This window comes from Rhea pennata, chromosome 1 (genome assembly GCF_028389875.1).
Source record: "Rhea pennata isolate bPtePen1 chromosome 1, bPtePen1.pri, whole genome shotgun sequence".
NCBI classification, from domain to species: Eukaryota; Metazoa; Chordata; class Aves; order Rheiformes; family Rheidae; genus Rhea; species Rhea pennata.
The window spans coordinates 85620135-85679938 of NC_084663.1; the positions used below are offsets into that span (position 1 = coordinate 85620135).

The 59804-nt window shown below is 38.9% G+C and overlaps 2 protein-coding genes across 5 annotated transcripts; one reads left to right on the forward strand and one right to left on the reverse strand.

Moving 5' to 3' along the window:
• Window positions 1-23038: 23038 nt before the first annotated feature.
• On the reverse strand, window positions 23039-46282 carry KEL (Kell metallo-endopeptidase (Kell blood group)). 4 transcript variants are annotated; one of them, XM_062593848.1, is made up of 18 exons: window positions 46148-46282; window positions 41026-41167; window positions 39784-39987; window positions 38842-38966; window positions 37793-37939; window positions 37169-37234; window positions 35942-36130; window positions 35426-35571; window positions 33796-33919; window positions 33167-33277; window positions 32006-32104; window positions 31378-31455; window positions 30840-30943; window positions 29481-29591; window positions 27416-27483; window positions 27004-27170; window positions 26025-26120; window positions 23039-24722 (listed from the first exon to the last, which is right to left on the reverse strand). In XM_062593848.1, exons 1-18 carry the CDS (start codon window positions 46163-46165, stop codon window positions 24546-24548), a joined length of 2172 nt encoding a protein of 723 aa, XP_062449832.1. In that variant the 5' UTR covers window positions 46166-46282; the 3' UTR covers window positions 23039-24545. The 4 variants fall into 4 exon arrangements, with proteins under 4 accessions (XP_062449832.1, XP_062449850.1, XP_062449841.1 ...); XM_062593866.1 differs by lacking the exon at window positions 39784-39987; XM_062593857.1 differs by lacking the exon at window positions 26025-26120.
• A 4041-nt stretch (window positions 46283-50323) lies between these two features.
• Window positions 50324-54552, forward strand: TAS2R40 (taste 2 receptor member 40). The gene is given in 7 exon segments (XM_062571710.1): window positions 50324-50396; window positions 53591-53884; window positions 53887-54062; window positions 54064-54118; window positions 54121-54228; window positions 54231-54257; window positions 54260-54552. Coding segments are annotated over 7 exon segments (1026 nt in total).
• The last annotated feature ends 5252 nt before the right edge of the window (window positions 54553-59804 follow it).

Consider the following 59804-nt stretch of genomic DNA (forward strand, 5'->3'; position numbering starts at 1 on the left):
AACCTTCCCACTTATGCAACTGTGGCTCCCTCTGAAATGCAATGCATAAGGAACTTGCAACAGGCAGCTGAACAAGCTAGGCAAAACACCTTTTACCTGAATGAACCTGTGGGAACGTGCCCTAAAAACACTGTGCTCTGGAAAGGCGGTATAGATGAGGACACACCTCCAACTCTAGCCCTCTGCAAATCCCATTAAAGACAATCATTATAGACCCCACCTTCTCTGCCTTGCACAAACAAAATACATTCCCTTTAGAAGCTGGAAGAAGAGTTTATGTAGATTAATGTGCAAGCTTTGCATTTTTCATTTTCCTTTAATTCCTGCATCCTCTCATTGTTTCTTCATATTGTTTCTTCATGTTCCTGAAAAGTATATTTGGGGCAGGAATTAAAATTTCTATTTAACTAAACTATTTTTTGGTATAAAAAAGTATCAGCCAGCTCTTAGGGGTATCTGTGAAGCAGCAGACATTATTTCAGAATAGAAAGAGGAGGCATCTTTCTAGCTGGATTGATTATGAAGAAGCTAGAAGAAAATTTAGGGGGGAAAGGAACTTCCTAATCTTCTAATCTTCTCCTAAAAAAACTCTGCTAATATTCTTGTAGGTTGAATCAACAGAAATTTCCCCTCATCCTTAATATTGCTATAGTGGAACAGGTTTTTGCTTCAGTTCGAGGTGCCTGGATCTAGGCAGAATCAGTAGGTAAGAGAGGAAAATACGTAAAACAGTAAGATAACCATAAGACAGAGTTATGCCTTCAGAACTTCAGGTTTATTTAGAGGTTATACAGACTTGTCAGACTAGGATTCACATCCAAACTCCTGCAAGCTGCTGAAGTATCATATACTTTTCATTGCAACTGAGTCATACTGTGACTATAGGTCCTAGCCTTGCTTTTTGAGATCTACCTTTGGCTCCTGGCATTGTTCTATCTCTACTTGTTTCTTGTTCCAAGCTCCTACTGCTAGTAGGGTCCTTAGCATGGTTGTCAGTCATTCCTGGTACGCATCTTGACTTCTCTTGTTTCTGACTTTGGCTCATTCTGACCTCAAATTCTGGTTTCATCTCTTGATTCTAGCTTGGCTCTACCACAAAAATATGACAGTTCATCTCAAAACATCCTTATACACACTTTCTGACCTACAATTGTAGGTCATAAGTAGCAAAGTAAGGATGAAAAATAAAAAGCACAACTTGGCCAAATGTGTTCCTCATGCCATACTGTCTAACAACGCAGAACTAGGAGCAGAGTAGCAATGATGGGATGATGTTGGTTCTGTGCATTCAGTCACCCTGTGGTTCTAGGGAATGTATGAACATTGCATATGGCACAGTCAATATGCGTTGCCCTTTGTAAAGCTATCAAGACTTCATGAGTAAGCCAGTATGTGAAGCCAAATACTGCAGCAGTTACCAGTAAGTGCCCATTTTCACATATCAGCTACAAATAAAAGGGAATGAGGAAGCCACTTTGGCCATGGAAAACTGTTACAATGCCAGAGACACTGCCCTATACTTCTGTATGCTGCATTGTATTTCTTTCAGGTCAGGATACATTTTCAAAACTATATTCTAAATTTGAATAGCTTAAATATGAAGGAACTGACTTTTCATGACTCTAGAGCTTCAAGTAGCCCTTTCTAGCAGTATACCTGAAAAGAAAAAATTATTACACAACAATTACAGGAAGAAGTTACAGGAAAAATTATTACCTTGTCACCGTTCTTTTCCTGTCCTGCTCAACTCTTTCGTTCATTCTTTCTTTCTTTCAAGTATAAATCAAAATTGCTATTACCTGGGCTGTTAGAAAAGTAATTTCAATGTTAATGTAGAGACAAGCATGATTTGCACAGTATGTGACATGGATTCCTTTCCTTCTGAATGACCCTGACCCTTGCATTCCATGTTCTCACAAAACTCCTGTTAATCTTCCTAGAAATTTTGAGTGGCCAAGGTATGTAGGATTGAATCCAATGTGTTTATTTAGTGAAAAGTCATGATGGAAGTGCATGTTTTTTTTCTCTCTTTTTCTTTCTTTGATTTTTGCTTACAGGTTCTTTATAGGGTAAAAATTGCAAGAACCAGGTAATGTTTTAAAATTACTTTGAAGAAACAAGTGTAGCCCTAGTTTTTCACAAAATCCACAACAATGTGAAATGTGCTTACCAGGAAGTAGAGATGATAAAAGGCATTGCAAAAGTGAGGAAGGTTGTTGAGCCTAAGGGAGAAAGCTGCACATGGTAAAAGTCTCTCATTTATATCTCCTGAAAAGATTTTAAAGGTTTCTACCTAGCACAGAAAAGTGGCTAATGAATGGTATCAGAAAAACTTAGACAACATAGCATTTGAGGGGAAAGTGAAGTCAACCTATTTATTGTTTATGGTGAGTTGAAACCCACCCCCCACATTTGCCTTCTGCATTTGCTCCCCAAATCTATGTTAAGCACCTGGTAGACATTTAAATTAGCATGTTGTAATTAGGTATCTAACATATCTTCAAAGTATTGAGTAACCATCAACTAGCAAGCCCCCAAGATGTCTATATCATAGATAAGTATCACCTCATCCTTTCTGCCTAGACAAATTTCAGCACAGAGATTGCCTATTTTGCTATTTAGGGACAGCACTAGATCCAAAAGCTTCCAGGCTATTTCAGAAGATCTCATCCTTCCACTACATCTTTCTCTGTCTCTTGTTTCATACATTCTTTCTGAATATGTATGTTCAAACCTTAAAAATAAAATGATATTTTCTATTTTTTGATGCAAGTCACAAATATCTTTTACCTTACCTCTCGTAAAAGTTTCCTCTTAAAAAAAAAACATCACTTCAAAGATGACAAGAGAAATTCTGTCAGTCCAGCATCAGCAAAAGCAAAGCATGCAGGCACAGATCTGTAAATCCAAGCTTAGGCTACCATCTTTAGAGCAAGAGTGGAAATGCAGCCTACAAATAGACTTCCATTAGTCTTTCAACAGCTTCCCTGTACATTTCTGGTTGCACTGCAATTCTTTCTGGAAGAGTGGCGCCCAGGAAAGGCTCTAAAATATGGGTCATGAGAGAGAAGAATGAGGGATGCAACAGTACGTTAAAAAGGAATAAAAAAATAATAGTTTCTGAGAACAAGCAGAAAACAGGAGAGGAAGCCAAGAACTCATGAGATCAGCTCATGATTTTGTTGTTGCTTAGACACATGCCTTCAGCAGGTAGTGGTATAATTTCTCAATTTATACAGTAGATAATCTTCCATCTGAGAATGTAACTGTGGCTATCCAATAACTACTTGGCATGTTATAGACAGGTTAGGGAATCTTACTGGACAGAGATATTTTCAGTCATTCAAGTCATAGCATCATACTTGTGTAGCAGTGCCAAACAAAGTTGTGGAAGATTGTATGCAAGTGCCCCGTATTATGTACAGTTTCATATCATACAACTGAATGATGAAATATATCTATGTAAAGCAGAACTAAGTAACACAGGAAAATAACTAGCCATTCCCAGAGAAGCACACTACTAACGTTATCTACACCAGTTTTTAGATATTCTTATCTTCACAAGACCTCTCCTACTATGTAGAACTGAATTACTTAACCACCAGTAAATCACAGATAATGCAGAAGTAGAAATGACTTAATAATGCATTATAAACTGTATCAGGGCACAGGGGTCCTTCAAAGATCTACTGTGTAGTACACAACTAGCTCTGATGTATAATTCTGGGAATCAGTCTTTTGGTCTTAAAGACTGCAGAAGATTGGGGGTAAGCATTGTTTTAGTTCAATATTATGCTGAATCATCTTAATTAACTGTGTGTGTTTTGTATGAATGTGTGTGTGCAACAAACCTGGCTGAGGATTAAAGTGGAGTGGCTCTGCACTTCTTGGCTTGAGGTAGCAGAAGGCAAGGCTAGTTACTTGTAGTGGCAAATGCCAGCAGAGACACAAACTCCTTTGAAAAATGCATTCTAAAGATCCTGATGAATTTGGTGAGGGATCAGCAATAGTTCTACCAACTGTTATGGAAAGTCCTGGTGCAGCAGCAGAAAATAAAATAAAATAAAATAAAATAAAATAAAATAAAATCACTAGACGTTATAAAACTGGCCCTACCAACATATGCAGCAGACTTTGGCGCAGTAAACTAGCAGAAAAATTGAAACAGTAGGATTTGAAGTTGTAAGAAGATGAAATCAACCCTTTACATCTAGGTTTTTTCACAGGAGGGCGGGGACTTTAAGACATCCGCAGGTGTTATGAGGAATCTCTAAACCAATCTGTAACATGGTAGAAGAAAGCATTAGCAGAGAACATCTCGCTAGTTTTACTTGGTGGTCAGGAGTGCCACAAAAATAGCCCAGTCTAATTCAGTAACTGGGGAGTTCTGTGTGAGAGTCTTACAGTTGGTGGAACCTCATTTTCTACAAATATTAATAGAAGAACTCATTGTTTCTCATTGATATACAAGTGGATCAGAGCATGTATCTAGGATTCATCCACTGGAATATTAACCCAAATTCTGTAGCCAGCAACATTTTTGCATTTAGGAACAAAGATGAGGTTAGTGTAACAGCTGCTTGGTGTTCATATGCTATAGTGTTGAATTAAGGCTGGGGTTTGGTAGACCGACTCCTGATTTTGTAGTTTGCATCAGGCTTGGAAGATTCTGAGAACTCCGAGAAACTAAACTTTCCTGATTTGAGTTTGAGTTTGTTGAGTCCTAGCCCATGTTGTAGTAATTGTGTTACTATGTTAGCACAGATATCAGGGAATCAAACTTGTTGAATTGTTTTTGATTTATTTTGGTCACAATAAGTGATGTCACCCAATACTTGGAAACCACATGTCTGACTTAGGCTGTTGCCTAAGCCATTATTAGGGAGCTACTAAAAATACGTTTTGGTAGGAGATAGAAGAAGGAAAATTTTGAAGGTAAGCATTGATTACAAGAGCTCAGCTTTGGTTTTGACTAATATAGAAAATATGAGCCCTATTAAAAATTCTGTCAGGAAGATTCACTGCTAGCTGACTGCTTGGTGGAGCCGTTCAACTGTACATCACAGGACATACCAGACTTCTACGGTCTGTGAAATCTCAGAGTAGATCCAGAAAATTTTAGTCTTTGCCCTGCCCCATGAGGTTCCTGAGTACACAAATAGGCTTTATGGCCCTAACTAGCCTCACCTGGGGTTTCCTCCCACACAAACCCTTACGCTCAAGCTCTCACAACTTCCAGCACTTGCCAGAGCTGGGTTAGACCTTTCTCCTCAAGCTTTCCTGGCATCCAGGTCTCCCCAGGGGTGGCTTGGATCCTTCTTCCCATGACATCCACCTGTTCTCCCAGACTTGTTAAGGGTAACTTGAACATACCTGCTTGCTTCCAAGCGTCTTTAGCTTCTAGGAATGTCACAGGCAGCCTGAATCCACCATCACTACCACCCAACCCCAAGTCTCTGATGCTGTGTCCCTTTCCCAGCTCCCTATCTCTGTCTCCTGAAATAGCCCTATGACAACCCACAACAATTAAAACACTCTACAAGTCCCTTCTGAATACAAATAACTGTGGAAACACACTTTTCAGAGAGGAGAGACTACTGCCAGATCTCTGAGAGCACTAATAAGCCTTAAGCGAGCTGACTAGCCTCAAGTGGACTCTCCACCCACATCCCCTGTCTGTAGCCCAGAAGTCCCATTTAAATTGAGGACTGAGCCTTCAATCGCTGTTTGAGCTATATTGTAGGAGTACTAGTTTCTAGCTTAGCTATAGCTGTACTTGTTTTTGGCTATAAACTCTATTGATCTGGACTCTGACCCACTGATTGACTTCTGAGCTTGACCTCAAACTTGCCTTTCCTTACTGGGAAGCTCTTCCAAACACCTTTGGGCTTCGTATTCTTCAAATTACAGTATTGAAGATTGTCCTGGTGAGGTCTTGACCTCTTGTGAAAGTTTTAGCAGCAACAGATCACAGGAAGAGGCTAGATCTGACTGGTTATCTTGAAAATTTAATTTGGTCAGCCCACCACTCCCACAAGCAGTGTTAAAATATAAACCAATATCTCTGCATATGTGAACTTGTTGCTTTCATCAACACAAAATAAATACCCAGTAGAGAATGATATTATCCGTTCAAGGCATCTCAAAGACTGCTTTCAGAATTTGCTTGGTAGAGAAGTGACAAAGGAGCCCATGTTTATTGTATTAACCAGTGAAAGGCTTTTGATCAGGTGCCATATCAGACCCTGATCCCAAGCAGAGAGACTAAAAGGTCCTCTCCAAATAAGAGTAGAGAGGCTATAAATGTTCCTCTTAGGCATATTATCCTCAAAAAAGGCTATTAGTCAAGGGACTTGCCTACAGACAGGGAAAGTTCTTGTTTGTTCATCAACTTCGGTTAGTCAGCCTGGGGAAGGTTCAGGTTATTGTGTTACTGAGTAAGTAAACCTGTTCTTTCTGTGCAGATATGGTACAACAGTAGTTAAGAAAGACTCTGCTTAGCTGTAGCACTCGCTGTGCTGTGCTTCTGGGGAAGATTGTTATACACCTTGTGGAAAATTTTCTAATAGAAACTGAAGAGTGGTGTAGGCAAAACAGAACTGATTCAAGGTGAAAGCACTGAACTCAACATATGGAATTTTGACAGCACTGTGAAAGGAAATGACAAACCTCCAATAAGAAGGAACTGGTTGTCTTCTATTTAATGTATTTGTTAAAATTATTCATTAATATTTATTTATAAACTTATTTATTCATTTATTACTATCTAGTTATTTTTCTCTATTTCTGCCTCAGTAGTAAGTTGCTGTTTGAGGTTGTGGTAGGTTTTTTCTTTCCTTTCTTTGAATTTTTGTTTTTCCTCAGATTCTGTTGATTTCACCTAGTTTAATAATGCAGAATTCTACTTTTAAAGAAACAATTATACGATTGCATGCTAACAGTAAGAATTTTCCTGGGCTCTTTAACTGACATTTCTATGTGTGCCTTATGTCACAACCAGAAACTTGATATTTATTTATTTATTTTGTCTTTTTACCACTGTGCTGGATCAGAGTGTTTCACTTCATTATAATTCTTTTGCACTTTTTGCAATATATTAAGGCTTTCCTCACATTCATGCTATCCAGTTAGATTTGTCAGCTAATTAAATATGAGCCTGAGCTACTATAGCACCCCCAGAGCCAGAAGAGCTCTATTTCCTCAGGTGATTTTTAGATTTTAGAGTTTAACTCTAGAGAAGAAACAATTTGTCATTACAACCATATAACTAGGAACATGAGGAATCATCAAAATCAGATACTGTCCCCTCTGCCCCCGGAGAATTGCGAATGTTCCATAAAGCTGTTCCCTTAAACAAATCTTCACTGATTAAAAAACAAGTACAGAACAAAAGCTTCTCAACTGAAGCAAATCTTCAGGTATTTGCATATACTCCAGGCATTACCAATTACCTTTAGATATTTTTTCTCCAGGAATTTTTGAGGTTTTTTTATTATGAAGAATTTCCTGAAACGTGTTTGCAGTGAGCACTAGCTAGTTTCCTAAAACAGGAAGATGAGGTCTTCACTTTTATAACTCTGAATAGAGCAGAATTTTAGAAAACAAACTATTAGAGAAAGTGTTCTGACTTTCTGAGGGCTTCTGAGAAAAGAATTTGAAATAAAGTTACGTTCCCATATTCAGGTGTGATTCATAACATTTTCCAGGCACATTCTGAAGCCTCATATTGTGAACAGGCATGGACAAAGCAAGTAAATATAAATTTCAAACTTCTTTAAGCTACATATTAATCAAGATTTCTTTGTTTTACTGTTTGGATTATCCAAAATGACATGCTTTTTCTTGAGTGAGCAACAAAAGATTCTTGCTGATACTGAAAGGAGTGTAGATAATGTGACACAAAGGTCACAACATAAAGAAGCAGCACAAATTTGATACCACAAAATAGCATTAGGAGATGACTCAGTAGGAGCCTAGTTTCTCCCTGATCTAGTTCTGATCCTTATGCTAGGTGTGGTCACTGTACTTTGACTATGACTAAACACCAGCTCAAGACTCAATGTAATACCCAACTACCTAATAATAAATATATATGCATGCTCTATTTTAGTTATTCCTAACAGTCTCCATAGCAAGTACACTAGTTTTTTTAATATACTTAGCTATAAAACCTAAGAGCTGCTGCAGAGATGGAATTGTATCTTTTGACATTCTGTGTTCCAGGGACTGTTGAGATTTCGCTTTCATTTTTAACAGTTTTCTTACAAGTACATTCAAAGTACAGAGGTCCCTTTCACTAAATATGCAGATGACACTATGTTGTTCGAAGTGTTTGATCTGCTGGAGGTCAGGGCTGCCATTCAGAGGGGCCTTGACAAGTTGAAGTAATGAGGTAATAGGAATTTCATGGAGTCCAACAAAAGAAAATGCCTAGTTCTATGTCCTTGGATAGAAAAGTTCTATGAATGAGTATGGGCTAGGGACTGACTGGCTGGGGAGCATCTCTGCAGGAAAGGACCTGGAAGTCCTGGTGGACAGGAGGTTTAACAGGAGCCAGCAGTGTGCCCTTGCAGCAATGAAGGTCGAAAAGCTGGGCTGCATAAACAAGAGCATAGCCAGCATGTCAAGATAAATTATTATTCTCCTCCATTTGAGAGGAGGTGAGGCTGCATCTGGAAGACTACATCCAGGGCTGAGCACCCCAGCAAAGGAGAGAAGTAGAGTTCCTTAACACTAGAAAAACTACTGTCTTCCTAAGAGGTATCCCTAGTTCCTCTATAAAATAATTTCAACCATGACTTACTTGGAATATATTCATATCCAGGGTACAACCTCACTGTAGTTAGTGTGGTATCTCTGCATATTAGCTAAAGGAGTTGGGCTGGGAACCTGTCACAAAGTAGCCACAGCAGCACAGAATTCAGTGTAAACTGACCCGATGCTGCTACCACTACCCAAGCCAGCTAATTTAAAGCTAGTTCAGATATTTCACCACTGCAGGCTCCTACTCCATCAAAGATCCTTTCTAACTTTCTCTACACACACGAGTCCCTTATGATCTATTCTGCTTTTCAATCTGATGCATTTTGAAATATACATCATCTCTACATTTGTTGTCAGGAAGAAGCAGCTTCTCACCTGCTTCTCATAATTTTAGAGTGAAGACACTGTAGCTTTAAGCCCATCTTTCTCTAGAAAATACAATGATAGCATCCTACTTCTTAAGAAAGAGACCTCTGAAGGTCTCCAGTCGAACCTTCCATTGGGGACCTGAGAGTGGGACTTTCACAAAGACTCAGTCATATCAGCTAAAGCTCATACATACTTGATTTCCCATTAATAAAACAAAATAACCAGCATTAGGGCCCATACCTTTGCCTATCTTCTGATTTTAAGTGTCTGTAAGATCAGAAGGCACTTCTCTAGCACTACTGTAATAATACAGTGTCTAGGTGACCTTCATCCAGACCCTGAGGAAAGACCACAAAGTATTTTTCCACCTGAACATCCCCTGTGCACCCACGGCATTTTTCCATAATTTGTCCTGTGGAGTCACCAAGTTTACTGAGAAAGAAATGCTGACTGAATACACTTACTTCATTTGGCTCCTCCTCTATGTGGGATTGCCAGAGAAACGTATTATCTGTATGAAAGCTTTCTCTGCCTCTTAAGGACTTTCTGAAGGCAACTATAATTGACTCCCAATCCATTCTCATCTGATGCCATATATATACCTAACTTAAAACCTGATTATTTCCATTGCAGATCACAGCATGAATTTTGTGTTTTGGTTCCCATCTTTAAAAAGTGTTTGTAATGCCACTTCTTGCTCTTAGATGGTTTTGAGGGGCTTTTTTTTTTTAAGACTCTATAGTCTTTTTAATCTTTGTTAATTTAAGAATTTCCTTTTTCCAGGTTCCCAGCAACTTGAGACATTTTCATTTTCACCATCCAGTACTGAAACTCTGGTATCTATTTCCTTTTCAATAATAATATAATCAGAACTTTATGTGCTATGGGAAGCATGGACATATAATCAACACACCAATGCCTATAAAATCTGTAGGCTTTAATTTGCCAGGTCATTCGCACAGTTCACAAAACTCTGCTGATTTGCAGAGCCATGTAGTGCTCTGTTGCTAGGTCATGGACATTTTCACCTCTATACATTTTAGTTAAAAGTGTGTTGAAAAGGTTACATTCTGGTCAAGGAGAAACTGATGATTGATAGTTAGTCATTGTTTTTAAAAAGCTAGTGGCCAGTGATATTGACAGTATAAATTTAAACTGTATCACTAAACTTAACTGCACTGTAACATTTTCTTCAACTACTGCAGTTATTATCAAACTACCTATACAGATTTCTTTGCCATGTATAATGCAAACTCTTATCTGCATTTTTAGTTCATGTGCTGCCAAACAGTGAGTATTTCAAAAAGGTATGTGGGTGATGATTCTATGAAGTAAAAATTGGGGGAGATTCTCAGCTTCTTCTGGTTTTACACATTACCTGTGTGAGACATATTTCTTTATTGTAAATTTGGAAATAATAAACAAACTGATAATAAATAATAAAATAATTTTAAACTAAATCATTTAAACAGCCAGAGTTTTTTGCCCAGTTATCTATCCTAGAGGAGTAATTTACATAGAAACCTTACTCAAATGAACAAATGACTTTAAAAAATGGGAGTAACTATCAGACTAATAAAAGATAGATCACTTTGCAATTTTAAGAATACCCCTCGCTACTAATGAGCAAATATCGTTCTGTTATTTTATAATCAACTTTATCTTTTGTTGCAGTTCTTTAACATTGTGTATGCTCTATATAATTGCCTGTGCTCGCCTTCCCTATGAAACTACATAAAATATTTTTTTTATTAATAGCATTTTTATTATATTGTGTGGAAACACCAAACTTTTAAAAGTACAACTAGGAAGTAATGGGGAGAAAACACTACAAATATACCTTTTAATTATGCAGAATCATAGGGTGTTCAGCTGTCATTTAACTCGAAAACAAGCTCAGAGGCCAGCCACATAAGTTACTAAATATTTTTGAACTTCCCCACCTTTGGGGATCGTCACAACAAAAAACTTGAATCTACTATCTTTGGAACGAAGGAAGAACAGCAACAAAAAATCTTCAAAACAGTTTCTGCTATTTGTTTCCTAGGGCTAGACTGCAAGGCACACAAAGAAACTCAACTTATTACTGAGCCCAAGTGCCACAGTGATGAGTATGGTTCACATTCCAAATGCACAGATCAGATTAGAGATTGGGCATCATATTATCAAGAGTATTGTGGGAATAATGTATATTCTGTCCAGTTCTGCTCTGAAAAAGCATAAGAAGATTTTAATACTAGGGAGTACTTCTGCCATAACTACACCTCTAGAATATGTTTACTTGCCTTACAAACAGGAAATATAATTTGTTGGCAGTATCAGTATATGCTTATTTTGAAAGAAATATCAGTAGAAGGGAAGGCCTCAGCTTTAACAGAGGTAGATAAAGGATGGTCAAGCACATTAGAGCAGATACAGAGAATGCAAAATATCTAAGATCATATCTTTGCATTTGCAGTCATTATTTGTCTAGTCCATCCTACCATGTGGTCCTCTTAGTCAAAAGGCATTACAGCAGGATGCAGATATTTCTCTCTCCATCTCCAGACACCTCTGTTTATATAATTCAAATTATTTACCAAGCAATAATACTGAAATATCCAACTATGGTTTGACTAGTAAGTTTGACTAATTTTGTTTCATCAAAATGAAAGCAAAAAAAATTCTAGAGTAGTATATTGTGTAATTATCTTCATCAGACACCTTGAAGACTATTTGTAATACTCCCACACAGTTAATACACAAGCAGATACCACTTAAGCAAAATCTTGGCTCTAAATAAAGCCATTGGTATTTTGCAATTTTCTTCTTTTCAGAATCAAGAGCCAGTTGTATTTAAAGGGACGGTGGGAATCCCTTAAATCTGCCTGTTCCATTACACTAAGTTAGTTTTGCAAACATAGGCTTATGAATACAGAAGCAAGAAATAGTGGATTTCCATTGGAGACTGCAAGAATGGAACTTCTCTGAACAGAGAGAAACTAAAATGATACCTATTCCATGGCAAATTCAAAAGTGAAAGTCATGAGGGTTAACATAGAGTATTCCATGGCTATATAGAAAACATTAAAATAATAAGAATAATCTTTTAGTAGTCATATTTAATTCTTTAAACACAGAATTACTTGTTTGTTTGGTTCTCTGAATACTAAATATTCTTTCTTGCTAGTAAGAGTGATTGAAATATATAGCATGACGTAGAGATCTTGCAGCTTCAGGGGCAGTTCACAGTAACACCTTTGGCAGCAGTGAACCATCACAGCCTTTCTTTCAAACAACTTAATTGTCTTGGCTCTCAGTCTTATCATTCTACAGCCCTCATTTATCCCAAACCAAATTACAGCCTGGAAGGAGATTGCAGCAGTGATTTGTGTAGCTTATCAAATGAATAGCTGTATCATGTGGTCAACTCTGGAACAGGTTCAAGAGAAATTAAGACAGAATCTAGTATAATTGCCCATTCATAAAGAAAACATGTCAGAAAAATGTCACTGATGTTTTGCCTGGGGAGGAATGAATGCGAGACCCTGACAATGCACCGAATGACTTTATGCATTCCCAAGATAGCTGTATCCTTCATCTCCTCTGCCATATCTGTAAGCACATGCCGAGTTGCTTCACATCCTAATCCACAAGAACCGTAGGTATAAGTAGCATCCACCCTTGTAGAGGCCTCATTCCATTGCTGTAATGATATATATTAACTTACTGAATAAAAATAATTACTAAGGATATTCATTAATTTCATGAAATAATCATGAAATTTTGTCCTTTCCCACACAGACCTTAGACCACTTCATAAATGAAAAAAACTATCAATATCTTCTCTATTTATTGAGGGTGAACCAAAGACAGAAGAGACATGCAGATTCCGTGAAAACGCAGCATATCCGGAGTTCTACAAGTTCTACTCTGCAGCAAGGCTTTGGAGGCCTACAGTGCATATTGGACTGAGTCTCTGAATTTTGCAGGCTTTATAATGCATGAATTTTTAGGTTTCTTTATGAAAAAAGAATCCTGAAAATATTAAACTAGCAGATTCAGAGAACAGAAGGCAAACAGAAAGTTCTCAGGTTGTGTTTTTTATAATCTTACAGATAATTTCTTAATTTTCTTAGGAATCTGCTTAAGAACTGTGGCTTTCTGAATGAGCAAGTATAAGAACCTGAACCTCCTTTGAAGTCAGTTAGGTTTTACCTTGTGTCTAAATTTGGCCAGGGTACTGAAATACTTTAGAACATAACCATAGGAATGTTTTAAAGCAAGCATAATAAAACCATTTTAAAGAAGATTCCAAATTTTATTGCTAGCATAGGAAGGTGGTTGATGTTTGCCACAGAGATAGTGAGATAAGTGATATGGGGTTTGACATGCCAGACAGAATGGTACTTCAACAGTTAAAGCTGTTGTTTGGGAGACTGCTTCTTCTTGTTAGGCTACACTGGCTCAGCTGTTGCTGATAAAGGCATCAGGTTCTTCATCTATTTAAGGGAGGTGGGGGGCTGGTAATTAGTAGTCTGACCTAGGAGCTCTCAGTTGTGGAACAGACTTTCTCCTTTAACTGAATTCACTTTTTCAAAATACCAAGAAGAGGTGCTCAGCTGACCTAAATCCAGATATTTAAAATTTAGCTAAGTCTGAGTTAATCCCCACAGTAGTTTATCCTGTCTTGATACAGCTGTTTGAGCTGGCTGGGAAGGGTCATCTCCTGAAGGTGACTATTGCTCTCCCCTTGCTACTAAAGAAGACTAGGTGATTAACACAGGTTTGAACAACTAACAATTATGCATCTAAATTTTAGAGACATGACTTTGGGCCCTCTGGACCACGATTTGTCTAAAGCATGTAAAATGCTAAGTCCAATTATTTGCTACTGTTTTATAAACGTTTCTAAGTTCCTAAATCATTTTTGACTTAGCATCATGAGTAAAAAACAAACTACTTTTCTTCAGCACAAATTATAAATGCCAAGTAATTTTCAAGGCTCCTACCACAATGAGAGACAGACCAAAGTCTGAAGCTCCATAGATGGTGTTATTTCCTTTTCCATAAGTCATACTAGGTATCTTGCATATGCTTCCACTGTTATTATTCTAAATAATTTAAAATAATCAAGGAAATTAAAGATGAAAACAGAAATGACACAAGCAGGGAATGAGAAGAGAAAGTGGAATTACAGCCTGTTCTTCAGTGGAAATCTAATCTGCAAATATCTGAAATAATCATCAGTCATTGTTACCTTCACTGACAGCTTAGCAGCTTTCTATTTCTTGTTATTGTGCATGATGAAATAAATGCAAGCTCTGGGGTAAGATGGAGACTCAGATTCAACACTTGCGTTGGAAGAGCACTGCCTGACTGCCAGTATCTGTTATATTAGAAGTAGGACATTTTCATTTTCAGGATTCAGTATTAGTCATGTAAAAGGGCCATGTTCTGAGCACCCCGTCAGGTTTTTGTCTCTTTTCACCCCTCCTTCCTAAGTACACTGTGTACTGATGACCTTAGAAGCTGTGAATTCTGCATGAGAAAGCAAAGAGCGAGATTGCATACCTGGATGTGGAATGCATATGTGAGTCATGAAAAACAGATTCCTGAAGAACTACTTAGCATCTTGATAATAAGCATGATAGAAAAATATAAGAGACTGTCTGCCAGAGGGGAACCAGTTCCTCAAACTTTGCAGTGCACTTGTTGACTCCTTGCCATACCAGACCAGTAGTCAGAATGCAGAACTGTCTGCAGTCACTTCACTGCACTTTCTGGATGTTCCATTCACAAGAGTTTGCCATCTGACCTGCAGTACTTTATTAATTTCAGACTCAGAACTGCCAATATCCATCATTCCTTTCTTGCAACTGTCCATTTATTTCTGCCCTGTGGTCCCAAAAAACATCTGACAATTCCTATTTTTCCCGCTTTGCATCCCTCTGTTTATTTCTATTACGGGATATTTACTCTTACCCTATTCTCTGGTTTTTTTCTAGTTCTGGGTGTTCTCAGTAATGTTCCAGAGTCCGCCATTACAGGCTGAAGTGTCCCCCAGTTCTCTGTTGCTATCAGTTTTCTGATCTGTGGCATCAAAATCAGCCAGTGGGTGTGCTTTTAGTTACCTGGCACTATCCTGTCCTCTGAGGAGTACAGCCTAGGGGTAGGATGCAGAAATTCACTGATTATGATCTTTTGGTCCATTTCCTTTCTTCCCTCCATTGGCTCCTTCTTGCCTCAAGGCCCTCACTGCTCCGTCTTAGGAATGACTTTATAGCCACCTCCACCCCCCTATTACAAATCCAGTGGGGTTTTGACCTCACATCGGGGAGTCATCTGATGTAGACAGCGATAACCTTCCTGGTGCTGCCACTGGTCCTGTGCTTCACTGGACCGGAGAGCTGCTTTACTAGATTTCATGCACCAGCTCTTTCAGCCTGGCAGGGGAAAAAGCATACATTAACTAGTTTGTCTTATCCCCCTCCCCCCAGCCCAATCTGAGAGAAGTTGCCAATATGCTGTGCTGGCTTGAGAATTTTGATTTCTTTACACCTCACACTGGGTCACATTGCTCAGGTAGCTAAGGCAGGAAAGCATGAAATATGAAATAAAATCCCCTAGAATGAGAAAATATTGTTATGACTGGTTTATCTGATTGTTTTAATTTCTTCATCTCTCTCATAAGTTGCTAACCCCCAACTCCTCTGGTCTACTGTATGGATAGGAGAATTCATCTAAACTTCTTTTCTACATCAAAGGGTCTACTTGAGAGGTATCCAAATGCAGTCCTTCAGACTACACCAAGAATTCCCTCTGTTGGGTACAGGAATGCGGCTGCGTCTCTTGGTCTGGTTAGAAAAGGGCAGCTATAGGCAGGAATCAATTGTCCAGTACTGTTAGTGTGGCTGTAAGCAGAACAGGCTATGATGAGAGGAGGACCAGAAGAGGTGAAATGAGATGTGAACAGAAGCCAATCCTCTTCAGAAGCAGAATGTGGTGTTAACCTACCAGTATGCAGAGTCGGGGAGCCCAAGCCTGAAAAGATTCATTTCCACATATGTTTAGCTCAGACTCAGTATCCAACAATGTCAAATTATCTACATTTTTCTATTCCTTCTCCAGCGCTATAACCAGGGGAGTATCTGTCTCCATCCTGTATCCTAATATCACTCCATTTCTTGAACATTACTATCCACTTATAACTCAACATCTTAGACTTATTTACAGCTAAAAATAATTTTTGATTTTTTTTGTCTGGTTATTGATGTAGTTACTTCAGTTAGGGGCTTATTTTTCATCAGCAGAATTAATCGATTGTACAGAGATTGTATAATATAGAGGAATCTCTGCCTGGAATCTCTGCCTTCATATAGGATGGCAGTACTGAAGAAGTGTGATTTCATTATAGGACTAGAACTGACATGAAAAAAAAACTCAATAGTATTTTAATTCTTTCCTTTCAACCTTTTTTTTTACTCTTTCTTGCACTGAATGCACAAAATTGAATAGACAGAAGTGTTTACACACCACGCACACGTTTACACATGCAAACCACTTTGTATCAAGGACGATCCTGGAGAAATGTATATGCAAGGTCTGAGAGGGACAGCTGAATATCCTACTGCTGACAGCCACACTGAGTAATAACCTTTTGCTAGACAGTCAGTTCTGTTGTATACTTTTTTACTTTTTTACTTTTTTTTTTTTTAGTAATTTTGCTTTCTGATTTTACAAACTCTTCAACTACAGAGCTGTATTTAAGGAGCTCTTTTAGTAGCTTAAAACGCTATCATTCTGCATTTCATCTCAATACATCTTTTTTCTATTTCAGTTACACATATACATTTGCTGATAAACATGTAACCACGAGTAAAGAAAAACTAGAGTCAGAACTCTTTAACTTAGGGGAGGTGTGCATATTTGCCCTGGCTCTTTTTAAGGCCACAGCTTCCTATGAACTTTATAGTGTACAGTGCTCAAGTAAGAGAAGTCTAGCCTTCCTCCTTTCTTCTGTAATCATTTATTTCTACTGTGTAGCCCCAGATTAGTGTTTGTGTGACTGCACAGTGAATTGAATCCAAAACTCACCCATCAGAGAAGTAACCTAACAAATCAATGTATTTAAAATGGCTTCATCACCTAATCTGCCTCATTAACTGAGCCACATGAACACTAATGTTAAATAAGAAAAGATGTATGAACAAGTGCCCTGTGGCAGGGTCCTTTGTTGAGGCAGGAACCTAGTCATATGCCAGCAAAAACATGTCACCATGACCTCAGTACTAGTGTGAGTTTCCAGATCTGGGATCTATTTACTCACCTACTTTGGCTAAATAAAGAATTTCAGAGGTACAGATGAGGGCTTCAAAAGTATTCCACATTCCTTGTGAGGAATGCACAACACCTTAGGTATACAGTATTACACTGACTTGGGTACAGATTCCTTTAGCTCCTCAGAGAACACTGTAGGGAGTATGCCCCAAGAAGTAATTTTACAAGGTACTACAGGACTGAAAATTCCATGTTCCTATCCCACTCTCTCTTACCCTGCCCAATATCTGTCTTCAGATATATTGAGCCTTCTGTCCTCTTCTATATTAAAGTGTATACCTACTGATATTTGGAATATTGATCTCACTCCATGCAACACACCACTCAGCAGGGGACAGTATCTGGGGAATTTACACAGGTAAGTATGCCATTTAGTTCAATGAGTGTTTCTGAAAAAATAATCTTGTTCCTGAAATCTTGTTCTGATCAGCACTCTGCACACTAAGTGTAAAATCTTTTGAAGACTAACTGGAAAAATCCTTTGAATATTTTGGACAGCAAGGTGAAGATAACCAAGACCACAACCTAGCATAGAGGTCTTAATGTCCTGGACTGTGTTTCATAGGCCTGGAAGAATTAATATCTTCAGCCTAAATTTCAGACAGAGTTGAGCACTTCAGGAAAAAAAATATATATATATATATCTTGAATAGAAATACCATTATTAACAGGTTAACAGTAGGGAGAAAGGGGGAAAATACAGTCAGTGATAACATAAAGCTGTCTGTTATGTCATAAAGTGTGGAAGATACTTGGCACAGCAGATGACAGTGAGGTTAAATGTGAGTTTGAAAATAATTAGAGAATTGTCCCCAGGCTATATACTGGAGAGTCATCATCAGAATCCTAAAATGTAGTCCAGATAGAAGTGGGCAGTTTCATTCCAGCAAAGGTTAATGTCAGGGGGTAAATATGATGTGAGTTAACATTTTTTTCCATCTACAGAATAGGTGCTTTGTAAGAGCCTCTGCTTCTGCACGAATGGTGTTAGATCACCATCTAGAGGACATTTTACAACACAGGCTTGTTATTTGATTTATTTATTTATTTCTCTCCACAGAGGCCATGTGATACCAACAGCACAAAATACCAATAACTGGTTAACTGCAGAAGTGGGAAACGCATAACAATCTTCCTTTCCCTTCATACCTCTCCACCTGCATCAGCCTCATAAAATACCATTTTCCAGTTTAATTCTGAGTTACTTGTGGGCATCATGTTTAAGGAGTTGCTACAAAAGTATTCACGATGAAGCATGATTTTTCACATCAAGTGGTCTCCTACTGCTATAAGCTAAGCCTATGAAGGGCTCTTTTATTTTATCTCTTTTTGACGTTGAGCAAAACCATACTCTCACAGGTCCACAAAAGCTTTCATATTTTTCTGTGCCTTAGGATCTTTTTAACTAGCTGTAAGGCAAAGTCTGTAGTGTTTCTGTCTAACAGACTATGAAATCTTCATATGTCAGAGAGCCTGGTGATGTAACAATGTGCCACGAGGAAGACTATGGTCTAGAGAAATACTGACTCCACTTACTCAAAGGGCTGAGGAGCAGAAGTATCTCCCGCTGGACAGGAAAATTTCATGAGGGATACTCCAACTCTGATGCTTTCATTGGGATTTACAATCTATCTGATGTCCGTATTCCTGGCCACTTACTGCCTAGTCTTCTCTGATGCCTTCCTAGCACCAGAAAACCAGGAAAACAGTCCTTCAACAGGTGAGAAGAGGGGCTAAAGTGAGAGACAGGAAAAAGGGGAGAGCAAATAAAGACAAAATGTGGTGATAGAGAAGCACTGAAGCTGCAGATGGTGGATGGACATAGAAGATGAGTTTTGCAAAGAAAAAACAGAAGAGGAATGAAAATGTCAGATAGCAGCAGTGCTTGGCTGCTTCCTAAGGGATGGGAAACAAGCAGCCAGCTGTGATAATGAGGCCTCACCAGCCAGGACCAAGTCCACACAGTCCCTGACCAAGGCCAGCAGGGCAGGCCTGGGAATAGTAGTCAGAGTCAGTCAAAAGATCATCAGGCAAGTCCATGATGATGAGGCAGGTCCTCATCGTGAAGGACTGAAGGGTTCGAGCTGCCCATGAGGAGCTTTGAAGGCCATGCGGGCTTGAGAGGAAAGGTCCATGCCATTCATTTGGAGCTTTGAAGGCTGGGCAGGCTTGAACAGAAGGTCCAAGCTGGCCCTCAGGAACATTGAAGGTCAGGTGGGCTTGAGAAGAATCCAAGCCAGCCCTGAGGAGCACCAGAAGTTGAGCAGCCCTAGGGACTGGAGGTTCACTCAGGATCCTAGGGCTGGGTAGAGAGCTGCACTGTGCAGTGATCAGTGCATAGAGCCAGGCTGGCCCCTCAGATGGTGTTACAGGGGTTAGGCCCTACTCAGCTGTGGGCCTAGCTCCATGGTATTCAGGCTGGTCCTCAAGAAAGCCCAAGCTAACTTTTAGGTAGCAGCAAGTCCCAGCTGCTAAGGAATGAGGGCTAGAAGCCAAGCTGCTATTCAGCAAGATCTGCAAGGTAGAGGCCTAACCAGACAGGGTCCAGTCAACACAATCCCTGAGTAAAGCAAACAGGGCAGTCCTAAGGAGGGTAGTCAGGGTCAGTCAAGAGTTCAGATCATAAGGCAAGTCCATGATTACGATGCAGGTCCAATGTCAAGCTGCAGAATGCAGGTCATCAAGGCAGGGTCAGAATCAGGTCTATTGACAAGTAAACAGGGTCAGACACAGCCCAGTGGCTGCCACGTAAGTCCAGAAGGATGAGAGAGGTCCAAGGCCAAGCCAGGAAATCAGTCCACAGGTCAGGGTCTGGATCAACAGGGTCCATGGCAAGGCACAACTCTGAGAGTGATGGAGCTGGAACTGGAGAGAGGTACACCTACAAACACCTCAGACAGGAACTGAAGATCCAGGCCAGACCTTAATAAATGGGCAGAAGGTGGGGGAGGATGCTTCAGGTGAGGCTGGATAGAGTCATTAAGGCCTCTTAGGGCACTCAGGGTCCTGAGAAGATGAAAGAAAGATTCTGAGGCCATTGTTGTAATGGAAAAGTGCAGGAAAGCAAAGAAAGAAGATGTAATGGAAGGAGAGTGAGAAAAAGGAGGGGGAAAAGATTTCAAAAGCCTTTCTCAGAGCCAAGAAATGATTCCTTTTTCATTTAGAGAGTGCCCTTCTCATTGGGCCCTGTACTTGTCCTGTACAACGTCTTTTATTCATAATGAGTTTCTCATTCTTTTGGGGAGACAGTCACATTTGCCACTGCAAATGCATTCTTTCTCATGCTGCCTCTCCTAGTACTACTCATGGAATGCAATCTAATAGTAAAGTTCTCTGTACAGAAACCGAAAGTTATTTAAAGTAGTGGCAGGAGGATGTGGGCACTTGGTTCAAAGCACAGCTTCCTCACAGTGTAGTGGAACAAGGGAAACAAAAGTCCTGTGAAAGTCTTTGGGCAAGAGTTATGAGTTTTTCTAAGGAAGAGAAAAATTTTCACAAGATCCTACCTGTGATATGAAACAGGGTTCCCAACACACAACTTCCTCTGAGATCACACTATTGCTTGACAGAGCAATATCTTAAATGGTTTAAATTGCCCTGTGGCAAACCAGTAACCACTGCCTCTAATGCCTGAAAAAAATAAAATTAAATAAAAAAGACTGACTGGCTGTACCCTGGAAAAGACAAGAACTCCCAGTTGTGTCTGCTAGATTTGGAGCAATGGCTCCAAGATCTGGCACCCTTTCTGAAGAGGTCAGTTCCTCTTGAAGTGACAATAGGTCCATCTACAAAAAAAAAAAAAAAAAAAAAAAAAAAAAAAAAAAAAAAGAACAGAGGTTGTGGCTTGTGATGTGCTGGCTATTCAAGCACTGTTTCCTGGCAAGTGCCTGAGACAAGCCTCTTTCTGTCTTTCTGCTCCTTCCACTGACCACCGTTCTCCTGGCTACCATGAAGCAATGAAATTGAGGAATAATAATGAGATGTAGTCCTAGCACAAACCATGCCCAGGCAATAGGACCAAATTGCATTAATTCAGGGAGAATAGTCTGAGGAGTGGGACTAACATGTGAAAAGAGACAGCAAGATAGGCAAAAGCCAGGGAGGAAGCGTGTTGAAGAGGATGAAGGGAAATTGGCAAAATGTAAGAGTGAGAAAATAAGGAAAGGGAAAATCAATAGAAGAAAGAGACTTTTAGCAAGATGATAGGAAAGACTGTATTGAGAGAAGGAGACAGGAAAAAAAACTGCAGGAGAAAGGAGAACAAGTGTTGAACCAGAAGACCCAAATTCCAGTCCCAGTTATTCCAGTTCCTTGCATTAAACAGCAGTGATGATGGTCTCCTCTCCTTTCTGGATGAGGGACTTACCCTGCAACAATAGCATGCACTTATTAGGGCAAAAGGAGAGAAGTTTACACTAGATGTGCACGCTCATATCCACACATATCAAGCAATCACATTTTGGAATTCTGAGAACACTGTGGGGAGGGTGAGCATAGAGGAATATGCACTGAGTGAGGACAGACAGACATAAGAAAAGGACGAGGGAAGTAGGCAGAGAGTGGGATGGAGTGTGAATGAAAAGATGGATATTGTGAAGGAGAGAATGGACACATAATAAGGGTAAAATGGACTTGAAAATTTAGAAAGCAGAGAGAAAAAAGAAAGCGAAGGAATCAGAGGTCAAAAGGATGCAAGTATGAAAGGAAAGAATGAGAAGAAAGCTTATGTTGCACCCCTCTCCCCCATATGCTAAGTTACAGGCTGGGAGCAAATGGAAGAAACATTTGTGGCCTCGTCAACAGGGGAAGGTATGGAGGTGATTGACATGGTGCAGGATGAGGACTCTGAAAGGCTGAGGAATTCAGCGGTGAAGGATATGCTGCCGGATTTGGCCCTCTTCCTCAACACTGGCAGCATTGTGCTGCTCTTCTTATGTGTGACATAGAGCCAGAAATCATTGCTATCATCGCAGATGAAGGCAATTTGAACATCTACATACATTTCATAATCACCTACTAGGCAACACAGCCTCTCTTCAACCATCCACATCTCCCAGGAAACCTCCAAGACAGAGGACAAGAGCAGGAACCTTATGCACATATTGAAAGTGCTGCTTCTCCTTCCTTTCTTGAGAAACGCAATAAACCCTCAGTCCAAGGCTCATGCATTTTTTTCCATGTCAGACCTCCCTTCTTCTACCTCCCATCCACTCTTCATGTAAAACCATCATCAGTAACAAATAAGAACAGATTCAATTCACCAAAATTCAAGGGTAATCCTGCTTTTGAAATAGCAAATTCTTAAATTTGACATAAATTGTAAGAGCAGGAACAAATTGCATATTCCAGAGAAATGTTTCCCCCTCCTACTTATCAAGAAACACTAAAAATCAACACTAAACATCAAAATTCAGACTGTAAACAAAACAGCTTTTGCTTTCTATATATGCTACAAATAATGAAGCCAAGTAGTCTTTAAATAGTGAAATAACTGATACATTACACACTGTCTGGTTTAATGTTACAGATGAGTAATTATTATAGTATCTGAAAGAAAGACAGAACATTATAAACATGTTTCTGGGAAAACATTGATTAAAAGAGTGTAGGAGAAGTATACATTGTTTAAAAGTGACCTTGGAAAGAAAAGCACAAGCACAATTTTGTTATTATTTATTATTTGTGTTGGAATGTCAGCTAAGAACTCTGGTCATGCTGGGCACAGTATAAATACAAAACAAAAAAACAGACCTGGCCATAAAGAGTTTATAATCAAAGTGATATTGGTTTTTTTTCTGAAGCAAATAGCACTTAATATTTTAGTCTTTCACTAATGAAAATGAAATCACTGAACAGTCTGTTCTTGAAATGTTCTGATGTTGGTCAATACTTGGTAAGAATTAGGAGAATTATTACAGTTATCAGTTTTCATAATGATGGCATATTACTTATCTTAATCCCTAAAATTCAGTTTTGACTAGATAGTAAAAACCTACATCAGCTGAATTCCCCTGTTTGGAGGGTGAATATTTACAAATGTAGGGATTAGAGAACCTGAAGGGATGAGAGAATTTGGTTCAAGATCCACAGAAGTTCTTGGAATTCTGAGTGTTCATGCTAACAATCTTCAGAGTTCTCTAGGACCTCTTGTGTCTATCCCATACTTCACTTTCACCCATACCCTCACTGTAAATTAGAGACTGGGAAGAAAGAGAATCTTGTTGGGCAGTACCCTTTTCTCAGCTCCCAATCCATCTCCCACCAATAGGTATGCCTTCCTCTTTTCTATTTTGTTTCCTTGGAGTTTTAGTTTCTCTTTTCTCTCAACCTATATATCTTTTCTGCCTTATTTTATAGACAGCAAGCAACAGTATTGCTGTTACAACTTCTGTTGTTTGCTGCCACTTTCCATAGAGCACTTGGCAAGAGGAAAACGCTTCCTGTACAACACAATACATGGAGTCTGGCATGATCAGATGTAGTAATAAATCGTCCCAGTGAACTTGGATAAAAGAGCACAGATGATGCATAAAGCTAAAACTCTGCTAAGTTTCATTGTTGTTGTTTCTTCCTTGTCTAGTAGTGTAAATGTGTGGTTTGTGTAGCCAACCTGCAGGATCTCCCTAAGAGCCTCTCTGATATGAACAGATCTTATGGTTACAACTTATTGGCCTGTCCATTCAATATGACTGTGGGGCTGCTGGAGTAGACAGGGAAACCCATTAAACAGAGGAATTACAGGTGTAACAGTCCTTTCCTGGACTGTTCATCCAAAGGTGACTGGCTAGTCATCTTGCTCCTTTGGGACTTGCTGGACTCTAGAGTTATCCCAGCTGGGACATAGTGCTAGGAGCAGTAGGAAGAGCCAGCAGTAGGAAGAGATCTTCTTCCCCTATGAACTCAGACTGGAATTTTTGCTACAATAAACTGCTGAGAGGTGCAAGTTGAGGCTGAGGAAAGGATAACAAGAAAAAGAATATAGATGAATGAATAAGAGCACTATGTCTTTCTATAAGCCCAGACAAGACGACCATACTTTCACAGTTCAGGCCTTCATCTCAAGTCATATCTTTCTTCCTCCTTTGCCATGCAGATTACCAGATGTGGCACTTCTTAGCTGGGTTCATTGGTGATCTGCTGGGGCAGTGGAAGTGTTTGGCAAAGTCCTGGCTATTGCTGACAGGCCCACAAACACGAAGTGGCAAGGGGCTGTGCGGATCTGTGTGCACATAAGACTGCAGGTTCTCAGGATCCTGGTATCCACACATTGTCTGAAGAGAAGCAAAACAGAAAAGTCAGTTTGCCTGAAAGTCCTTGTGTAAATAAATCTTAAGGGTCCCCTTTGTGTCTCTGTACATTCTGCATGCCTGAAGCTGCTGAAGTAGGCAAGGAAGAATACATGGGGCCAAGAGTGTTCAGATCCTTCCCTTCACAACCACAATTTCCCACCATCTTCCCCTTCTCTACATTTTCTCTGTCTCAGTTTGCCTTTCTGACAAGCCACCTGCTCTCTTTCTAAACTAGCTAGTCCAGAACACAGGGAATGTTGAGTATCTGGAAGCTCAGATTTATGCAATCTTGGATGACCCTGTCTAATGCGACAATACAGATGTAGCCTCAGTATCTTTAGTTTCTTATGTAAAAGCAATTAATTCTCATTGAGAAAGATGAGTGCTTACACGATATCCTATTATTACTAGAGAAGTGGTGTTGGGGCTATTATATGATTTTACTGGTGTTACAGCTGAAAATCCAGGTCATCACTTTGGTGAGTACAGTCTTCATTCATTGACAAATGATGCAGTAGCAGCCACATAGCCTCTGAAATGCCAGTCTTGCAACAGAGATCCAACCCTCTGTGATTTCAGGACTGGATTCATTCCTTTCTATACTCTGCTCTGCTCTAAGGTCACTACACGCACAAAAGTGTTTCCTTCATAGAATTGCAGCAACTAATAACAGAATTACTTTTCCAAGCATGGAAGTCCAATGATCTGTGATCAGCAGCTCAACTGCACAGCTATGCACAAATCTTTAAAGAAAAAGAGATTTCCTCAGAAATCACCAGCTATGTTTTTATGTACTTCTAGTTCCCTATCTCTAAATGACATTTGAAACCTTCTTTTTCACCGTCATTCACTCTAAATGATATGACTTCTAGTCATTTACCATGACAGAGCGGTGGATGGAAGAAAAGTATAGGTGGATATACGCTTTTTCCAGTTTCCACTTTCAACTTCTAAGATTGAACACCATGGCAAAAAAGTACTCAGAGGCTGGCTATGATGCACACTTCCTCTGACACACCTTGTCTGCAACAATTTAATCTTGGTAGGTTTCAGAGCTTTGTTCACAGATAGGCCTTTTGTTAGCTTTGAGACTCACTATAGAATAGGGGCCCCATATGTGAATTTTAGCTTTCTACATGAAATTCTGAATCTTCCAACAACATTAATCATGCCCAGTTCTGTAAAGAAGGTGAAAGAGACTTGAACATTAAGAAAGACAAACTAAAACAATATGCAGGATAATGGAGAGGGAGACAGAAGCCTGACTATCCTGGAATTCATTACATGAGCAAAACTGAGGTAAAAGAGCTGATCATGTGAAAGTCCGATCTTAGGTAAATCCTTCTCTTGTCTGTGCTTTTTCAGCCAATTCTTATAGGCCTGTGGAGAAAGAAAATTTATTATAATAATACCCTTTTCAGACAGTTTCCCCAAAATACGTCTTCCATTGATGAAATATATCAATCTAATGAATTTAACAAGTCTATATCTCTTTCTGCTCACTCTCAAGTGTCATGGTGCTGATCATACTCCTAATGGGTCTAAGAAGGGAAAACATCAATACAGCTCCTGTGCTCCCCATTTCAGACTCTACTACACACAGATGGTCAGAAGAGGACATGTGGTAACTGCACTGTGAAAGAATGAAAATTACTTTCAAAATGAGTCACCAATATTTGAATAAAAACTAAAACACTTTGCATATTATTGCCACAGTTGCCACCAATAACCCTTTGTGCATGTGAACCTTCACAACATTCTTAGTGCGAGAAACTACCAACTGAGACCTAAAGATCTCAGAGCACACTGCACCCCATAATTAATTAAACTTTTGAACTCCTTCATGAAGAAATCAAAGATTCTTTCTAGACAGAAGTTAATGCTGAAAGAATTATTACGGGATTGTTTTAAGACGACACAGAATTCTACCTCATGGGGATAATGAATTTAAATGTCTCAGCTTAGTTCCTTAGGTATGACATAAGCGTGACATAATAATTACCTACTTTTGACATAACTGGGGAAGTAAAAAAAGGCCCACCTTGGAATGGGTGAAGGGGAGGAGTGGCATCATAGAGTAGTAGTGAGGTAAACCTATGACTGGAAGAGCAGAGGACATGCAGGGCATACACTGCACTGGCAAAGATGCATAAGGAGCCTAGGGCTGGAGCAGCATGTAGGACAGCGATGCACAGGCAATCTTACGGTTGGTTGAGTTGTGTGGTGAGACTGTAAGATTAGAGAAGTAGGTAGATAGCAATACCTGGTAAGCAACGGCAAGCCCTCCATTGTCAGCTGTATTCTCCAACAGAGTAAAAGTCCCATTGATCTTAAAGCCAAACATGGAGTAGCTTTCATACTGTTTTACCAAGCAATCTATAGCTTGCTGTAGTGCACTCCTGTTGCAGGTAGGACAGCCCCCAGGTAGCACTGCATGGGAAAAAAAATCCTAGAAAGTAAAGTTATTTTTGCTGTTCATTTACATTCCCCATACTAAGCATTGAGATCGTCTTAATAGTCCACATGATATGGAATGGGTTTTCCTTAACTTCACCCATCTTAATAATGTATACATTGATATAGGAACGAGGATTTAAATCACTTGAGGGAAAGTACAACTAGGAGCCTGAAAGAGTAAGCAAAGAGGATAAGTTTCACCCCCAGCCAGTACCCACCATAACTATAGAATGCATGAAGAAGTTCATGTGCCATGAAGACCCCAATGGCTCCAAAGTTCACAGCACTGAAAAATAAACATGAAAAGAAAATTTTTGAAAAGAAAAGGAGGGTAGGTGAGCATTCTTTCTCTTTAGCCACTAAGCACTGTGGCTGTGCAGAAGCATTCAGCTCTGAAAGAACACAGACATATTTTCTATTTATTGCCTCCCAGATGCATCACACTCCCTAAAATCCAAATAAAAATATAAATTACCCTAACAATGCTTGAAATTGTTTCATGAATTAGAGTATTCCCAGCCCAAAAGTCATAATAATAATAGTCTGTTGAAACACTGACTCTAATGAAAATGTATTGTTATTGAGATATGTCCTTAGTTACCCACTACCTGCTGAACTGTTACATAAACAGTAATTGGCAATGGTACTCATGAAAGGTAGCTTGGCTGGACAAATAATCTTGTAACAACAGGGTAGTCAAAAATGGTATGTATAGCTGGCAAGACAAATTAAAGTCATGAAGGTTTGACTACAAATTCTCTGACTGCACCTTGGCAATAGTCCCACTACAAGCAGGAGGTTGGACTAGAGACCTCCAGAGGTCATCTATGATTCTATGCCATGAATTTACAAATGTTCTCATAAACAAGAGTCCAACTGAAATGTCTTTCCATAATACGAAACAATGAGCTCATTTCTTCCTTAACATTGTCGAAGTATTAAATGAATATAGAAGATCGTTATTACATCACTATGAAGTTAATAGAGCACTGACAAAAACATAAGAGCTCATCTCTCAGAGCTGCTCTTTCAGAAGCTCTATAGCTTGCAACAATACTACTGCTCTACTGAATTCATATTCTTTTTAAATATCCTCAGAGTCATCAAAAATGGGGAGTTCTTTTTGACAGTAAAATTTAAAATCTGGAGCATCACCTGAGAACATACTAGAGTGCCAACACACCAAAAGCTGATCAAGTTTGGCTTCTGAGTCTACAGAACTGAAAGGACAGTGAGAAAAATGTATTTTGCTATCTAACACTGAATGCAAAAGTAGCAAGAAGCTGCACACTTTTTCAGACATAAAGAATATGATGAATGAGAACCCATATCACTGTAAACATTACTGTAAACAATTTTCACATTGTGAAAGAATAAACTCTTATCAAGAATAAGTTCTTGATATGATAACGAATTTCTGAAACACTGCAAGCACCAGAGGATATTGTACAGCTAGTGGTAGAAGATTACTATGGAAAAAAGTATTATTTTAATGAGACATCTGTTTCTTTCAAACTTAAGCCTCTTCCCACAGTACAAGCTTATCTCTAGAATGTAATGAGATTTCAACAAGTCTTTACCCATTATTGTGTAAGAAGAACGGACAAACAAGACTTTCACGATCAACTACTTTTAGTGATTTTAATGTCAAAAAAATTATTGCTAAACAGATCTGTTCAATATGATGAACCCAACTACAAGAACTGCATAAGAATCATTGTTGCAAGGGAAGCCTCAGAATGCAAAAACATATCTGCTTATTAGAAGGAGGTTTATTTTAAAAAAGAAAGAGCAGAATTGTATTTGATCCATTTGAAGGGACATCTAACAAGAAGTTACTCTGTTAGTTTCCTATTTTCAATGGATTTCATAGGGATTCTTGAATCTAGAAAATAAGAGGCATAGGTGAATTAACGTCTTTGCAGTTAACCTGCATGAAATTTCTGCCTTTTTCTTTGGACTCATACTTAACGCCAAGAAATCTAAGCTTCCAGTATCAGTTAGTGACAGATGAAAATAGACTCAGCTTTGTTACTAGGTTCTGATTTTGGTCCAGCAGAGTCAACGGTTAAACTCTTTCAGAGTTTATTGGGCAGAACTGGCAAACAGTAATCATCTGGCTTTAGAAAAAGCTAAATTTTATTTCTGTCCTCTATTTATGGAGGTTTCTTTCTGGGATGCAGTAAGAAAAAGAGGTAAAGATAGAGTTATTAAGACCCTTCATGGAACATGATGCAGTAAAGGGAACTATGTTCAGCTTCCACCTTTGCAGTCCCTCCATACCTGGGAAACTCTGGGTTGAAAAAAGGGCTGCGAAACATTCCAGCAGGGAAGACCACCATATGGTGCCTTAGCGAGTAGTATGAATGGACATCCCAGGGGGAAATCTTCCAACTAGAAGTAGAAAAAGAGAAATGAGAGAACATATTAACTCCTTATTTTATACTTTGTTGCTTTCCTCCACTGCGTGTACAGAAATGGTTTCCTCAATACCACTTACATGCAGCAGAGGCAAACATTGAAGTTCACATCATCTATAGTAAAGGATGTTTAAAATAAATCTTCACTTGTTTACACACAGTCACTGCTAATAGCTTATTTTTCATATACATTCATGTATTCCCCCTTCACAGCTTCCTTGTCAAGTAAGCCATAGTTACTAACCTCCTGTAATATGCTGCATACAGTACTTTTCAGGCAGCCTCGGTCCCAGGCATGCCTGTCTATATCATCTGCCTTCAAAAGCATCCCGTGTGTTACCTTTGAGGCAACCTCACCAATGTTCTTGTCAACACAGTACTTTGCTGCCAGATAACTGAGTCCAGGACCACCAACTATCCCTTTTACTCAAGGTTTTATGATAATGGGCAGAAAAGGAGAGGGTGTTCCTCAAGGTCTTAGGCTTCCTCCACAATGATGGCACTTTTGGTAGCATGAGCTCAGACTGAATACAAATTGGCTACAAGAGAGGCTGCCATATCAAAGGCTTTTTTGAGTAGGAGTCAGCAATGCATCCTTGCAGAGAAAAAGGCCAATAGCAACCTGAGCCTCATTAGCAGAACGGTTGTCAGCAGGTCAAGGGAGGTAATTACACCCTTCTGTTTAGCACTGGTGAAACCACATCTGGAGTACTGTATCCATTTTTGCACCTCCCCCCTAGTACAAGAGAGGGACGTACAGGAAGGAGTCCAGTGAAGGGCCACTGAAATGACTATGGGATGAAGCAATTGTCATATAAACACCGGTTGAGAGAGATGGGATTGTTTAGCCTTAAGGAGATCCAGGCAGATCTTATCAATGTGTATCAATACCTGGTGGGAGAGTGTAAAGGCAATAGGCCAGATTCTTCTCAGAGGTATTTTAGGACAAGAGTCAATGGCCACAAATTGAAATATAGGAAATTCCATTTAAATATAGAAAAAAATGTTTTACTGTGAGGGTGGTCAAAGGAGGGAGTCTTCACACTTGGCATGTCCAAAGTGTGGAGATGGGACCTGGCTGGGCACAGTCCTGAGTAGCCTCCTATAGGTTGCTTTGCACAGAGAGTTGGACTAGATGATCTCCACAAGTCCCTTCCAACCCCAACTATTCTGCAAATCTATGAATCTGTGATTTTTTTTCAATTAAGTTTCTGAAACTTACTTATCCTGTGAGTGATGCTGAAGGAGTTTCTTGTAGGAAGTCTCCCTCAGTGCCTTCAAGCAAGCCACCACATTGAGGAGAAACGTTTCTTGATTTATCTCCAACTAAGGGAAGAGACAGGCAATGTGACTGTCATAGGGCATAACTGAAGAATGAATTGGGCAGTATGAGAAAGAGCAAAGTCCCAGAAGTAAAGAAAGGGACTCATCAAAAGACAAACTACCGAAATACTTCTTTTTTTCCTCTCCCACTTTTAAAGAACTTGAGTTTAAGGTATGACAGGAAAGATATCCACAGGCCAAACACAGCATACATCCAAGTCACAATCTATCCCTTTCATTCCTATCCTCTCGATAGGAGAAAGCATAGATAACAAAGTAGAAGTGATAGATACAGGTTTTCTGGACCACCTGTTCTCAGAAAGAGAACAGTAGAATATGTGCCTTGCTCCAATGATCCTAGTCTCTTTCACTGACAGGCAGTTGGTACAGATAAACTGCCAGTAATGAGGCAGGCATGTTCACATTATATAGCTCACATTCTGGTATTCCAGGTTCACTTTGGCAGTTTGGAGTATGTGAGCTGGATAGCCAATTTCCACTTGTAGTTTGGAAACCTGAAAACATATTAAAAAAAAAAAAAAAAAAAAGAAATATCACCAATAGAAGGCTTCACATTCTGGAAGTCCTGTTTAAGCTGTATTTCTGAATAATGTAAATATGATTTACAAATCAGTCCTTTAAAATGACAGCTACTGTTTCAAGCAATACATCTCCTCTTACTACTCCACTTTCTGAATTCAATGGCCTGAGACCTAATGGAACTCTACTCTTTTTTTTGAACGCTGTTTTCTGACATTCAGCTTCATAGTTTTTAATCTCTCTTTGTGTGCAAATCTGCAGGTGCAATGTATCTCAATACAATTAACTAGGGTTGTCAATGGACAAACACTGATCCTCTCTGTATCGATGTATCACTGAATGATCGCACGTATGCAATTGCACTTATAAAGCCGCCTACAATTTTTAGTATATTTAAAGGATCTGTTTAATATCATGTGTTTGTACAAAAGGTTAGGAATGTGTGAAGGTGCAGGTCCCTTCTATTCCTTCTCTAAAGGCTTTAGGGAAAGGAAGGCCTCAGTAACTTGTACCTTCTGCACATACCAGAACTTTAGCCTCTAGGCGGGTCTGCTCATCCATCCATTTCAATCGATGCAGTTGGCCATAGAGGGCATGCTGGATCTCAGAGAACATCTGTTCAGCCTACCACAGAGGAAAGAAAGCACTGTCAGGATTGCAGAAAAACATCTGGTTAGCCGTAGCTAATGTCTTCTCATGTTCTGACAATTCAACTACAAAGCAAATGGGGGATGATTCCTCTTGTCTCAATGAAAGAGGAGACTCAGTTTCTACATCTGTTTAATCTTAGGTTTCTTAGGCATACTGTGGTCCTTCATTAGGCTCAGCATTCTCTTTCATACACCTTTTCTCTTGCCTCTCAAGAGGGAAGTATAATTGTTTTGCACTCAATCCCTATTGGATGGTACCAAACCAAAATTTCTCCCCACTTCTTAACTGAAATGAAAATTTGGGATCCACAAGTATTACGTATTGGTGTCTTCTGTTCCAAAGTTACAGCAATGTGAGACTTTCCTTCACAAAGTTATACTTTGTTCATTCAGGTTTGTGCTTCAAGTACACACAGTTTTTTTTCTTTTCTTGGAGTTATTTTCCTGTTACTTTTACACACTGTAAACTCTTCATATAATTCAGTGCCTACATTCATTTTCCTTTAAAAAAGGAACTCTTATCCTCAAAGGAAAAAAAGAAGTGCAAGCAGATGTTCCTTCTGTCATGAATCCATGCAGAACATTCTGTCATTGATGTGTTTTTGTATAAATGTTCACAAACATTATGTAGCCAATGCTAACTATCATAGGGTTTCTTGTTGGGACGATATTGCAAACTGTATTTTAATATTTTGGAACTAGTCATGAACATCATTAGTTGTGATAACTAATTTCAGGAAGCATGCAGAGACTGTATGCATTTGTAGGGTTCTCATAGGTGCTGGGGCTGAATGCATGACTATGTTTGCAGACATAATCAAGATAATTGCTAGTATTTAATATCGATTATTCTAGCAATAAGAGTCCTGACGTTCTGATAACAGCTCACCTTCTCAAAGAAATAGAAGTAAGTATGCACAGGAACATGTAAACAGGAATACAATCTACACATGACCTTGCTTCCTTGATATCGTTCTAAGCTCGCATGGCAAAGAAAGAAGAGATGTGCTTGGGGCAGAAAAAGATGAATACCTACAAGTTTCTTGTTCTGTTGAGGGAAAATTTCTTTCACGACCATCTGCCCTAGGACTGGTTCAAAGAAAGAACCGGTTTCACTCAAGCACTTCCTCCAGCGCTCTTCAGGGAGCTATAAGAATAGAGAAAGAAATAGGGCACATGAGAGTGAGTAAAAATAGATAGGAAGATGAAGACAATAGAAAGATATCTAAGCAGAGAATCAGTAACATATATGCTATTATTTAGAAAGGACAGCCATGACTAATAAGTAATATAGTTCCATCTAAGGCACCTCAGAAAATTTTGTTTAAATAAAACAAAGAATTGATTTAATCTACTTACTTTCATACAGGATGAGGACTCATTTAGGAGCTGAGACAAATAAAAAGAAGGAAGATGGACCTCTGTATGTTGTCTTTTATCCCATAATATAGAGCAATGAGCTCTCTAAAGGTTTTGGTGTCATCAAATTCGACATTATTATCTCTCTGAGAAACAGAAAGAATTTACTGGCACGGCAAGAGTGTTTTTTCTCCCCAGATCTAAGAAACTACATCCAGAAGACACATGAAGAGAACATCCAGAAGGAGTGTCGTAGGGTGTTCAGCTGCTGTGGAGGCTGAAGAAGTTGGCAGAAGGCTAACTCACCATTCTAGATACCGTTTTTCCATGAAGAACCTTAGATAGCTCCAGGCGTGCATCTTGGAATCGACTGTCAAGGGCTGGGGAGAGATTTCCAACCAGACAAACAATCATGTAGATGTGAAGGACCCTGTAGGAAAAGGGCATTTAAAAATCAATATAAAGGCCCAGAGGCCCAGTTAAGCCCATATTAAAGTGATATCACTTTCTGGCTTTAAAAAAAAAAAAAAAAAAAAGAGCGAGAGAAGAAACTCAGAAGAAACTAAGTTCAGAACAGCAAATAGTGCTTAATTTTATGAATTAAACATGAATATGAATAATGCTGGGCAGAAAACAGTGCTCAAGCTTACTGAAAGTGCCAGAGAGTCAAGAACAACTCCAACAGCAGTGCAAGATCAGTATGGTGAATTTTTTCCATCAACAGCCACATTCAGATTGTTAGATAATGAAACAGAAGGCTAATCACCATAAACACAAAGGCTTGGAGAGTTTTTAAGAAGAACAATAAGCTGAGCTACCCAAGTAGCCAAATCAGTGGTAACAAAGCACCCTGAATGGGCTACTCTTAGGGCTATCAAAGGAGGACAACTGGTCCATGACAGAGGTGTGAAACCCGGGGACATCAGCCAACCACAGAAACTCTCTCCATGGAATACCTCGAAAACTGAAGGGGGTTATTGCTTACAGGGTATAGGATTCATTATGAGAGACAGGTGGAACAGCATTTTAAAAATAGCGTAAAACTTACTATGGGCTATTTTAAGAGCCCATAGCAGTGGGAATCTGTGATACTTGCTAGACGGTGTTTGGAGGAAAGACCAAAGGAGGAGAAAAGGAGGTATCATGGTGGATTGGGAGGAACAAGCATGAGAAAATATATGGGAAAGGGGATAAGAGGGGGTAGCTGAGTGTAAACCCATGGCTTGCCATTTGTCTGATTGAGACCCACACATGATCACTGCAGTCTGTCCTATCTACTTACTAAATTCCATTCCTAACTATCTTCTGTGTGGGTGTGCTTTTTCTTCTAAACAGGTATGTGAGAATGTTAGTGAACTTCAAACTAGATCAGCCAGTGAGTAGGACTGTAGGTCTGAGTACCCTCAGCTGGAGTCAAATTGTAAAATTTAGGAGATTGTTAGTCTAAGGGCCAGCAGTATCAAAGATCAGCTACTGGAGTGTCAAAGATCAGCTACTGGAGTGATCTTTATTGTATGTATACATCTATCCAGGCAGATAGGGAGATAAACAGGTATTCCACTAGCAGACTTCAGTGTTGATCAGCTGGAGACTAGGAACAGACTGGACCACTTGGGACTGTGCATGTTTTTATGAGTGTTGTGAGTGTGTGTGGCAATAAAGGCACTGCATTTTGTCTCTTGTTGATCTGTGTGGCCAGCTGTTAATATATATATATTACACATGTATGTATATTGTGTGTGCAGGTGCAAGCCTATTGGGAATATACGTTAAACTTCATGATTGGCTGAACCTGGGGATATGGAGCCACAGCTGCCTTGCATCCATTATGCCATTGGATTCAGCAATCTCTACCACAGACTTCTTTAATTTATGGCATCTGAAGTTAATATTTCTTGAAGTATGAACAGCTACAATCACAGATATTAACTCCTACCTTTCCTTCTGCCATTGTTCAATAAGCCGTGACATGTTTTGCAAGTAATCCATGTCATGCACTGCGACTGGCTGAGAGAGGTTCACTGGCACAAGTTGGAAGATTGCCTGGAGACACTGCAGCCAGTCGATTGCGGGTGCCTTTTCCTGAAAGTGAAACAAAACTTACATGTTGAACTATACACCCAGATTAAGTGATAAGAATTAATAGGAAAACTGGGATACATTCCCTAATACCAATAAGGGATATTTTCAACTAGTTGAGCTGTGGTTATCAGACAGATATTGATTATAGTAGAAAAAAAGAGAGAAGTCATATTTTTATCAAATTACCTGGGGAGCATGGTGGAGCTGGGGGCCTGAAAAGCCCAAGATGCTACCAATAAGAGACAGTAAGCCAACGGGTTATTGAGAGCTCATGAGAGTTCAACAGATTACACATATAATTTGCAAGGGAATGGCATCTAAACAAGGTATCTTATATCTCTTTTGATCTGGATCTTCCAGATATGAATACCTGTAGCTCCCTAATGGTAGTGCGATAGAACAGCATGCCTCTTTGCTGCCTTTCCTGCAGTGGTGTGACAGCTCGCTGGAGGTTAGAGATGAAGGACAAGGTAAGGGAAAAAGAGCCAGGAGGAACATCCTGTGGCCCTCCAAGTAGGTGCCCTAATTTCTCCAAATAAGAGAGATACACACGGAGAACCTGCAATACAGAGCACATGACCAATGGAAGAAACATGACTGAAATTAAGTCACCTCATCCATTCTTCCATCCATCCATCCATCCACCCACCCACCCACCATCCGTCATAAGCACATAAGCTTCAGTCTCTGGAAAGTGCCTCAGTCCTGCCCCCTAAAACTATCTTTTTCACTGCAAAATCCTTATCTAATTCTTCATGTGGAACACAGTTTGTTGAGCACAGCTGCTTTCTCGGTGAAGAACACTGAATTCCAGGTCAATAATAATCTTATTTTTGTCTCACTTTACTAGCATTTTAAATGTCAGTATCATTTTAGGGCTGCAGGCCTGCCATCTCTGGAATAGAGAGAGAAATGTAGTGGACAGTGATACAAAGAGTCAAGATTTTGGGTGAAGATGAAACAGCAGATTCTTGCTTCTGTTTTCTTGAGCTATCAAGGAAATGTTTGTGATGGGTGAACAGGCTCATTTTTAAGGACTCTTCCAGAAGAGTCAGGCTCAAAAACTGAAATCAACTCAATTTTTATCCAGTTCAGAAAAACAAGGAGACTGTGATGAAATAAACTTTGTTGCAATGACTCTCAAGGTCAAAGAGCTTTTTTTTCCCCTAGCTTAGGGTTAACACTTTCACAATTAGCTTTAAAATGCTAGCTACCCCTCCCCCAAAACACATACATTTTAATTAACTTGTTATAAAGCTTTATTGTGGAGAAGGAGAAGTTTTTGAGAGATTTGCTCAAGATGAAACTTTAGGAGAAGCCTAGATTAATATTACATTAATATTACTTAGCAAGTACATTAAACTTATACCAAGCTCTTCCAGGAAGTTTCAAACTTATCAGCTAAAATAGATGACATCTTACAAAATAACTTCTTTTAATGAAGTAGGCAATTTTGTAATAAAGTCCTTCTGGATACATTTTTATAGGTCACTGTCCACACACCTTGGAAAAAGGCCACTTTGAACTAGGAGACAATTCAATGAGATCCCTACACCATACAACTATTTTTACTTTGCTTCTGCTTCTGATATTTTACCTCAAGATATTTTTTTTTCTCTTTGAATTTACTCTCAGGTGGCATCTCAAACTCAGGATGGTCAATCTGCAAAAGGAGTGAAGGAAAAAAAAACTATTTCCAGAAACACTGGAAACACAAAAATAATACATTCAGCAGGCTTTCTTTATTTCTATGTCACAGAATTTGAAATGTCAACTGTTATAAATTCTTAAATTTGTTGCAACCTGCATTCAAATATAAGTCACATTATTAAATATTTCCATATGGGTCACAATACTAATAGTAGCAGTACTACATCAATAGCACTATCATACTATTGCACCATTATTGCACTACTCATACCCACGCACATAAGAAGAACCAGTTCCTTTAATGACAAAATCCAATCTATACTGGTCAGGCAGAAGAGATAAGAAAAAAGAAGTAATTTTTTCTTCATCATTTCCTCATTATCCTAAGGATATAAAGGGTTTTTTTAGATAATTAAAAATTAAGAACTGAATAGAAAAATTTAAGTAACTTTTTTTTTTTTTTCAGAGAAGAACACAGAATTAATGTGAGTAAGCCTGGATCCCATTGGCTGTGTAACTGACTCTTTATTCCCAGTGCTTCCTGATAATCCTGTTTTCTCAGTCCACTCACCTGAATTATATTGGTGTTTGGGTCAGAGGGGCTAGGCCCCACATGGACTCTGAAAAAGGGAAAGGTGTTGTATTTGCTCATGAGAGTCTGAAGAGTTTTGTTAAAATCTTTTGCTTTCCTAATGCCTGTGATATTCCATCCACCAACCTAGAGAGGGAGAGAGGCAACATGAGAGCAGGAGAAAAATATACTTATTTGATCCTTACTTACAATTTTTTTTTCACTTCTATGAGCTCAGTCATTTTGAGAAAAAAGAAGGCAAAGGGCAACAGGTGAAATCCATGAAGATTTCTGCATGCCCTGTTGACTTTAAAATGACCTGTCACTTTCACTTAAGTGAAGTGACAAACTGCAAAATGGCACGGTATAGGGAAAAGTGATGATAATTATCAATAGAACAGAGTGTATAGGAAAGAAGGGAGTGAAAGAGGAAAGAAGTCATATTTTTCTAAAGAGAATGTGAGAATGACATCCAGGGATTAAACATCCCACCTCCGTAAGAGCAGATTCACAGACGGACCTACAGTTGCTGTTCCTTCTGCTGAAAGGTTCGCCCATTCTCCCTGAAGACCAAGCATAAATGCCCCTTGCTGACAGGAAGAGGGACATCCCTCCCTGGTACTCAGCCTCGAAAGAGCAGCAGTTTCTTCTTCAAGCAAGCCTCCCAGAAGCCTACAGTAGTGGATGGCTATCAGATCTTAAACACAAAATTTCACCCATTTTGCATGCTGTTCCCTAACCTGTAAGTTGTATCCTACTGAACTGAGCTTCTGAGATTTAAAGTGTTAGGTCATGAGGACAAATTCAGGGACATGGTGCTGGAAAGCCAAAACTGGGAGACAGCATTTAAAGCAAGAAGCTATATTTCTTAGAAGTTGGGCTGTGAACCATCAGCTTATTTCAGGGCCAGAGGCTAGCAAAATGCATAGGAAAAAGATATGAATATCTGGAATATAGAAAATATAGGAATATCTCATCAGCACTTCACTCTTTTCTTCTCCCTACCAGAATTAACTTCTGTAGAGAGAGAAAATAACATAAATATTCACCTGATTTAGGAGGCCCTTCAGTGGCTGAGTTCCTTGGGATTCTATTCGTTGAGCATCCATGCAAGATCGGTAGAACAGGATTGCTTTCTCCTTAGCTGAGCTTCTTACCCCAAACTGTTGGGCCTCTGAGGGGAAAAAAAAAAAAAAAAAAAAAAAGAAAAAAAGAAAAAAAAAGTAAGTAAAAAAAAATATCCCTACAAAAGCAGCAATTAAGAAAGCCAGGGGAAGTACTAAAGCAGAATAAGGATATAATGAAATATTACATTGCATTGTGATTCAAAGCAATTCAACAAATACATCCATACTAGTCACTACTACTGAACCTTTGGAACAGGAAAGTTAATCTGTGACCATCCAAGCTAAAGAAAATCTAACTATGAAAAAGGAGAAAACTGCCTTCTATTCTATGGAAATCCATCTAGTGTTGTGAAACATCGTCCACATCTTAAATCTGTGCCTGGACTACTGTCAGGGCATGTCAGAATGTGTGTTCCCCAGGCATACAGAGCAAGAGATCCTCCAGTGTTTGCCATGACTCTTCCTGAGCCATGAGCCAGATCCATGGGTCTTTTTGCATTGAAACTGGAGTATAACAGGAAGATATGTAGGCTTCAGTCCGGTATGGAGTCAAGACAGGGCCAGCATGTAGGTTCAAAGACAGCCAAAAGGGCTACTTTCACATGGCAACAGAAAAATGGCTTGTTTTTCTGACAGAATTTGGAGTGTGACTTCCATAATACTCAGCAAGAGGAACTGAATTGTTCATAATATGTCTACTGTAATATGACATGTTCAGGAATATATCTATACCTGTAATGATAGAAGAGTGAAGAGACTGGAATCAGTCCCTGTTGGGAATTACTGTTCTCTTAGTTATCAGTATTATCAGTTCTAACCAAGGAAGATGCTGAAGGTAACACACCAATCATCTCCTGTCCCTACCTAAAAGTTTTTTCAGGATCAGCTGGTTTTCTTCCAACAATAAATCAAAGACATTTAATGATTCTTCTGTGGTTCTGCTCGAGCGTTTGCCTTCCCAGCTGCCGCAGGCATATTTGTAGAAATCCTTGCAGGGGTCTACTGTGTCATTCCTAGAACTCAAGAGTCTGGCCAATAGTGCAAGATCCACCTCAGCATCACAAGATCCTGCTCAGGAAGAAAACAGGAGACAACTGAGCAGCAGCAATGCTGAGTGAGAACAAGGCCAAACAAAAAATGAGAAGGAGTTATCTGTGGGACATTTCCCTCAAAAGATTTATTTTTGATACAAATTTCTTTGCATGTGAAGCATTGAACTCCCTGTAAGTTTTTAGTGAATATGAAATAAAGCATGTGCTATCATGGACTTCATGGGAAAACTGTTTTTGCTCTTTATGAGGGAGATTCTGTAAATGAAGGACAGATTGTCAGTCCAGAGCTGGTGTCCTGTGTTGGTACTGTCGAGGCAGTCACAAACTGGATTACTCTGCCTTCTGAATGTATGCTCTCTGATTCAGCATTCACTGATTTGGCCAGATATTAACAAGAAGCTACTGATAGCATCAACACACAAAACAAGGGAAGGACTTAGGTTTAAAACATGTACAGAAACCTTTTTGCAAATAACTGTTTAGTGAATTTGAAAGGGAACTGAATGTTTCCAGTCTCTCTTCACAACTTCCGCATTGAGCAGGAGACTCTAACTTTTCCCTCCATAACATGACTACACTGGATGGTACTAGAAAACTAGGACTAGACTTATGAAATCAGGGATGGATAAGTGGAGGAGTGCCTCACCTCAGATTCAGCCCCATTTCCTGGAGTCAACTACAGACAGAGCAAGACAGTACAGCACTACAGTGTCACATAGAAGTTGTAGGTCAGGATCATGAGATTCAACAAAAAAAGACATCTGCTGGGAAGTATAATGCTGCTCTCCCTCAAGGGTGCACCCAAGCATATTAAAAGGCAGAGGGAGGAAGACAGATGGAGGGGGATGATCTTCAAGTAGGAGCTATGACCCAGGGAGGAGGCCAAACAGTATACCCTGTTTACAGTTAATATCTTCTTAAATTTACTTGAGATTCTGAAAGTCTGATTCTCACGCAGATGCTAAGCCCAATAAGCACTGAAGGGAGATAGAAGGAAGGGGTCTTATAAATGGGGTGAATGAAAAGGCAGGGAAAAGGATATCATGTATTATACCTAGACCACAGCTCATCATTGTGTGGGCAATAAGCATTGTAAAGCCCAGGACAATACTGATCAGCAGTGCACACAGAAGTAGGCTTTTCCCTTGAGGACATTTCTCCTTCTTTGCATCTGCTCTCAGCTCCAGGTCACAGGCCTGAAGAAGGAAAATGAGACAAGTAGAAAAAAAATGAAGAGAGAAAAATTTCTATTAAAGTTAGAACTTGTCATACACTCTAACTTTCACTTATTTTAATAGGAAATGACTGATGGGGCTAGTGCTAGAGAATTATAATGGTCCAAGTCTCTGAGATGTTTCTGTTCCCAGAAGTTTCCTCACTTACTTCATTTTCCTTGCTTTTTCCAGATATAGCTATTGCAAAGCATTAAAAATTATGCATCCGTAAACTATAAAACTTTCTATGTGAGGGCTTGTCTCCCATCATTCTATTCTAGTTTATGGGATCACCTTGCATATACATCCTGGAGGTATCAAAGCCTTTTTGTGTCTGATGGCTGCAGAAACAATTGCTCACCATCTATTGTTACAGTTTGCCAACCTGAGCATTCTTTTGAGATCTTTCTGCAAGAAGCAACTCCTGCATCCTAAGCCTTGGAGTCCAGTTCACATGGGAGAAAAGACTTACCATGTTCCAAAAACTGCAGTAAGTTTCAGGTCACAGATGATATCTTATATACAGACAGGTTTTATCTCACTTAAACTTGCTTGTATTTAGTAATCTAGGTCTGTTTTTTAATCAGTAGAGGAGCCTAGGCACCTTATGAGTACCCCTTCTGTTTCAGACATCTGTCTTAGGACAAGCTGAAGTATCATTCAGAGATATTGATCTTTTTTTTTTTCCATTGACTACAAAGGAAGCTATAAGACTATGCTAGGCTACTCTCCTAAAGTTAAATAAGTTGATTTAACAGTTCAATAAGATGAAATTTACTGTGTGTCCACTACTTCCACCTATTTTGATGTGCAAATACCTCAAGGAGATCAGCATATCACAAGAAAACAGACATGGGAATGGAAGCTGGTGGTATAAGGAAAGTGAAAGAACTGAAAAACAGAATGTGGAATGGCTGGATGACAATACACAGTGAGGAAAAGTAGGCAGAAGGGAAAAAAAACAAATAAAAAATAATAGAAAGGCCTGAAGAAAGAGGGATAGGGGAGAAAGAGTATAGCAAGTAGTGGGTAACACTAGTAGTCATGAGAGTTGATAGACATGCTAGCTGGAGATTTTCATATGGACTCCCGCAGGGTCAGGGCCTGGCATGCACTGCCTCCCTTCTAGGAGTTTAGCTTCTAGTGCTTAAGGTCAGCTTTCTGATAAGAGAAAGCTGTTTGAGAAAACCTGGCTGTCCTTGGAACTCTCTGAGAAAAAACTAGAAGAAACCTCAGTGGAGGCACCTACTTCTTCATTTAGGAGCAGCTTTTTGCAGCTCTCTTGCTCGATCTCCATCTGAGATATGCTGCAGCAGTATTAGAACCATGCCTGTGTCTGGCTGTGTACCCCGTTGATTTGGTCCCTGGCCCTAACCTGCAGGTTTGACTTCATGGCTTGACCTTTGGAGTCACTATGGACTTACCCGGTGATCTAGACTCTTAGCTCAGCCTGGCTGCTGTCACCAAATCTGCTTTACTCCCCTCATTGCAGTACTGTGAGATTACACCCCTTTTGGGTAAGGTCCTTACTTGCCTTGTCATGGACTCTCAGTTCCTAGCTTATCTTCCCTTGCCTGTTCTTGCTGCTTCCTTACACAAAGCAATTAAAGATTATCTTAAACTTCATTTGTCATCAGGCTCAGTATTTAACTTCTTTACCACAAAAACAGAACACATGATCTGTACAAAAATAGTAAGAAGAAATGAAGCAAAACTCTACAAGAAATGAAGCACCTCACAGCATATACTCCTTCCCATGAGGAAAGGCAAGTAAAATGAACGAGTCTGCTGTTAATCTCCTTCCTAATGTACTGTTGGAGGATGTTCAGACACTGTGGTGGGGATTCCTATGTAAAAACTTTAACAGAACAGAAAACACAGGAAGAAACACAAAAGCAGCACTTAATATATGATATCCTTCAAACACGCAGTTGTTCTGATCATTAGTAGAGGCTTCTCAAAAGCAAATGGCAACTTTGACTCCTGCAAAATTCTAACAAGGTTTGGATGCCTAACTGCCTTTATCTCTTCAAAATCCTATTTCTGACTACATACATAAAGCAGGATACAGAATAACTAAGTGGAGAGCAAGCATGTACAAGTGAATTCTGGCATTAAAAGACACAAAATACAAAACAGGACAATAGTGGCATTGTACATATAGTACACCGTGGGGAATATAACAGAGAAAATCTGAATTCCTTTCATATGCCCTTGCAGTAAAAATTTTAGCTTTTACTCACCAAGTGGAGAGCAAGACAGAGAAGAGACGGAAAGAAAAATTGTCCAGTTGAAAAGGGGGAAGAGTAAGTGTCCTTTGATGTATGAGCCTTCGGCTTTCACCTAAATCATTCACTATGCTCTTGACTTCTCTGTCACAATAGACTTGCTTTTTCACATTGAAAATGCGGCCTATCCCAGTTACAAAGTATTTACAACTTTGGAATTTCCAGTCTCACTTTATTCTCTCTTATTTATCTCTTTCAAATACTAAATGGCATGCTTGTGCAGATATTAATGAAGCTGAGAAATGAGAATACTCTAAGAATGTCGCTGCAATTTGTGCAGAAATTCTGGTTAACCATAGTTCTGCATCAAGCCTATACATTATGTTCTTTTCGAAATGGAAAATGCATCAAATAGTATATTTTTAAAAAACTGTAAGAACATTAGACTTCATCCCTCAAGACTCTAGTTTGAAACAACTAGAGAAGTGTGCAAGTACCTGACTGAGAACAGCAGATTATAGCATATTATAAGAGAACAGACAGGGGAATGTAAGCTAGGAGTATACCTCTTGCTCAGAAACTGGATTCTATGGTCTATATTCTGTGAGCCATAAAATGAAAAGAGTTCTTCAAGCACCTCACTTTTCCTAAGAAATGCTTTTCTAATCCAGCCTTTGTCACTATGTTTGGGTTTGAGAGAACTTCTGGATCTACATAAATAGAGAAAAAGAAGAGGGAAATCATACCTTATATCATCATCAGGACAATAGCTTGGACAAATCCGTATAAACACATATTGCTCTTTTAGTACACTGATAAAGACACTAACCTAGGCAATATCCTTGTCAGATTCTTGAACTAACTGGTTTTCAGAATAGAGACAATGAAATACAGAGCCCTTCCAAATTCAGTGGACCTTGGTCAAGGAGGCATAGATTTAACTAGACAGAACTGGAGATCATCATTCCATGATTCTGTGAGATGGGCTATATAAATATTCTGCACAGGATGCAGAAATGTTAGACAGCTTGTAGGAGACAGAAGCACTTTTTGCGGCATGTTGCATAGCTTGGTTTGTCTTATGCAACATGCCTGACATAAAGGGATAAGCAAATGGTTTGGAGGAGGTTATGGAAGAGAATAAAGAGCCTTTAACCTCACTAAAAGCTGATATCTAATTGTCCTCTTGATTGTAAAATGAACAACTGAATTTATATTGCAAATGAACAACTGAATTTATATTGCATTAGTCTACTCGATGAATCATTCAGTTCAAATGAGAGCATGACTTAAGCTAGCAGAATCTGAACAGGGTCCATTTTGATTAAAGCAAAAACTGTTTGATGCAGCTGAATCAGGCAAAGCGTTTGACCTTCCTTCAACATCTCTTCCTTTCTGTTTGTGAGCCAGTCCTGAATTCTGCAGAGAAGTTTAAATCCTTTGGCCCAGTTCTCCCCCACTTCACATTTCACTAGTGTTCTGTACTGTTGCAGAAAACAAGCACTGAGCATCTAACTTTGAGGAAAAGCAAATGAAATAAAGAGATCAAAGGCAGGGAGATTTGGAGCTGTTATTCATAATTATTTGCCAGGCAATTGAAGGGTTTAATTTTTCAACTAGTAGATTACTCACAGATTATTCATTTTTGACTGTTGCCCAAACTATGTACATCATATTAGTCATGTGGATGACATGTTTTCAGACTAATTTGCAAAGAAATTAAGCATTTTCATAAATCTATCTTCTGTAAGCAAATCATTTAAGTACATAAAATTAAGCATATTAAATTCCATTTGAGAAGTAATATTTAAGCCTGTGTCAAAGCTAAAATACCTGCTAACAAGTGAAACTAAACAGAAAGTTTACTGAATTATGATTTGGACTACTAAAAGTTAGAAGCATAGCAAAAGCTACTAACTATTTAAAATTATGACTGATGACTCTTCTCACGGAAATATGAAAATATGTATACAAACCAAACATTTCTGAAAATTCTTCAGCCAGTAAAAAGCAGATGAGAAGTGAATGACCATTTACAATAAAACCACAGCTTTTGCAATGTTGAACAGCTCACAGTATAACAATATAAACTTTTATTTTTAATATAATTAAGTTACATAACAAATATTACTATGTCTATCGTATTTGAATATCTTATAAATTTTAGCAGCCCTGAGCTAACAGCCCAGTGTGTGTTGTCTATAAATATACAGTTAACACTTTACTGGCTCTATTTATATAAGACATCAAATCAGGTAAATTGCACCACACTACATGGGGAGAAATTAGCCTTGCCATGTCATTCTCACATTCAGAAAACTATATCATGTTCTCTCACAGTTATTTGTGTGGAAGAAAAAAAGTTACACATATTTCTGCATAAAGAGTTTCTGAACTCTTTGCTAAAAGATGAGGAAACAATAAAAGAAGAAAATAATCAGACTGTTATTTATTACAAGTAGAAGAAACATCTGGATGGCCTATAAGATGACTAATACAGAGGGCAAGAAGTCCCAGATCCTCATGCCACACCCCATATCACTAATTCTGAGATCTGGGCAGGACTTTTCTGGGTACTCTCAGGAAAAAAAAAAAAAAAAAAAAAAAAAAAAAGTCAAAAAATCAACTGCTCCAGTTCCCTATGGCAGTAAGTAGCATAACTGTGAGAGGAGAAGAAAAAGAGCAGGTGCAACAAAAATGACTCATCAGACCAGGAGACAAAGCCATTCCCTACCTCTGGAAGAGTTGTCATTCTTTTCACTGAGCAGGCTTTGCCTCCGTGGTTACCAGTTACCGCAGCTCTCACCTCTGCTTACTTGTTTACCATCAGTCTCCCATGCCCAAGATACACTGCTGAGATCAGAGACAATCTCTCTTTCCCAGCTTGGCTGTTTGCTGTGGGGAGGAGAAAAGAGAGAAAAAGCTCGATGAAGAACACCCTTAAAGAAAACAGGAGGGAGGGAGAGAAATGAACACATTTCTGCAACTCTCCACCCACTTTCTCCCCTTAACACCTCTCCCTCTCATAAAACTGACTTTATTTTTCTCTTCTGCTTTTCCTTGGGACTCCTTTGTTTTTTTTGTCTCCTGAAGCTAGAGGGAAAACATTTTAAACATAAGTGTGGGATTCTCTATCTCTTCCAACCTTTCTTCTCAACTATTTCCTGCTTCTTTTCTCTCCAACAGTCCTACTACCCTCTCCACCCAACGAGCCTGTTTTGCTCTGATATTGTTACTGCTAATAGCCTGTTTCAACATCGTGCTCTGGGGTCTGGAGGCCTCTGTCTATTGCAAGATAATGTGGGGTTTGGATTCTAGTGCTTTCTCCCCCCAGGAGAAAGGCCAATGTGCTGACTTCCATTTTGCTCTCTCCCCTGCATCCAAAAATCCATTTGAGAAGGAACACAAATCTGCTTTTGGTTCTTTTCTTTTACACAGAGAAATAAAAAAAAAATGTTAATTAATAATCTTATTTCCACTATTTGCTGCTTCTCAGGAAATTGCAGCCTGTATGTCTTTGCCTCCCTAATGATGTATATAGGAAAGATTTAGGAGGGAAGTTTCCTTACTTTAAGAACTGAGAACAAGGATCAGTTCCCTGAAAACTTAGAAACGAGTGGTGGAAGTTTGCAGTTGAAACCTGCTGCAGAGAGTTCATGCGGACCAGTCTGACGTCGACTTAAAAATGACTGAAACAAGCAGAAGGTCAGGACAGAACTGTTTACCTCCCAGTCTGTCTAGTCTTTCAGGGGACTGCAGTGTCTTGGTTCGCTTATCTGAAGATGAATAGATGTCTGTTCAATTGTTCAGTGCTTCCCTAATTTTTGATCTGTTTTCTAAAGTCTAAATCTTCTTCCCAGTTACACCAGTCAGATTACTTCCTTATCCCAGAATTGCTTGTGTAATTTCCTAACATCTTACTTTGATAAAGGTGTGACAAAAGACTTCTTATATGGCTCAAACCAGTTACTTATTCCCAGTTCTTTCTACTTCTTAGATCACTGGTAGCTATATATTTCTATATTTACCAAACAAACTTAGTGTGAAAAAGTATGAAAAAACCACTTTCCTTGCAATAGGTCAGCTCCCTCCATCTTATTTTGCAAATACTCCTTGAGTAAATGATTGAGGTCTAGCTCAGTGTAAGTAACAAAACATCCAGGTAGTCACAACTCTTGTTTTGCTGGTAGGAACATTCCTGCCATCCAAACTGTCCAATAGATGCAGAGGCACTTTGCTCTGCTTTTGCAGAGCTCTGTGGCCTAAAGTAATTTATAGCTGGTCCAATCCCAGATCTTTATGCAACTGAGAGCTTGAATGAGGAACCGGGATTATGTAACAAATTTTTGTCCTGTAATCATTTGCTTTACATATTTTCAAGTATTTCATGTGTTTCTTCCATCTTTCCCTTTGTGATTTTTTTCACTCTTTTCTATTTTACATCTTTTCTTACAGTAGCTACAGCTCTAGCTCACTTTCAAAAGTGTTTTTCATTAGTTGCATTAGTACAGACACAGAACCAGTATGAAAATGTATGTTGAGAGCTGACTAGATTTAACTGTGATTTTACAGTGGAGGTATCTTTGTGAACTGACTGGACAAATTTGTTCACAGCAATACACAGTTTATTCATCTGTTTTACCTGTGTGTTTGAACTTTTCCATCTTCATAATTATGACATTCAACAGCTCACAAACTGAAGGTAATGAAGTTAACTTTACCTCTCTTTTCTACCGGACAGTATCTAGGTGTTATAAGCTCTCTGGGCACAGAATTTATTGTCTATTTGATTTTACAATGGATATGATCATTTTGAACACAATATAATTTAAACTAAAGTGGAGTAATGAAACCTTGACTAAGCAATTATGACCATTTCTGATCTTAAGCAGATATCCCAGACTGTAAGTCTTGTAGGAATTTAAGGAATTTAGTTTCTAACAGCCTTTTAAAGAAAAGTTAATCTCCTTCTCTTGAGATTTGTCCACTTCGTTCTTAAACAAAAGTAAGACAACTACACAGATTAAAGGAAAAGATTTGACACACACTATTGCAAACATGCACAACAAGGCAAGAGGAGTCTGCCCTTTAGAGATGCTGGACTCTACAGATTTTATTTGCAGTCGAAAGGAATGCAACTGTTCTATAGTTGTGAAAATGAAGCCTCGGAGGTATTCAGTTTTGAAATGAAGCTTAAGAAGACCAAGAAAGCTTTTGGACAATATGCCGATGGGATGTCATTGGAGTTAATATGGTTTCATAAGCCAGCATCTTGTAAACAGATTCTCTGCCTCCTCATGGTTAAATGTAATTTTACCACTTAAGTTGACAAAAAGTTACGTTGTTACTGCCACATACCACTCTTTGAATTAGTGCATGTTTCAATGGTGCTGTGATGTTGAGAAAGCTATTTTGCAAGGACTAGTATAAATGATGCAGGAGGTGTTGTTCCTTCTACTAAGTCATGACAGACCATAATATGAATACTGGAGCTAATGGACACTATTAGTTTCTGCTGGAGAGCATGCTCACGAATAGCATTCTGCTGCAACTGGGTTTGTTAAATAATTCAATAGGAAAGTGGCACTGTTATAGAAAGAATCAGGAGGTTAAATCTTTTATTTATTCCAAAATTCGTGTCTCTCTCTAGAGTTATATCTACATATTCATTGCACATAGATATGATCTGTGTGCCTGTGTTCTGAGATAGCCAGATATAAGCCATGTTTTATCCAAAAATTGCATGTCTCACACTTCATAAAAATCTGTTTGCCTGGGATCATTACCTGAAGTTCAGGAATTTGCACATGGTAGGTGTGTGCCTTTTCAAGCAGAGTTTGCTTACATCTATCTAATTTAGAGTAAGGACAGAATACATTTGCATCTGGTAGCAATAAACCATAAAAACATACCTTACATTTTTCACACAACAAATTAGGTATGAAAGTTTTCTTCAGGTTAGGCACACAGGACAGTGTAATATCTGTATATGCATTTAAAACATGAGAAAGGTTTAGCCCAAAGCATATTGCATGTTGTCAATGTGCAGTCTGATGTCTCTATTGAAAGCACAGCTTGCAAAGCTTTGGAGATCTTGTGTGCTGAAATATGCTGGGTTTGTGATGCTGTTTTTTCCTTCTAGCACATGAGTTGCTTTGAATACACCTTTATCAACTACTGAAATTGAAGACAAAGACAAAAAGTTTTCCCTGGATACTTTTTCTAATTATTGAGGTAGAAAGAGGAGTTAAGGTGGTACGAGGGGGCGACGTCACAAGTAGTCCTTATCAGCTTATTCCCTTATTATCTCTGAAGCACAGATGACAGCTCTGCCCTCTTAAGTCCAAAAGTTAGTGAGAGGACCTCTGGCTTTTTTCTTTGCGAAAGAATCTCTGACTTCTTCCTCTTCTGTATACAGCACATCAGCTCTTTCAAGTCTAACACTGATCAGCACATTAAAAAGTATAGTGTCGGACATGCCTTCTAGCTGTCACACATAAAAATATCTAATGTCAATTATATCTTAGATAGTTCTTTAGAATCACATAGAGGTGTGATTCATAAAAAATATGTAATCATTAAGAACTTCATTGGCATGTGTTTGGCCGATGTTGTTGCAGAATTACCTATACATTTAAGGTGGTTGTGAATCTAGGTCGATTTCAGAAAGTGTTTTCTTAATAACTATCCTGAAATGACATTGAGTTTGGACTTTAATCTTGTAAGTTATGTGAAACCTTCCAAAAATACGTATATCACAAACTGCACAAAAATGTCATCTTTATGTAAACAAATTAAAAGTAGTACATGGACAAACATCATAAAAATATGATGTAGCAATAAAAATTTCATTGGGCATCTGGAAAACTAATGTAGAAAGGTTATCACTTACAAAAAGATGATGGTACCAATGACCAGTGTGGCTTGTGGAATAAAGCAACTTGAAGAATATGCCTATTCATATGAGAGACAGTCTGCCAGAGGTTAATAAAGGTATTGGCAACCATCAAAAGCAAAAATTTGGTTTGAAAACATCAGAACACTAAGAGCTTATTGATAGCTAGAAAAGTCCAGAAAGATGAAAGCAGGATAACCTGAGAGCAGTAATGTTTTCCACTTTGGATAGGAGGACTGATGGCAGGAAAGACTGGTCTTAGCCCAAAATTAGAGTTGCCTGTCCAGCTTCTAGCAGTGTGTTCTAGTCATCCCATGGGTGACACAGAGTGATCCCTCCAGGGGCAAATGCATTCTTGGAGACTCTGAGTCACATATCCATATTGGAGCTTTTTTTTTTTTTTTTTAATTACATCTTATTCTTCCACTAAATGCTTGCTCTCTCATCTACCTTCAGTTCACCAGTTCACATCTTTATGCTCAACCCAGAAGAAGGGCCAAAAAATCGTTGATGCTTATAACCACCACAATGAATAGAGAAGCTCCAGCTTTGAGGAGACAGAAAGAGGGATAATTCCTACCAGACAGTAGCTGCCAAAGAGGTTGTAGCGATGGGTTACTTCATGTGTAGTAATTTGGTTAGCTGGGTGAAACTGGTAAAAGTTATGACAGGAAAGGTGAGATAGCCTGACCTGTGTGGGTCCTTCAAACTAAAGTTTCATCATTCCTGGAAAATTAGAGAACTAGCAAAGGAAGCAAACTGTAGAAAACTGTACAAAGAATTATTACCTCTAAAGCAGGATTATAGTGTCTGGGCAATCACAGAATGCATTGTAGTATTTTTAAAATCCAGCTACAGAAAGAAATGATCATGTAGAATGTATTTTAAAGATGCTCTCTGGAAAACCTCTCACCTCTTGTATTTTACTACTGACAGCAATTTGTATGTCTTCATTTCAAATGCTTTCTGCTCTTTCCTCAATGTTTTATCTTAGAAACATTCTTTCCAAATCTTTTAACTAAACCTCAACCTGTCTACTCACTATGAAGATCTATTCCTCTTACAATTGTACTTCTTACATGTGGAAAATGTTTGAATTCACTCTATTTAGCAAATAGAATAGAATTTTCAAAACGTGCATATGCCATATGGGAACAAGAATCTGACTTTATTATTTTAACACTTGTGCCCTTTCTCTCACACTTGTACATGTGTTACATGTCCAGATCTTACAATGCTAAATGCCATATTTTCTTGTAAATTACTCTGGAGAATTACATGTTTTTGCAGAAGAGTAGAGCAAAACGGACCAGTGGAGTATTTCAGTAAAAAAAAATTCAGTTTCATCTCGTTCATATCTCCCTGCAACTTTATGATTCTAAATTGGGACATTCAGCGCAGACATGCAGTGAAAATTACAATGTTCAAAAATCTCCACATGCAGGAGACAACACAAAAACCTTCTATGTAATAACCACTTTAATGCATCCGATTAACAGGAGAACTGACCTGAGGCCACAATATAAGCCATTCTTTTTGTTTCTTAATGTAAAAGAATCCATGATAAGTTTTTCCCATAAACTCTAAAGTGATGTGTCAGAAAACTGTGAAATTCAGGGAGAGATTTATCTATCAGTTCTAAAATAAAAATATAGATGTGCAAAGTGGAATATTAACAGAAATTAGACACCTGAGCTCAGAAAATTCAATAATAAAAAGAGTAGTTCTGCTACTGCATAACTTCAGACACATCTGTATTTCACAGTGTTGGAATGTCACAATATCTGGTCTGCTGCTTCTACCTGCGCCAGTGCTATGGAAAGTACCCCAGCTCCCCAGCAACCATGGAAGTCAGGCAGACACAATGGAATAAAAGGGAAGAAAATGTCCAGATCTCTCCTGGCTAAGTGAACGAGTATAGTCTCCTACTTAGAATACTCTTTACCTTGAGTGAGGTGCCTTTTCAAGGTGGAAAGCTTCCTATTCTTCTTAGTAATGTCCTTATCAAATCATTTCTTGAAGTTAAGATGACTCTTTGTCAAGTGCAATGAGTGAGGGACCCTAAATATTTTTCCTCCACTTTATAGCTGTTAGGATATTTATTTGAAAGGTGGGACACTGGACCAGATTCTCTTCCAGCCAGAGTGAATTACTTGGTCACCAAACCATTAAGTCATTCTTCTTTTGAAAAGAGGCCGGAGTGCTAAGGCTGACAGCTTAGACCAGACTCAAACTGTAGTCTCAAAGAGAATGAGGCCAGAACCTGGGAAAGCCTACTAATACATTAAATCAAAGTTCTGAACAAAGATTAGTGGAACTAATACATAAATGAACTACCAGCAAGCAAAGGAGTCTCTGGCTGCAAAGATGGATCTGAGTAATGGTCAAGTTAAGGCTGGAGCACAGTGAGTGGACAAAAACAGGAACTAGAAGTGGGCCATGAGCAGTCAAAGCAAAGAAATAACACAGTAGTTCAGCTCTACATTATAATGCCTTGATCAGCAAGAACAAAATGTAGGCTTGCTTCGTTAGTTAGTTGATAGGAATGAACTGCCAATCAGTGTAATCCCTGCCTTTCTCTGAAGCTGGATTTGGTGTGTTTCATCTGTATACTTTTGTTTCATTAGGAGAAATGGAACACACAGTACCAGGCTCTAAATGTCTTTCTGCAGGCCTGGTACCCCCAGTGAGAATGCTTGCCAAACAGACACACAGGTGAAGGAAGTGGAAGATTTTTAACTGCAGAATCTTGGTTTGGACACACCTACAGGCATTGCCAAGAGGCTCAGGATCCTCAAACAAGTTTAAGAAGCTTTAGGAGTTTATGTATAAAATTTAGTTCATCATATTGTTCCTGAAAATGTCTTATATTTCATACTCTCTGATATTGAAATGATTTTTCCCACTGCCCCAAAGTTCTCATGAATGAGAAGCAGAGAGGGGCATCAGGTCCACCACTAGCATGAGAGAAAATACAGACATTGAAAGTCCTCTCCATCTTTACATGTATAAATTCAGAATGATTTGTGAAAACTGGAGTACAATGCAATCTTAAAAAATGCATCTAAGTCCTTTAAGTGCAAATCATTTCTCTGAACTGAAAAAAAAACAGTAATTGAATCTTTACCTGATCTGCATGCTTAGAGAATGCAGCTGGGCTATTAATCATCGAACAAATGTAAAATAATAAATCACTTACTGTGAGACTCCTTCCTCCAAGAAAAATAGGTGAGCATGCACCAGTAACAGCTACTTGGGACTGGCATTTTCTTGCACATCTAGGGCTTTCAGGAGTCCATGAAAAGCTGGGTAAAAATTATGAGTTCTTGAGAGTTGCTATTCCCACTTTATTTTATCTTATTTTTCTCATAATTGCTATAGTTGAATCCATGGCAGGACTACTAGCAAATGGAACTGTCTTGTCTGTCAGTTCAACTAGCTGCATGAGGAGCAAAATATTGTCCTCCTATGACATGATTATGATCTTTCTGCATTTATCCAGGTTCTGTTTTCAGTCCTGGATGATGCTCAATTTGTTCCTAAGTTTGGTCTACCCAGCTTCCTAATATATGGAAAATAATTTTTTTCTTTCAAGACAGTTTTTGTCTTCCTGAATTACTCCATCTGCTGGTTTACTGCCTGGCTTAGCATCTTCTATTGTACCAAGGTTGCCATTTTTACACAGTCTTTCTTTATCCAGGTGAAGCAAAGAATTTCCAGTCTTATGGCCTGGATACTAATAACATCATCTCTTTTTTTCCTTTGCAACCTGTCTTCCTTTCTTCTGGGATATCTACAATGTGCACAACAACTTACTACACCATTAACTGTGACAAACTCTTCAGAAAGCAAAGCCACAATGAAAACTAGTTTGTTTTTATTGATTCTTGTCTGTAACACTGGCATAGCCTTGCCTTTGATAGTTTTGTTGTTTCAAGTATTCTGTTAATTAGAGACAGATGCAAAATAATGCAACTGGCCTCAAGGATCTGTGCTTAGAGGCCCAGATAGGTGCCATAAAGCCAGTCTTCTCCTTCCTCATCCTGTATGTTATACATTTTATTGCTTTGGTTCTCATTTCTTCCAACATGTTTTTACCTTTCAGCATCTGGGAAGCCATATGTGTAGCTGCCTGTCCTGCAGAACACTCTATAATCTTAATCTGGAGTAACCCCAAATTTTGAAAGCTGCCAGTTAGGATTTGGCACCACACAAACTGTCAAATGAGACCTAGATCCATGTAAAAGCCCGTGAGCTAGGCTGGGCTTTCTAGTTTAGATCTACATGAATTAAATCAAAGTCACTGGAGGTATAAAATAATAGAAACATGAATGAGTAGCTTTTATGGCATTGATCTGGAATCACAAAGATGCTAGGAATGTAAGATTTTGCTTATTTTAATATGAATCTTTTAATGAAGATTTCTGTGAGTTTTCTCCTATTTTGAAAGGTGATTGACTGTAAAGGCAAGTAATTATGGATGTTAGACCAAAAGATTCAGGAATTTCTTTCTGACTCCTATATCATTTTCAAGCACTTGGATATATTTGTTGATACTAGAAGCATTTTTAAGGTCTCTGACTGATTCAGTAAAGGTTTCAAAGTTGTGTTGTGTAATTCTTTTTTGGCACAGGAATTTCCTCCTATGAGGAAAGGCTGAGAGAGCTGGGCCTGTTTAGCCTGGAGAAGAAAAGATAGAGAGGGGATCTTATTAATGTCTTCAAATACCTTGAGGGAGGATGTCAGGAGGAAGGGGCCGGACTCTATTCAGTGGTACCAAGTGACAGGACACAAGACAATGGGCACAAATGCAGGAAGTTCCACCCAAATACAAGGAAGAATTTCTTGACTGTGAGAGCGACTGAGCACTGGAACAGGTTACCCAGAGAGGTTGTGGAGTCGTCTTCTCTGGAGATATTCAAAGCCCACCTGGATGCAATCCTGTCTAACATGCTCTAGGTGACCCAGCTTGAGCAGGGAGGTTGGACTAGATGATCTCCAGAGGTCCCTTCCAACCACAACCATTCTGTGTGATTCTGTGATTCCTAGGCTTTAGAATTAAATTAGATTCTCCTGAACAAATCACAGATTTCAGCAGAGTCCAAAACTCAAACTCAGCATATTATTGTTTTGCTAGGACCGGAATTTTATTACCCTATTCAGATGCAATATGAGGTTATATTCCCTTAAGGCGATCATCACTGAAATTGTTTTCATATGTGGTCTTTTGAAATGTTCAGAAGTCTGCTTGAGCCCTCTATTGATTAGCATTGGACTAACTCTTTCCTTATTTATAATAATTGGTTTTGATGTTGCCACAGTCAAGCTGTTTGAAACAGTTTATGTGTATTTAATCTGAGTTTAGACTGGAATGTGATTTTTTTATTATTATTTTAAAGTACTGGAGTAAAGAATTTTATGTACTAGAGTCTTTCTTCCCCTTACGACATCAGCTGTCGGATAGATACCAGAAGTGAACTGCAGGCATTTAACAAAGCCAGTGAAAGTCCAGGACATGGCAATGACACCATTTTTAGGGAAGCATCTATGACAAGCTGTGGTCCCAACTAACCACCATCAAATACAGATTTTGGGGGGTTTATTCCATACCCTCCACGGGGTTCCCTTTGCTAGCTTTATGGAAAGAACCCCACGTCTCTCTGACCACAGAATCAAATGAGACATGTAGCTTGATCAACCCATAAAATAGGTCTTTTGGCCTGCTCCAGGGTGAGTTACCTGGCTGTTCCACAGGGACTTCCTGAACAGTCTGTATCACATGATTGTTTTTCCTCCTTTGCAAATGAAATGCCTAACCCTATTCCTTAGCAGACGTGAAATTTGAAAGAGATTCCTGTTTTGCTTTTCACACACTTTTAACTGGTCTCCTCTCAACAGCTTTTTTTTCACATGGAGTTAAGTGAAAAAGTAACCTGTGCATCAGCATAAGTTCTGGAACCATAGAGGGAAAGTGAACAGAAATACAGGAAGGGAATATACATGCTCTACCTTCTAGTACACCTTTCTTTTTCTTACCGTGCTATCTGATGCATCATTAAGAAATTCTATGTAAAATATATTTTGTCTAGAAACTGTCCTAAATCCTTGGTGTTCTACTTGACAAGTCATTAAACAAGCTTGAGAAACATTTGATCTGGGAGGAAAAAAAATGTAGTCTTGTAGTAGTCTTGTAGTAGAGTCTACGGTTCTTTGAAATCATCCATTTCATCTGGTAGTAGATATTCTTCTTTCTTTGCTATCCCAAATAAGGTTTGTTTGCAAGCTGGAAGTCATTGGTTTTGATCCCCCCCCTATTTTGGACTTACCTGTGTTCCTAACCAGTTTTTAACCTGAAGAAAGTTTGAAATTTGTCTTATCAAATCCTTCTAAAATGTCCAACTCTTTCCAGGTACACCTATGCTACCTAGGGACACTCTCAGCTCTATTTAAAATCTGTAGGGTAAATCACATCAGCAAACAAGTTCACAGCTCATTCTCTTCTGACATTAGAATTTGATTATAAAAGCCTTTTTGTCTTGTAGCTGTTTCCACTAGTAATTCAGAAAAAAATACAAGATTTTCTAGGAAGTTGCTTAAATGTAGGCCAATATTTGAAACAAAGTTGTTTTCCAGTAAATAGACTTTTCTGGATTTCTGTAAGTTACCAGTTTTATCAAACTTTTATCTTTCTTTTTGCCTGAAGAGTTACTGAATAACTAATTCCTGCTGAGGTACTATATGTTGTAAAATTACAACATTGTGAATTTATTTTAGTAAGGTTTATTGTAAGCTTTTGTATTTCTTTGTAGAAAACACGAAAATTATTTCTGTTATACCACATGAGTCTACTGACTATGGGATACTGATGAACTTGTACTCAGTAGGCTTTGATCAAAATGGCTAAGAAAAGGAATCAAGATCAGAACCTCAATTTTTTAGTAATATCAATATATTCAAATAGCCTGTAAATCACTAGTAAATAATAACATCCTTCATAATGATGGAAAATCAATAATTTAGTAATTCAGAGAAAAAAGGGCAACAACAGAACAATTGCAAGGTACTACGCACATTTTTCCTAAAAGAACGTGTTTTCAAAGTAATGAAACAGTAATTTGATTGTAGTCATTAGCATTAAGATAGTTGACAGCTTATTATAAGCGCCTTCTCTGATTTTTGGACCCATAAGCACAGCTTATGGACTTCATAACTGGAATGCTGGAAAATATGCTATGGAGTCTATTTTCGGTGTCCATCAATATATGAATTTAAAAAACAGGAAAGCCCATAATGAATTACTTCTAACAGTGCACAGATATAGCCTCTTCATCACACACTTTCTTGAAAGAAACACTAATATACACATATATGTACAGGTATCCTGTACAACAGTGCTTTATACCTCTGAAGGCAGGACTTCAACATTAGACAGGATAGATAATTTAAAAAAAAAAACATATTTATTTAAAACATATTTTAAAAAGGTGTGATTTTCTCCATTACACTTCATTCATGAACATGGGAATCTTCATGTGGTTTAATTTGTGTGGACATGGAAATGCAACTTTTACCCATGCCTAAAATAGTATATCTAATATGGCAGGTTTTAGGACAAGCCCTGTTTTGATGTTTATTTAGGCCAAATTGCTTGAGCTCTCTTTGCACTCATCTTATCACTGTTTACTTAAAGAGAGAAACCTCTTAGAATGGTATCTTTGTTGCATGAAGTGGAATTAAAATGATGATCCTGTTCAACTTTTTAATCCTGTTCAACTTTTTCACCAATGACCTGGATGAGGGGATGGAATGCCTCCTCAGCAGGTTAGCTGATGATACCGGGAGGAGTGGCTGATAAACCAGAGCACTGTGCTGCCATTCACAGAGACCTGGACAGGCTGCAGAGCTGGACAGAGAGGAACCTCATGCAGTTCAACAAGGGCAAGTGCAGAGTCCTGCACCTGGGGAGAAATAACCCTAGGCACCAGTACAAGCTGGGGGCTGACCTTCTGGGAAGCAGCTCTGCAGAGAAAGACCTGGGAGTGCTAGTGGATTTCAAGTTGACCATGAACCAGGAATGTGCCCTTGTGGCCAAGAAAGCCAATGGTATCCTGGGGTGTATTAGCAGAGTGTTACCAGCAGGTCGAGGGAGGTGATCCTGCCCCTCTACTCGGCCCTGGTGAGGCCTCATCTCGAGTACTGTGTCCGATTCTGGGCTTACCACTACAAGAGAGACATGGAGGTACTGCAGAGAGTCCAGCTTAGGGCTACGAAGATGATCAGAGGGCTGGAGCATCTGCCCCATGAGGAATGGCTGCAAGAGCTGGGCCTGTTTAGCCTGGGGCAGAGAAGACTGAGGGGGGATCTTATCAGTGTGTATAAGTACCCGAAGGGAAGGTGTCAAGGGGATGGGGACAAACTCTTTTCAGTTGTGCCATGTGACAGGACAAGAGGCGACGGACAGAAAATGAACCACAGGAAGTTACACCTGAACATGAGAGGGAATTTCTTCATGGTGAGAGTGACAGAGCCCTGGAACAGGTTGCCCGGAGAGGTTGTGGAGTCTTCTTCTCAGGAGATATTCAAGGCCCGCCTGGATGCAACCCTTTCTAGCATGCCCTAGGTGACCCAGCTTGAGTGGGGAGGTTGGACTAGATAATCTCCAGAGGTGCCTTCCAACCTTACTGATTCTATGATCTCAACAATTAACATTTAAATTTTTTTCCTCTATTCTACTAAATGGAACTCTGCCTTTCTTTTTTGCAACCTGGAATGTTATGCTAGGCTCAGAGAGCAAAAAAGTGTGATTTTTTATCATCTTCAGATTATTACAAACATATATTTTCAATGAATTTAAAGTATACCATAGATAAAAGTTCCAGTTCATAATGATAACATATATGTTTTTGTGGAAGCCTAGGAGCTGTTAACATCAGTTCCTCCAAGAATGCAGAGAATTTCTGGCAAATTGAATTTTCATCAAAATGTAGTTTATTGAAACAGAAACACAATAAAGGTGCATTTAGAGTATGTATGATATTCATATGGATTCCTTGATCCCTTATTTTGAAGGAAAGAAATAGAGAACTGAGTAGAAAACCCAATATTTCTAACAAAAAATGTTCATTTCAGTACAACTCAGCTTCTGGACAGAAAAAAGAGAAAGTGTGCACACATGCATGCATTCCAGAAAGTAATTTTTTGGGTCAAACCCTTTGTCTGCAGAAAGCAGTTTTCTGAGGATGCTAAATTTAAGCTTCTTCATCATGTATAGACACTCAGGTTTGAAAAGCTGAAGTGACATATACCGGCATTAATAATACAAAGGGAATTAGCTACCAATTTTTTTTCTGACATAGGTTGAATAAACTCTGAAAAGATCCCATGCATAAGAATGAGACATGAAGCAACTCACACATACAAAAGTGTGGAGAAGAAATTAAAAGGAAAACAAACAAGACACATAACAAGTACAGGAGAGAGTCATCAAGGGGTCAGA

Excerpts from the sequence above, each read along its gene's own strand:
- KEL (XM_062593848.1), bottom strand. Across the intron at positions 37,940-38,841 it reads TGAAGGGCCTCCTAAATCAG|GTTGGTGGATGGAATATCAC; the intron begins GTGAATATTTAT and ends CTCCCTCTCTAG. Across the intron at positions 31,456-32,005 it reads GCCTAGAGGCTAAAGTTCTG|GTTTCCAAACTACAAGTGGA; the intron begins GTATGTGCAGAA and ends ATATGTTTTCAG.